Source organism: Harpia harpyja, chromosome 6, assembly GCF_026419915.1.
Source record: "Harpia harpyja isolate bHarHar1 chromosome 6, bHarHar1 primary haplotype, whole genome shotgun sequence".
Classification (NCBI taxonomy): domain Eukaryota; kingdom Metazoa; phylum Chordata; class Aves; order Accipitriformes; family Accipitridae; genus Harpia; species Harpia harpyja.
In genome coordinates, this window is record NC_068945.1 from 29938639 (window position 1) to 30007457 (window position 68819).

At 47.5% G+C, this 68819-nt stretch overlaps 3 protein-coding genes and 1 non-coding gene across 12 annotated transcripts; 2 read left to right on the top strand and 2 right to left on the bottom strand.

The window, feature by feature from the left end:
* The first annotated feature begins 5295 nt into the window (after positions 1–5295).
* Positions 5296–14039, top strand: SERHL2 (serine hydrolase like 2). 6 transcript variants are annotated; one of them, XM_052791055.1, is made up of 12 exons: positions 5296–5464; positions 6329–6563; positions 6635–6748; positions 7815–7856; positions 8555–8574; positions 8771–8845; positions 9642–9751; positions 10025–10104; positions 10464–10498; positions 11268–11344; positions 12821–12914; positions 13227–14039. In XM_052791055.1, exons 2-12 carry the CDS (start codon positions 6416–6418, stop codon positions 13341–13343), a joined length of 912 nt encoding a protein of 303 aa, XP_052647015.1. In that variant the 5' UTR covers positions 5296–5464; positions 6329–6415; the 3' UTR covers positions 13344–14039. The 6 variants fall into 6 exon arrangements, with proteins under 6 accessions (XP_052647015.1, XP_052647019.1, XP_052647021.1 ...); XM_052791059.1 differs by lacking the exons at positions 5296–5464; positions 10464–10498 and having other exon boundaries at positions 5849–6563; positions 11268–11410; XM_052791061.1 differs by lacking the exons at positions 5296–5464; positions 10464–10498 and having other exon boundaries at positions 5855–6563.
* Positions 14040–14896: 857 nt separating this feature from the next.
* Positions 14897–18493, bottom strand: RRP7A (ribosomal RNA processing 7 homolog A). Its single transcript, XM_052791062.1, has 7 exons — positions 18317–18493; positions 18091–18233; positions 17690–17815; positions 17289–17412; positions 16547–16644; positions 15962–16160; positions 14897–15463 (listed from the first exon to the last, which is right to left on the bottom strand). Exons 1-7 carry the CDS (start codon positions 18366–18368, stop codon positions 15378–15380), a joined length of 828 nt encoding a protein of 275 aa, XP_052647022.1. The 5' UTR covers positions 18369–18493; the 3' UTR covers positions 14897–15377.
* Positions 18494–21604: 3111 nt separating this feature from the next.
* On the bottom strand, positions 21605–35325 carry POLDIP3 (DNA polymerase delta interacting protein 3). 4 transcript variants are annotated; one of them, XM_052791052.1, is made up of 9 exons: positions 35181–35325; positions 31603–31990; positions 29134–29208; positions 27202–27297; positions 25133–25315; positions 24125–24202; positions 23399–23528; positions 22479–22545; positions 21605–22100 (listed from the first exon to the last, which is right to left on the bottom strand). In XM_052791052.1, the coding sequence occupies exons 1-9, from the start codon at positions 35285–35287 to the stop codon at positions 21926–21928; spliced, it is 1299 nt and encodes a 432-aa protein (XP_052647012.1). In that variant the 5' UTR covers positions 35288–35325; the 3' UTR covers positions 21605–21925. The 4 variants fall into 4 exon arrangements, with proteins under 4 accessions (XP_052647012.1, XP_052647011.1, XP_052647013.1 ...); XM_052791051.1 differs by having other exon boundaries at positions 29134–29211; XM_052791053.1 differs by lacking the exon at positions 29134–29208.
* Positions 35326–35618: 293 nt separating this feature from the next.
* On the top strand, positions 35619–35767 carry LOC128143655 (U12 minor spliceosomal RNA). Its single transcript, XR_008235838.1, has one exon. It is a non-coding gene; the product is annotated as a U12 minor spliceosomal RNA (small nuclear RNA).
* Positions 35768–68819: the final 33052 nt, after the last annotated feature.

A 68819-nucleotide genomic window follows, 5' to 3' on the forward strand; every position in this document is an offset into this window, starting at 1 on the left:
GAAAGAGTTTATTTGTATGATGGGTGCTCATATATAATTTATATGCAATAAATGTTGCTAGCTATATCATTAGTTGCAAATAAAGTGATACAAATGTGCACCACTTGGAGCTGATGCATGGTGTGTGCCTGGGGCTGCTTCCAGCTGAACGGCAGTGGTTCACGTGGGGATGATTTAACACTCCAGCAGCCCCACTATCCAAATTCTGCTTCAGGTTAATCCCTGGAGCAGATGCACACAACTTTTTCAACCACTCATAGCTTGGCTTATTAGCTTAAACAAAGATTTCCATTTAAACTACCACACTGGCCCCAGACTGTGGTGGGTAAAGAGCCAGCATCTATTTGTGCCCTTCTGCAGGGCTGGAGAGCTCTGGGATAAGAAGCGCAACAGGCACGTGCTTGGAGCAAGGGGAGAGAAACCAGCTTAAGCCATCACAGCATTTTTTGAGCTTAATACATCAGCTGCTATTTCAGACATCAGTAATTCATTCCCATCAGTGAAATTCAACATGAAATTAGGGAAAACCAAAGGAAAAGTATACCACGCAAAGTACCCGGATGGGTCTGCTGCTGTTGAGCAGAGCCTTGGGATGGCAGGATGTTCATATCCTACGTCAACTCTTCCCACGTGGGCAGCTCATTTAAACCCTTGTAACTCCCTGGGACCATCTCCAAGGCAAGCAAGGTTTGTGGATGGGACTCAAGGGAGGGAGATGTCCACCGGGAAATGTCTGCAGGGTGCAGATCTGTGTTCAGCCCCTCGTTGAGCCCCTTCCTTTTTGTAAGTCCCGTTCTCCTTCCACAACAGGTCAAACCAGGGGATAAGGTCATCACCTCCGCAGCTTTGTGCAGAGGGCAGGGATGAGAGGGCAGCTTTCCTCAGGCAGGGGGACGTCAAGCAGTTTGCGTTACAAAGGGCAGAAGACCCATTAGGGATCCAAGCACTGGAGAGGTGGGGGCTTCCCTGTGGTCATCAAGTGCCTCCCTGCTTCCTCTGACCCCACTGTGGGCTGCCCAAGCAGTGCCCGCACCCAACACCAACAGCTCTGCACTCACCAGATTTCCCCCCTCTCCTTGGAGGGATCCTTCCCCTGCTCTGGGCTGCTGGAGCAAGGAAGGAGCTGGTCCTTATCCCAGAGGAAGAACTGGTCTGCAGGCCCCAATGGTACCCCAGACCTGCCTGCCGCCTGCAAACCCAAAGCCTGGGAGCCAGCATGCTGGGGCTGGTTATGTGATACATGCTGCCTTGTGATCACTTTTATTTTCCTGTCCACTGTAGTTTGCAGCATATGCTCTCAATGTGGGCTTTATATAGAGGAATATCCTCTATATATCCTCTGAAAGAAATCAGTGAAGCTAGCAATAGCATGCTTTTTTACTTGTATAACTGCATAAGAGAGTTTGGGGTACAGGGCTATTACTAATAAATCACCATAAATAGATCAATATGTCAGTACTTCAGTGCTTGAATCCAACCAGCTACGGGGAATTTGTCCCTTGGCAGCAATCAATCTGCTGTACTTAAAGTTTCCTTACCAGATCTGCAGCTAGCACAAACTGATCAATGCTGTTCCAAGTCAGTGGAGCATAACAACTTTCCATGTCCCAGTGTTCACCCTTGCAGGTCTCCTCCTCCTTTGCAAGGACACAGAGGTTAAATTATCCTTTGCTAAGCACATGGGATATCTCTAACTCCCAGTGCTTTATGCAAAACCAGCCTTTCTTACCACCAGACCACTGCAGCCCAGCCAACACCCCAGCATCTTTCCAGGTGGAGTCTAATTTGGTCCCCCACAGGCAGCAATTCCACTGCAGTAGCCTGCGGCACTTCTTAGAAGTAGATGCAGCAAAATGAATTCTGTGAGCCATCCAAATTTTGCCATGCATCCTGCATAACACCCTCCTCCTGCGGGGTGGTTTGCCAGGCGGTGCGGGAGGAGATATGCAGTCTTGTAAGATGCTGGGCTGCTCTTTCAGAGGGGTAAGTAGCATTGCTAGAGAGGACATGAAGGACCTGGAGATCTCAAAAATCTGGCTTTGGCTAATGGGATGACAGTCCTGCTGCTGAGGAAGGCTCCAGGGCTGTATCCCAGTGCAACCTTCTCCACTTGGAGCTCTATCCCACATCACCTATCGCTGATGATTTCTGCAAGGAATTTTTCCTTTCCCATGAGGTGCCTGCTGATGGAGCCTCCTACCAGAAGTGACTAGGGATGCAGGTCACAGGAGTCCAAATTCACTAGAGAACACATCATTCTCACCTAAGCACCAGAGGTCATCTGTGTGACTCAAAGCAAAGAGACCCCAGATCCTACTGGCTGCTGGAGTGGGGGAGAGGGCCCAAAGTGGTGGGGGAGAGGGTCCAAGACCTGTGAGTGGTGATGCACATACCACCAGGGTGAGCATTTACACCAGGATCCCAGGGTTATCCCAAACAAGGCTTGTGCCCAAAACCTGGTATTAGGTAGAGAGGTCAGAGCTGCCAGATAAACAACTTGGTAACTACCACCTACCTACAAGCTCTATCCAGAGCTCTTGGCTGTTAACAAGCTCCCTGGGACCAGCTCTCAGCGTGTAGCACTCAGAGGATGTTGCTTGTGGGTACGAGTTCTTGGAGGTGAAGTTCCCTGTGCCCCGGGCACATGTGGCAGCCAAGGCCTGGGGACCATGAAGGTAATACCCTGTGCTGTGCTTGCATGGCTGGCTGGACAATGCTGCCACCTTCGATGGGTTCATTCCACTGTTCCCCAGAAGTGGGTCTGGCTCACGAGGATGGGCTCTGTGTCATGCTTCAGGTCTGCATGCCTGATTCTGTCTCCTTTTCAGATCACAGTTAAGTGGCAATGGATTTTCCTGGCCATGGCCTGTTGTCCCACCAACCACAGAAGTTTGTGCAAAGGATCCGCATCACTCTGGCTCCTAACACAGGGTCCTCTTCCTCAAGAGCCATGCCATAGATAGAAGAACCACAAACCTAGCAGCCGCTGCCTAACAATTACACTGCTTTCTGGCGGCTTGTCATGAAGAAATCCCAGCAATTCACAGGAAGGCCCTGCCCTCCGTTACAGCAGCAGCAGCAGTGATTGATTATTGAGTGCATTTTACAAACGTGTTCTGCCAAGTTGTCTCTTGCTTTTCAGCTTTTGTAATCAGATACCCACCTCTGACAGTTGTAGGAAAGAAGCTGTAGATGGTACTGTGGCCTCCCTCCCTGTGGCTCCCCAACACTTGTGGTCTGCTTTCCTGCTCCTCCTCCATGGAGGCCTAAGAAAAAGCAATGCACTGGACTTTCCAAACCTATAAGAATTCATGTTCTTATTTCCTTTCTACTGGCTCACCTGGAGGGGAGGCTGTGAGCTGCATAGCTCTATTTCTTCTCAGTGAGGCTGTGAGCTGCATAGCTCTATTTCTTCTCAGTGATGCGTCCCCAAGGTCACCTTTCAACTGCTATGGTGCAGACCCTATTTTGCCAGGATGAGTTTGAGCTAGGCAGGAGAAACAGGGCTGTAAGCTTCTACGCTGGTTTCTTTCAAGCTTTGCAGGCTGTTCTGAAAACATATTGTGTAATTTAGGAGACTGATGTGCTGAACTGAGCAGAGAGTTTTCAATTACCAATATAAAAATGACTCCCTAAGAACAGACATTAATTCTGCTCTCCCCAACTGTCCCAGCAAGGCATCCCACTGCTTACAGCGCGGTTTGACTTTGTTTCGTTTGATTGCAGAGTCCTTGACTGAAGGGGAATGGTTGTGGTCTGCGTTAGGCCTGGTAGACTCTGACTGCTGGAGGGAAAGCGAAGCACCAGCAAGCAGTATTCCCACCCATACTCAAGTATTGCCTTTCTTGAAGCCCGGTCTATGCAGCCACCCCCTTTCTGGGCAACTAATGAGGAAAACTATAGAAACCTCTCTAGCCGAGAGGGGTCTGTTTTTGCAGAAGAGGAGTGGAGCGGCTAAGGCAGTGCTGTCTGCTGTTTACCTGCTGCAGCTTGGCTCTGCAGTAGAGTCAGTTTACTGCGATGGGTCACAGTATGGGAGAGTGACTCTCGTCCCTGGAGCAACGTGATTCCAGCAAGCGTTGAGTTCAGAAGAGTTTCTCTATCAGAGAGCGACAGAAGTTCAGCATTGGTGTCAAGCACTGAGCCCGTTTGATGTGGATACGATGCTCCTGGGTCACAGTTAAAACATCTCACACTGTGTAGCTGCAGTACAGGCAGTTTCCATTGTCAGTAATGTGTCTTCTGGAGGCAGTCGGTACCTCCATGATTGTGACTCCTCACAGGTCCCTATCACGCCCAGCAGTCTGATGGCAGCTTCAGACCCCTCGGACATCGTTGACTCCTCGTTCTTCTTACTGAGCCCCATCCAAGCACGGGCTCTGCACAAGGCACCGGCTGCCTCCCACAGCTCCTCCCTGCCCTGGGCACCCAGGGGAGAGCTTGCAGGAGCTGGGGGGCTCCAGGACCAGCTGGAGGAGGGGGAGGCTGCCATGGTTTCACCTAATTGCTCAGGCAAGAGGTTCCAGGGTCTGGAGAAAGGGGCAGGCTGGGTTGCTGTGACTGGGGGAAGAGCCAGGCCAGGAGGAAAGCGAGGAGGAGGGCTGCTGCGGAGGGTTGTGTGTTTGCCAGGATGGCCCCTTGCTGTAGGGCCAAGGGTCGGGAGTGGTGGGGAACCGGGAAATGCTCCCCAGGCAGGGGAGGCCGCGCTGTTGTGCCCCCACCCGCCCACCAGCCCCTTTCCCAGGGCGGCCCGTGAGGCGATGAGGGAGGACAAAGATGGCGGCAGCTCCGCCCCGCCGCCTCTCTCGGGCCGTGGCGGCCCCGCGCCGGCGGAGCAGCAGAAGGCGGAGGCCTGGAGCGCCCCGGGGAGGCGGGGAACAGGGCGGTGCAGACGGGCCGGCCCGCCCTGCCCCGCCGCCGGGCTGCGTCCTCCAGCCGCGGCCTTGCGCCGCCGTCCCGGGCAGAGCGGTAGGAGGGGGCTGGGGCGCAGCGCGCGGACGGCGCGGGGAGCGGGGCCGGGGTGGCCACCAGCAGCCGCGACGCCCGACGCCGGGCAGGGGTCGGTCCCCGGGCAGCCCTTTCCCGGGGCCGCGACCAGCTGCCCCAGGGCGCCCTGAGGCGAAGGCCCGGGTGTAGCGGCCCTTCTGCGAGGGGGGGGGGCGGGTCTACGGTCGCTCCAGGGATCAGGCCACGGTTGTCAGGATCAGGCCTGGCGAGTGCAGCTGGGGTCAGACACAGCCCAGTGATCAGCAGGCAAGGCCATGGGTCCTGGGGCTAGCGCATTGCTGCAGCATTGCTGGGGCTGGTCCTGGGCTGAGCTTAAATAGGCTCATGGGGAGGAGGAAAAGATGTAGGGGAGGCCCAGGTGTGGCTGGTGGACTATTAGGGCCTGTGAGTGCTCTCAGGGCCTTGACAGCAGCCTCACCTCTCAGCCCACCCCCCTCTGTCCTCACACCTTACGGAGGTATGGGGTCAGCAGGGACTTGCTGTAGAGTGATTTAGTTGCTGTGGGCTGTCAGGGGGCTGTTTAAGGGAGCAGAGACCTGAGACAAGCCACTGGCAAGGGGATATGACATGAGAGACTTGGAGATGGGGATAGTCATGATAAGGGGGCCCAGGAGTTAGAAGGGCTTAGGGGTAAAGGGGAGATATTCAGTCCACTCCTAGAAGATCCCCAGAGGCTGGGTATTACTGGGCAGTTCACTCAGGAGCCTGGGGTTGAGTAAGGGTCAGATGTAGCTCAGTGGCTGCCAGGCAGATAGGCAGTGATGAGACAGGTTTGAGGTGGAGCAGGTGCCTGGTGGGTTGTCGACCCATATCCCGTGCAGGGTCCCTGTCTCTGAGGGGCGGGGGTGTGTGTGTGGCAGCAGTGACCTGTGTGGCACATAGCCAGCTGCTCTCTAAAAGGTGCCGACTGGTGGTGTGAAAGAGGAGAAGCACCGAGGTAAAAGAGGAGAAGGTGGTAACAGTCTAGTACTGGAGGCAGCATCCTTATTCCCGAAATTGTCTTTTTGGTCCAGGACAGGTGCCAGGCTGACTGCAGCTAGCTGGGGGAATTCTGTGTGGTTCCCTCTTGCCAGATATCCTGTGCCTTCTCGTTGGGTTGCAGCTGCTGCAGAGACACAGAGAGGAGGCTTTCTCCTCCTGCACAGGGAAAGCTTGTTTCTTCCTAGGAGCATCGCTAGTACGTGCTGGGAGGAGGATTCCCCAAACAGGCAGGCAGGGATGGCAGCTTAGGATGTTGAATGGGGAGGTATAAATCAGCATGCTGCTAATTAAGACCACAGGAGGCTGGTGAGTTACTAAAGACTTGTATTACTCTTTTCAGAGCTCTGGGCCATTAATAAGATCCCTGGGACCTACTCCGAGCACGTGGCTCTCTAGGGACATCACTCGCGAGCACTCTATTTTGGGCATGTTCTCAGAGTTGAAGTTCCCTGTGCCCTGGGGCCATGTGGCAGCCAAGGCCTGGGGACCCTCGGAGGGATACCCCGTGCTGTGCTTGCATGGCTGGCTGGACAACGCCAACACCTTTGACAAGCTCATTCCACTGCTCCCCAGAGGTATGTCTGGCTCATCAGGATGGTTCTTGTTGTGTTGCAGGGCTGCACATCTGATACTCTCTCCCTTTCAGATTGCTATTATGTGGCAATGGATTTTTCTGGCCATGGCTTGTCATCCCACCGACCTGCAGGCTCCCCCTACCATTTTCTGGATTACGTGAGTGATGTGCGCCGGGTGGCAGCAGGTGGGTAGTTGAAGGGACCATTGAGGGGATGTTTGTGCAGGGGGTGCTATATTGCTCCTGTTCCTTAGAACAAGCAGGCAGCATTTACTGCCAGGAGAGGGGTTAGCTCCCTCTGCTTCTCCCCTGCCTGATGTTAGCCGCTGCTTTGTGACCACAGATGGAATAAGCATCCCTCTTTCTCACTATTTTGTGAGAGGAAGAAACAGTAAGCCCTGGGAAGCAAGTGTTTCTATTCTAAAAAGCAGTAGTGGCAAAGTGGTGGATGCAACTAAATACTTTTGCCAGACTGACTTTTTGTAAGCAGTCAGCAATCTCTAACCAGTGTTAGGTGTAAGTTGGCAGCTTGCTGCTTGCTTTAGTATCATACAAAGAAATCTGAAAGCCAAGGTGTCTTGGGCTCCTAATAAATCCTGATGTAACTGCCCATCTGTATGCTGATCTTGCGTGAGGTTGTGGCATGTGCAGTTTTGCATCCCTCGTTCAGTGTACGAAGAGCCTCTAGAAGCTCTTAGACGTGCCAGAAGGTAAGACACATCCTTCAGTGAGGTATATTTCAGATGGGCAGCACTGATGAAGCAGTATTTTCCTATAAGCCTCTTGGAGTGCCATAAAAATGAACTGAAGAGCCTGATGTGCTAAATGGTGCAGAGAGCTTTCACTTGGAATAATCATACTTTCCTCAAGGCAGCTCTGTGTCCTCACAGCTCTTGCGGGATGCCCTGCAGCAGGATGTTCTGTCAAGGTCTCTCTTCCAGCAGATGCTGCCCAGTGAGGCTCCTTTGCTTCTTGCCAGTCTTGTGTGTGGCAATCAATGGGAATTTGCTGTAGTTTGCTATACAGAGAGAGCTTGAGAGGTGCGTGACTTAACTACCAAGGAAATGAGGTAGTGGATGCTCTTTTTCTTTAAAACTGGCCTACTTAGCCACCTCATTTCTGGATTAGAAAGCAAATTAAGCAGTGCAAAAGCCCTCCTGGGAGAAGGGGCCCATGTTAGTGGAGAAGCAGCAAGATGCCACTGCTCTGGTTTCTAATGCAGCACTGTCTGTTTTTGTCTGTTGCCACTTAGCCTTGCAGTGGAGACGGTTCACCCTGATGGGTCACAGTATGGGTAAGTGGCTCTTGTCCTTGTAAGCTGTGAGATTCATGGAAACAGGAGTAGATAATTAACTTACAAGACATGCTGCTTGAGTGATTAAAATATCTGTGCTGTTGTTTGAAATGCCTCTGCTTTCAAGACCCTGTAGTACAAACAGTGGTAACTCTTGCTGTGGGTCTTTCCCCCACCACCAGAAGGGAACAGTGATGGACAAAGAGGGGTGGTCTGCAGCAGGAGAATTTGCAGCAGGCCTTCCTGCCTGGTCCCCACAAGGCCACAAAGCCTGGGGACAGCAGGGCCCTTCTTGGTGGGTCATGGAGCTTGCTGAGGGGAACTGGACTCCAGGCTCTATCTCGTTGTGCTTGGGACATTATTGGGATTTGCCACGATTTGGGTTTTGCTCCCCAGGGCTGCTCTGGCCACAGCTTACAGGACCTGCACACCATAGCTTTTTAACTAGTACCTCCTCCTTGGTCTTTGCTTCCTGAGAGGGAGATTGGGATGGCACAGGATGTGTAGTCCAGCTGGCCAATAGCCCTGCTCTCTGCCTGCATCCTGCCTGCTGGGAGAGCTCTACTCTGTAGCTGGGGCTTTGTCCCTTGGTACAATGTGCATTTCTGCTTCTAAGGTAGCTCCTGCTGTGAGAAACGAGAGTTTCTGTTACCAGGGGGTGTCCTGTGCATAACTGAGCACCCTTCCCTCCTTTGCAGGTGGGTGTGTGGCAGGAATGGTGAGTAAAGCATCCTTTCTTCACGGGGTTTGTGATTTCTGCAGCTGGAACACGGAATGAAGGCACAGACTGTGTGGGACTTGGATCTCAGGGGAGGAGAGGCACTTCCCTGACCCCTTCTCCAGTGTAGCAGGACAAAGACATCACTCAGTGCTCAGCTTTTCTCTTTCTCTCATATTGTTTCATCTCTCCTCAGTTCTGTTTCCTTTATCCTGAGATGGTGGACAAGCTGATCCTGCTGGAAAATCTTGGCTTTCTGCTAGGTCCAGAGGTTAGATTTTACATGTCCTTCCCCGCCCTTTTTTAAATAAAAAAATAGATTATTTTTTTTCTTTTCGTCATTTGTTCAGAGAAAGCACTGATGTGACCAGTGTCTGGCAGGTCACACAAGTCTCAGGGCTCTTCCTTTTGGCAGGCACAGATCTGCTACTTGTTGCATGGACTGAGGTCCCCGCTTAGGGTGGCCCTTGGGGGACACTTATTAGCGATCCACATTCTGCAGTCCCTTAGCACCAAAATTCACTTGTCTGTGCCATGCCCTTGTACAAAGGGAACTGGAACCTCTGTCCAAGCAACTGCCAGCTAAGGCTGTCGTTTTGCCAACAGCTTGTTGGGTGATCTGGGTGCAAGCCTGGTGGATTTCTTTTTCTGTTCCTGGCAGGACATAAAGCTACATTCCCAACCTGCCATCATCGCTACCAGATGCTAGGGCTTTGATTGGCAAAAATGGGACAGAAGCCCAGGGTCAGGAAGACAAAATACCCGATTTCCCTTGTTCTTTTGGACAGTTGTCCTCAACTCAAAATTAAGGTTGAAAGGGGTAGAAAAGATCACAAAGGTAAAAAGTTATTAAGTTATTAAGCAGTGCTTGGCTTTCTGTTCCTACCTTGCCTTTTAACTATTGCTGTTCCCTTTTCCCTAGAAATGGACATTTTTAATATGATTTCCATAACTGGTACCAGTTCTGAGGGATGTTGAAGGGTGAAATGCCCTCCTCTACCCTCTGATAAGGGGTAAAACGATTCAGAAGAGAGGGGTTACTCCTGTTCCCTACCTCTCTGTTTCAGGACACTGAGGCGTGGCTGAAATCAAAACGGATGGTGATTGACAGATTACTGAGTCTAGAGGCGAAGCAGCAAACTCCCAAAGCACGGAGCCCCGAAGCGGCATTGCAGAGGTGGGTTCCCATCTGTCCTCTTCATTTGCTGCCTGCCCTCACCTTGGACAGAGTTATGGCTGCATGAATGAGAAAGGGAAACTGTCCCTGCACTTCCCTTTTCAAGTCCTCCTCTGGAATCTCATCAAGACCTTTTGCTTCTGCTGCCAGAAGCTCCTGCTTCTTCCTGCTCTTTTCTGAAGCAGCCCAAGAGCTCTCTGTCACCTTGTCATGCCATTTTTGCTTCGCTTCCTCCCATTTCCAGCAGCAGTCTCTCTGCTATGTCTTCCCCAGGCTCTTAGAAGCAAACAGACATCTGACAGCAGAGGGTGGGGCAATCCTACTGCAGCGAGGAGCAACTGAGACACCCGCTGGTAAGGGGCTGCGTGGAGACAGGGCCCATCACAGTGCTGGGCCAACACTGGGTGTGGGAAGGGAGCAGTGCCAACAGCCATTGTCTTCTGCAGGGTACAGGGTGCCCTAGCTATAAGTTTACACAGCCTGAATGGGATCAATTAAGTCTGGAGGCAGAGCTCTCCATTCCCAGCAACTGGGGTTGGTGCTCAAGTCCTAGGACAGCTAAAGAAAAGAAATAAAAAAAAGGAGAGATCTGAATCAATCCTGTTCCTTCTGTCTCAAAAAGTATTGGGCATACCCTAAAAGTGAGGAGAAACAGAGGAACTCCTGCTCCTGTGAGACACAAAAACCTTCTCTTGTGTTTTTTTTATTCTAGGGCTGGTGTATAACAGAGACATGAGAGTCCATATGGTGAGCATTGCTCTTCTGACGTGCCCCCTGCTGCTTCTGAGCCCTGTGTTTACAGAAAACTCAGAGGTAGTGGAGGTCCACTCACTGAGCCCAGGCCCTGCCTCCACCCAGCCATTCACATTCTGCTTCCCTAATTCCCACATCTCTTTTAAATGCTGCTGTTAAAAGAGCCTGCACTTAATCATTAACTGACTCAGCTTACAGAGTCACTGGAAAATGTTACTGATTTTTTAGCAGTTCCTCTGCCCCAGGGCCTCCTGGCCACATTTTCCTGCCATTATAACTCTTCAGACAGCAGATGGATGGATGCTTTTGGTCAGCTTCTTTGTCAGGTCACCCATATAAGAAGGGGAGAGAGAGTGAAGCAAAGTCCTTATGTTTGATACTTTGATAGCTTTGTGCCACTTTTGAGCAAGTAGGGCCTCCTCTACCTGTGCTACTGCCAGGGTATGAAAGCAAGAGTAGTGTACTGTCTCCTTTTCAGTAAAAGGATTTTTAAAGCTTTTCTCTGCTATGAGATCATTCCCATATGTGCTGCATCCCAGCAGGCAGCATTGTTGGCAGCCCTGAAACACAGCTGGACAGAAGGAGCCTTTGCAGAGCCAACTCTTGTGCGCAGCCTGGGCGCCTGTCATGTCCCAGCACGGCAGCTTTGGGGCTGCAGTCACTTCTGCCTTCAGAGCTGCTAGTGTGGCAAGGGTTGGGGACACCCCTTGCCCCCAGCTGCTGTCCCTGACTTTTGCCACTCTCCCTGTCTTTGCATCTGCAGCAGAGTCGAGAGTCCTTCACGGCAGAACAGTGCGTGAAGCTCCTGCAGAAGATCCAGGACCGTGTTCTCATCATTATGTGAGTGAGGCACAAGCCAAACCACCCCCCGCTGCCTCCCTGCAGCCCTGGTTGGAGGGAACAAAGGTTAGAAAGGAGTCCTCTGCTACCCCCTCCTCTGCAGTGGCCACTCAGACCTTTGGGCCAGTTGGCACAACAGTACAGCCTCACATCTGAGAAGCATTTCCCAGTTCCCCACCACTGCCCTGGGCTGGGCAGGCTCCTGGAGCAGGCAGAGAGCAGCTGGAACATCATCCTCACAGCCTGGCGCTCTGCTTTCAGGCTGGGCTTCCCTGGTGCAAGGCTGACTGAGGAAATGCCAGTCCTGCCCATGCTCCTGCTTCGCGCTCCTGTCCCACAACTTTCCGTCCCTTGGCCCTACAGCAAGGGGCCATCCTGGCAAACACACAACCCTCCACAGCAGCCCTCCTCCTTGCTTTCCTCCTGGCCTGGCTCTTTCCCCAGTCACAGCAACCCAGCCTGCCCCCTTCTCCAGACCCTGAAACCTCTTGCCTGAGCAATTAGGTGAAACCACAGCAGCCTCCACCTCCTTCTGGAGCCCCCCAGCTCCTGCAAGCTCTCCCCTGGGTGCCCAGGGCAGGGAGGAGCTGTGGGGAGGTAGCCAGTGGCTTGTGCAGAGCCCCACAAGCTGTTAAGCTGTCTGGGTGGGTAGCTGGTTCTGTCAGTCCTCTGCCTTTTTCCCATCTCCTTAAAGGAGAAAATGTGCAGGGCTCTGGCTACCTTGGCTTGTGTGGTGCTGTTAAAAGACTCTAGGGAATAAGAGGAAATGCTAGAAGTTGAGAAATGAGGTGCAGTTTTGGATTCTGTGGTCTGTTGAAATCGTAAGAACTTAAGCATTTTCCTGCTTGTCCAGAAATGCACCATCAGGATGAGGACAAGTCCTCTAGACCATACAGAGTATGTGCGTTTGAGCCTGGGATGTCACCTTGTCCCATCACCTGCAGCATGGTACAATACAGCATGAGCTTGGCTCTGCAGGAGGTCTAATGCTGGCTTCTGCAGGAGGACTGCCCTGGTACCTCCCTCTCCAAGCAGGGCACACCCTGTTTAAAGGCAGCAGCATTGGCGGTGGGGGGGGTGGGGTGGGGGAGGGACAGAGGGGAGATGTAAAAGCTGTATGGAAGGAAAAAGTTAAGAGCAGAAGACAGGGTGGGGGCAGGGAATGATGTACTCGGAGCAGTTAAGGAGACAGCCCTGCAGGGGACAATATTTAACCAGTCTCAACTCTGATACTACTAGGCAATCTCCCAAGGTTTTAAATGGATAGTTTGATAGAAAATAGCTGCTTAGCCAAGCTGTGTGGTGCTCCTCTGACTACCATGTATGACCCTGTAACCCTGCTGTTTACAAGCAGCCTGGAAAGAGCAGCTGACTCCGTCATTCCACTGTCTTGGGGACACTGCTTCTGCCCAGGACAGCAGCAAAGACAAATGGAGGCATACTATGGCTGTACTGAGCCTTGCTGTTGTTTTTCAGAGCACAAGATGGACTCTTGGTACCGCACAACCTAGACAGCACAAATCACTTTGTGAAAGCCCCGTGGGAGGCGTTTGAGTCTACCCTCAAACAGGTGAGAGCAAAATCCATCCTCACATCTCCACTCTGTGCGCTGCCAACCTGAGAGCAGCAGCTTGGTGGACACCTCCCAGTAGGTGATTTGTCCTGAACAGCACGGCCCTCATACAGGGGGAAGCCAACTTTGCCCCTGCTGCCAAAGTCCCAAGTTAATACTGCCCTCTGGACCCAGCTCTTCCCTTGTCCTGCCATCCCTGTCCTGCCTCGCTTGCTGCACCTCCCTGCCCCATGAGTGCCACACAGTAAGCACAGCTTGCCTGAGGGAACACTTTCCTGGTCCACATCTTCTTGTGTCCTTTCCCTCCAGCACATCCAGCTAGTAGAGGTGCCTGGGAGTCATTTTGTGCACCTGAACGAGCCCGAGGTGGTGTCTGGGATCATCGGCAACTTCCTGACTGCGCAGAACACCAGAGCGAGGCTGTAGGAAGCCCTCACTGCTGCAGCAGTCCAGGAGAACAGGGAGCTAAAAAGCAGGCTCTGGAGGAATTGTCACCATTCCTACCTTGCATCCAAGATCAGTTTCATGATGCTGTTTCCTAAGCTTAGCTCGCTGCAGGGTGGAAGCAGGTCTGCCAGGGTTCCCTGGAGGATTGCTGAGCAAAGCATCTCAGTTGTCAAAGGGAAAAGGAATCTTTCCTCCACTTCCAGCTCTGTGAGTAGAAGGATAGAGGCCCAGAGTGGCCTTTGCTTGCTTGCTCCTAACTCACACCCTGAAATGGAGCAAGAATACAGGCAGAGGCATCCTCTGTGGGAGCAGCAGCACCAGCTGTAGCATTCCAAGAGACAGGTGGCTCATCTTGCCTCCTCCCTGAGGATGGTGCAACCAGTCTCCTCCCAGGATTAGACCTACTGAAAAACCAGGAAAGTGTTCTGCTTCTCTGCTTACTTCCATGGGTGCCTGAGCCGAGGGCCTCAGTGTCTCTGTTCTACTGTGAGAGATGCTGCTTTTTTAAAAATCAGCTTAAAGAGCTCACCTGGGCATGGAAGGCCATTTTAATGGAACTCCTAGGGAATGAGTCACTAATCCTCTAGCTGAAGCAGCTGGCAGAACTGCTAATAATGAAAAAGTTGGCAGAGATGATTTCTGTCCTTGTAAATAAAGACTAATCTCCCAATGTTACCTCTGTCTTCTTGACTCTATAGAGAGTGAACCTCTTTTCTTTTGGGATGCTCACCCAAGCAGCTAAAACACTGATGTTGGAAGGCAGTGATTTTTACATGCTGTCTGCTTTAGATAGGGCATATTAAGGATCCATCTGCCTCCTAGTTAAATTGATGTAAAAAGCTACTGAAGCAAGCAGGCCTGGCAGTCTCCCCATGCAACAGAAACTGCATTTGCAGTGGGTTTTCTAGGAGAGGGTAAATCCGTTTTAACTCAGCTCTGTGGAATTTACCAGCACTTCCACCTTACATTCATGGTTATGCCGATATCGAGGCTGCAGGCAGTAAAACGAATGTATAAAAGCCTGGGGATGGGTGGGTTACAGCCCCTTTCTGATGAGAGTGCACTGGGGTGAACAATCATTAAGTCCAAAGCTGCACAAGTGTTACGTGGGCAGTACAGAAGCATTGCCTTGCAGCTGGATGTGCCTGTCACCATCCTTAGCTGCCTTCTGTGGACTGGTGACCGGTTAAGTGGAAACAGGCCTTGGAGAGTCTGGTTTTTCCCTCCAAAGCCAGGCTGCCATCTCACCTTGTTCTAGTGATGGTGCTGAACATCAGTTGAAGTTCCCATAGCACAGGCTGGACATGGCTGTAGAAGTCCACGTACAGCTGGAAGACTGTGCACTTCAACACCTGGTGGACAGGGAGCTGCCTGGAAGGGAAACATTGAGGGAAGGGGTAGGGCTCTGTACCAAACCACTGATCTTTCCTTGTGACAAGAGGTCAGGGAACTTCCCAGTTGGGCTCTTCCCAAAGTCACTTCCCGCCTCTTCTTAGTTACCCCCAGATAAAACATGCAAAGGAGCACCAGCATACAAGCCATGACTTTTATTGCCACCCCAGCACACAAGAAGCTGTCCCCCACAGCAGACCAAGGGGGGGAGAGAGGCATTCCTGTGTTTTGAGAACATAGCAGCAGTTTATTTGCAGTTCTTCAGCCATTCCCTGTGCCTGCAGAGGCTGTGCTAGATCAATCCCAGCTCTCACCAAGCTTTAGGAGGGCCTTGGGTGGCAGGGAAATACAGGTTGTCACAGGAAGTGCCTGAGTCCCTTGACCTGAGCACCCTGGGAAGTGGTGCCCCAGGGCCAAACGATGGCCTGGAAAGCAGGACGATACCAGTGCAAATGAAGGAAACTCCCCCTCCAGTGGCAGTTGCTGGGATGTCCCATTTCAGATCCAAGGGCAGGGACAATCTGAAGCTGCCTCAATTCCTTGAAATCCTTTGGCACACGGAGTCCATAGGCATCTCTCCCACCCTCCAGCACAGGCATCTGAGGAACAGCTCAGCACAGCTTAGTACGGCCGAAACTTGCGCTGGGCTTGCATCAGCGCGATTCTCTGCTTGTCCTCCTCAAATTTCTTCCTCAGCTGGGCAATGTCTGAAACAGGCAGAAGGAGAAAGAGGACAGGTCACACGGGAGCAGCAGATCTCCCTCTCGTGAGGAGTTTCGCTTCCACACACCAGGAGGGGCTCAGTCCCGACACCCGCAAACACACTTCCCAGAGCTGGTCCTTTTGTCTGGGCCGAGTGCCAAGCTGGGGCTCTGGCCCTTCATCTCCAGCAGTGCTGCAGCTCCCTCTTGGGGAGGAAACTGGCTAGCTTTACCTTTCAATTGCTGCCTTTGTGCAGACTGAAGAAACATCTATTGGAAAGCCATGACCTGTGTGCTCTCCTGCAAAATATTCCAGCAGCCCTTGCTAGGACAGGTGGTGGCAAGGGGTGACCAAGAGCTGGCAAGGCCATTTGCACAACCACCCAGCCAACTGTTCACCTGCAGCTGGACGTAGCCTCTACTGAAGAAAAAAGGACTCTCTTTGGGCCACAGTGAGAGAGACAAGAGACAAAGGCAGGGATAGGAAGAGACTCGGACACTCACGCTCTCTCTTGGTCTCACGATGCTGCCAGGCATAGAAGCTGAGCAGCTCTTTGCGGGCCCTTTTCTGTTTCTCCCTCTCCAGCATCCGCAGGTTAGCAGCCTCCATCCGGGGTAGGCCAGGCTTCCGGCCCTTTCGTGTTACCTTCACCCAGCCCTCCTCATCTGGAACACCCTCCTGCTTGGCTGCTTTGGCTTCTTCCTGTAAGGACAGGAGGGTAAGGCAGCTCAGTGCAGGCAGTCCCCCTTAAACACATACAAAGCTACAGCTGCCTTCGTTTCTGCACAAGATTTGAAGGCAGGCATGGGACCAAGGGCACAGGCATGCAACTCACAGTCACAACACTGCACACCAGCCAGGACCCGATTTATTTGTGGATACCTATTGTAAGCCCTGGGTGGAAGGGTCAGGTGTTGTGGACCAAACCAGGACCTGACCGCCCACCAGCAACTGGGAATAAAACAACCCTGCCAACCAGTATGTTTCCCTTTGCTCTTTCCACTGAGGCCAGGGCACCAAAAGATCTTCTCTTTTCCTTTCCTCTCCCCAAACTGCTTAGCTGGGTTCCCTCCCCAGCCTGACCTCACCTCTGCTATCTTTTTGTCATAGTCTTGCATGTAGGCATCCACCTCAGCCTTCAGCTCCTCCCGATCCACGACTGAGGCTGCATAGCTGGCGATCCACTCTGAGACAGAGAGGGCAGAAGTCAGCAGTAGCCTCTGTTAGATGCAAGCCCTAGTGTGATACCTTTGGGCAGCTCTAGAGAGAACTGCTGGGGGGAAAGACACACTCTGTTCCCATTCTTGTTCAGCCTCCCCACTGCCACAGCTCAACCAGCTTGCAGCCCAGGCCACGGCCAGTAAGCGATGGGAAGAGCTTGCAACTTTCCCAAGCAGGAGCATGCTAGCCTTAAGCCCAAGAGGTACAACATTCAGGGCTGCATTCCTGTCAAGGGGTCACATCTGAAGTGCTGTCATCTTGACAGACACCCGGTGCCTATTATTGAGTCTAGATTCCATTTTGAGGGCAAGGCACAACCAGTTTCTTTGAATCTATGCAATACTGAAAAGATGTCAGGGAAAAACTGCCCTTCCATTGTACCAAGTGGCCCCATTCTCCCATAAGGTCACTACACCAGACTATGACGTCCTGTACAACAAGACTGCTACCTTGTGAATAATAAAAGCAGGACAATGAAACACTGGACATCCCCATCTCAGTATAAACTGGTGAGAATTAATCTGGGACATGCAGAGTAGGATTCAGCCAGGAATGAGTACAGTTCTTTCCCAGCACTAGCTAGCAGGAAGACAGCTAGGGCTGACTTACTGCTAATGCCAGTTTTCACAGGGTGACTCTCTGTTGATATGAGCAAGGGACCTTCCCGTGACAGGGTCTTGGCTGCCTGGACACCAGCTGGTTTCCTGAATACCACATATGCTACTTGAAATCCCTAAAAGAAAGAGACACCTAGGCCAGTCAGATACATCAGTGAAACTGGTGACACAGCAAGGAGCTACAGTACAGATAAAATAAAATAAAAGTCAAACCACAAGTTGGGGTGGGATAGCAAAAAAAGATAATGTAAACTTAAATAAGTAATCACATCACCCAATGCCCCCAAATGGTTTCTCATATCTCATGTTCCAAATAGTACCCATCAGTGCTTGTGATCTTTTCTCATTTTGACCACTAAAGCATCAGTATTCCCCACCCCCTGGCAAGCTTACCGTTACAGTTTTGCGGTTGAAGAATTTGGACGTCTGTTTTTCTTTTTTCTCTCCCGGCCCTGGCTTGTCACAGATCTCCACAGACTGGACAGGCCCGCAGCGGGTGAACAGCCTAGAGAGAGAGTCCTTGACGCGGACGAGAGAGAACAGGCGGTACAGAGAAGCGGGAGCGATTCCTCTCCCCACCTTCTCGCGCACGGACCACAGAGCGCACCGGGAGGCCCTCCGGCACGGCCCCAGCCTCTCTGCCCACCGCGGCCCGCAGGCACGCCGGGCTCCTTCGCCCGCGGCCCCGGGCTCCCCAGGCGATGCCCTCGGCCGCCAGCGCCCCCCGCCGCCAGGACAAGCCCCGCGCGCCTCCCCCGTCGGCAAGACACCCCCCCGGCGCCAGCCCCACTTACCGGGCTGCAGTACGGGGGGACGTTGAGGACGAAGAGGGTGCGGCGAGGCGGGTGCGCGGTGCCGGCCCCTTCCCGCACCTGGTGCTCCTTCACCAACAGGCAGTGGGGCGAGCGCTGCCGCGCCCCGAACTTCACCGCCAGAGCTGCGAGCCACGCACCGGTTAAAGATCCCGCTGCCGCCCCGGCCCCACTCCCGGCCCGTCCCCGCTGCCCCGGGCCCTCTCACCCGTGTAGCCCGCCGGCGCCGCGCTAACCACACGCTGCTCGCCGGCCGCCATCTTAGCTCGGCAGGAAGCAGTGGGGCGCGGGGGCCGCCGAGAGTTGTAGTTCCCCCGCGCCGGCGCGGCATTGCTAATGGCCGCGCTGGGGGACCCGCCGCCACCCGAGCGTTGAGTTTAACAAGGAGGTTTCTCCACCCGGAGCATCTTACGGGATGCGCTGTAAGAAACCCTATGACACACCATCAGTTAGCGTAACAGCTCTCAAAACGAAGACCTGAACAGCGTAAAACAGGCGTTGTGCGCAATCCTAGAGAGGCAAATAAAAGAAGTAGTAATCTTAAAGATCCGTGAAAACATTCAAACACAGCCTTAAGAACAACTGTTTTTAAAGACTCTTGTTAATCAGGGAAAGAAAAAGATGTCCTTTACATAGGAGCTTACATTTATGACTGAATGGAAGACAGGACCACTCCAATAATAAAGATACTGAAGCAAGACGTTCGTACAAGGTGAAAAAAGGTCAGTGAAAGTAAGAAATGATATGGAGAGTTGACTCAACCAAATATCCAAGTTAATGAACATTATCAGAAGAAATGGGACATGCAAAACCCATGAAAACACACCAGACAAACTTGCAAATTGTGGCATCACTTCAGAAGTCAGCATGTTTTTGAAAAAGCAAAGGAAAAAGAAACAGTATTACAAATTACCTACCATCTGTCCCGGCCAGCAGTACTGAATTAGTGCACGCAATCAGTGTTTCATATGCAAGTTTATAATCTCCAACAGCCCAGAAAAAAACTGAACAAAAATATAACCATGCTGCATGAGGGCAAACGTGCACAGATGCGAAGTGGTAGGTGAGCTCAGTGGAATGCAAACAAGATTAGCACAACAATTGCAGGACAGCCAAGAAAAATCGGAGAGCTGCAAGGTGAACTACTTGAAAAGGACTCGGAATAACTGGTTAGTCTTCTTTCAGTGCCCAACAAAAGAAGGCACGCTATGAAGTATGAGAAGACTAAGATAACTTTAGAGAGCTGACTGAGAACAGGAAGAGCAAGACATTGGTGTAAGACAAATCATGGAGTGGTGTTTAGACGATCATTGACTTCACAGATTTAAAAAAAAAAAAAAAATATACTGCCATAGATCACAGAGCAGTTCTTCCAAGGAAGTATGTTAATGTAATCATAATTTCTCACAGATAACCTAAACACAATGCACAATTTAACAGTGAGTTAAAGTGCATCTTGCTATTTGGCTTTTGGAGTGGACATGAATATATTAATAATAAAAAAAAAGCTTGAATCTCCCCATTCTTTCAAAAGAGACCAGATATGCACTCACAATACATGTGTCTTCACATTTCCACAGCCTTCTATCTAGCTGATAAGTACCCTACTTCACCTAGAACAGGTACCCTGATTTCACAGCTGTGGTTTTGGTTTTTTTGGGGTTTTTTTTTGTTTGTTTGTTTGTTTAAAGTACTTTTCAAATTACTAGGCTGTCAATAACTGCCTGACAACAGAACTGAAACTAGGTGGGGACATAAATTGCTCCCACTTAGTAGCAAGAATCGGCTTCTAATTTTGATGATTAAAAGGCTTCAAAGCATCAATTCTCTCCTCATCCATATACTCCTCTTGCTCTTCATCACATTATCAGTTTTGAAGTTTCTATATTCTTCTAAAAGCATGCTTGATTCGATGTTTGGAACAACTGCACCTATCTTTAGTTGCTTCACAGCATCTTCAAAGGCTTAGAATCCACTCTGTATAACAAACGTTTATTCAGAAACAGATAATACATTATCTTCTCCAACCCCTAATATTTCCTCCCCCTCCCCCCCAATATTTTTTTTTTTAATAAAACACAGGTGTTTGATGGGCAATCTAAAAAAGGAGAACAATAGCTGTCTTGGGTCTCTTCCCCTACAAACATCTGCTGTTCACATGAAGCACCCTACTAATAATGGTGGTGTTGGCTTCCAAACCAAAGAGAGTACTCCAGAAAACAAGTCCTGCCAAGTCCTCAGTTATTTTCATGGCTAAAAAGGATACAGCGAGATAGAGGAATGGTCTGCATGAGCTAGATAGAACAAAGCGTTAATACAGAACAAGAAAGCAAAAGAAACACAGGGTTGACCAAGAAATGGAATCTGGACCTACAATGATTATAGAGAGTTCATTAAAGTTCAGCAGAGCTGAACAGTATGGATTAGGTTAGTCTCCTAGCTAGAAGGATCAAGTTCAAACTCCAACCAGAGTCTGGAAGCGGCTCTTAGCTTTCTCTCTTACAATACAATCTGAACAAATACAAACGAATGGAGCTACTGGGACTTCAAATACTCATGGCAATAACGCTTTACGAACATAGGAAGTATTGGAAGTGCCATCTAGTGGCTTGTGGCTTGTCACAGATGCTCACTGGCCCAAGGCACATCCTTGCTGCTCTGCATGGGACTTAACACTCCTCTCCTCTGTGTTCCTTACAGAGTGCTAACTACTCTCCTCTCCAAAACCTCTCCCTGAAGCCACAAAGCACAGCAATCATCGTCCAAATCCACACATGCAGGCCGCATGGCCGCACAGCAGCCAAACATTGCCCAAATGACCTCTCTCAAAAGAAGTGAGTTCTCAGGCACAAGAGAAGACTGCTTCCTAGGTATCGGTATCTGAAAAAGGCCCCAGCTCCTTCCTTTTTATAGACTGGGTAAGTTAGAAGGTAAGAAAAAAATTAACATCCCTGCATCAGCAGGAGGATGCAATACAGTCTGATGGGAGTGAAACACTTGGATTTCCTCTACTTCTGAGCACAAGACTGGTTCTTATTTTTCAATCCAGAAAGAAGAGAGCAACTGAGCCTGACCCTACATGGCTAATATATTCATTGCACAAGTGCCAGAGCCTTTCCCCCCCACCCCTACCTCTCTGCATTACCAGAGTTGAAGCATCCCTCCCACAGCACAATCGGTGGTGCACTTGTGCCTATGTCCTTTTTGCCTGATGCCTTCCATTGACTGGTATACACAGTGGAAGCTCAGTTTTTCACACTTCTCTGTCACAGCTGCTGAGCAGAAAAATGTCCAACAGCCAGCGTGAAGTAGTATGCCACCAAATGCATACAAGTCAAAGATGCAAGATGGTGCTTCCTGCATGGAGCCACACCCGACTTTGTACCCAGCAGAGCAATTTCAGAAACAATGTGGTATTCTCACCTGTTAATAATCAAGGGGATGCACCTTTTAGTTAAAGGTCAGTCAGAAGAAAAGAGAAGGAGATCACCACTCCTTCCCTTGAAGTCTATGTGCACTTTTAATGGCCACTAGGGGCTTTGGAGTTAGAGGAGGGAGTTACATGGTATATGCTTGGTAATACATTAGTGGCAGAAGGGGGAGGTTAATTCTTTTGGAAAAAAATCATGGAAGAAAACTCCAACTATGAAAACAGAAAGTACACACACAAGAGGAAACACTATTGTACAGTAAGGTAGCGATCATAGAAAACAAAAAATTTCAAGGCAGGCAAATGCAAATAACATCTGCACTCCTGCACTTTTCTCATTCCCCAACTTAAATTTGAGTTTTCCAGTCCACTGCTTGCTCCCCCTACTCAGAGTTTAATTTTGAATTCTGTGGGCTGCACAGAAGCAGAGACCCCTGAGGATTTGAAGAGTGCCTTCAAGATAGTGTCAGGGTCCACTTCAGCTGGGGGATTTGAGGTGGCGCTTGCACTTGACCGGCGTGGTTCCCCTTCCTTCTTCACTGAAGGGGTGTCACTCAATCGGCTGGAGGATTTGGAAAAAAAAAAAAAAAAAAAAAAAAAGGCAGTATTTAACCTCTCATTATGAAATAAAATTTAACACTATGTCTGCATTTACTGTTATCAGTGTTGCCCCCTTACCAATATTAGAGGTAAAGGTTTTAAATATGCTTTCCTCACAAGAAAACTTCCTCATCTCAGACTCATTTTGAACCTCAGGGCTGGGAACACAATGGAGTCAAGCTGTATTGCACTCAGCTCAACACAGAGCGCCACAGAGAGGAAGAAAAGGAAAATATTCATGGGACAACAATTTGCCAACAGTTTCCCTTCCCCCAGGTTCTCCTCAAAAACAGAATCTGCAAACATATTTGGTTCTTCCCCCCACCCAAAGGACACTTACAGCAATATAGGCTGGTCTGAGGTGATGACATTCCCATTCATATGAAGATTGCATTTCATTGGTTGACCTAAACAAAAGCACAATAAAAGTCCTTCTATCAGAATTGTGGCAAGGTAAGACCCCAGAAATATCACAGAACAGTGCAAGCAATAGAGTTCCACATGCTGGGGAAACATGAGAAAGAACAGCTGATACATCTTTTGTTGCAAAATTACAGCAACAGAAGAGCCACTGAAACACTCAGTACAATATGAAGAACTAATTAAGAAGTTACATATAGGTACAAAACCCTTAGCAGAGAGACAAGAGAAGAACCCATTCTCAGCTGTCTGTTCCTCATCTGACATTCCTAACGTCACTCATCTAGAGAAAGAAAAATCATCTATTTCTAGCTAAAAATTAACAGCTAATTTCAGTCTATAACAATGTTGCAGGTGGATCCAGATTAAAAATTAGCTGATACTAACACTTTTACAAGTCCAATTCAAAATGTTTCTGATTATGCCTTGAGACTTTTGCAAATACTAGTTTTACTTGTACTTTGCAAACAGCTATTCCATCAGCAGGTAAAGCCTTCCTAAGGACTTTCTAGCCGTCGGCACTGGATTAGAAACAAAAGAAATTTAATCTCAAAGTTCAACCAGCGGACTCACCAGACCCTGCCTCTAGCTTTGAGCATTCTCTTTCTAAGAAAATGTTGGTTCCCCCTGCCCCCCCCCCCCCAATTTCACTTAAACTGTGCATATATTCAGCTAGTTACATAGGAGCATATTACGTTGTCTAGCTCTTGAACTGATTTTCTGGCATTTCCTCTCTTTTGGTAGCTTATGAGCATCTGAGATGCTTTTAAACTCTCTGCTGAGGTGGAAAAGTCATCACTGATTTATCTATCCTAAATGCAACTCTCGCCCCAAACTTACCATCTAAGCACCTGTTGTTGTATTTCTTATATGCTGTGATAGCATCTTCTTTCTTCACAAACACTACCTCAGCCACTCCAGGGTGCACCAGCCGGGCTCGCTTCAGAGCACCACACACACAGAATAGCTCCTGAGGGCAGAGAGTTTTTCATGACCATGGTCACATTAAAAGGTACCACTTCAACCAAGGACACCGAGTGAGAAAGGCTTAGTTTCCTAATTGCACCATCCATCCTGCTTAGTAAACACATGGCAGACTCTTGACACTTGTCTTACTGTGTTTGCTACGGTATGAGTACTTGGCATTAGTAATACAGGTTGCACAAGCAGCAAAGTTCAAGGCCAGTACTCTATACATTTGTCACACATGAAGACCAGGCTCATTCTCAGCCTGCTGAGAATGGAAGCACCTAGATAATTTGGATAGGGGCGTAAGTTCAAGGAGAACACCAAGCATTACTTGGCATGAACTCTTCTAAGTGATGTCAGGTATCTCAGTATACCCTAGAAATGGGATTTTGTCCCATCTTCTTAAGCATATGCTTTTTTTAAAAAAGCAAACAAAACCCAAAACAATCAGGAACCCTCGGAGTTTTTGCTAGGAAAGCAAACCCATGTCATACCCCTCTTCATTGCATTCACCATAGATCAACTGATTTATCAAAAGAGGTAGGATAAGGGAAGGAAGTGTCACTCATCCACAGTTTGGCAGTAAGCAACACTCACAACAATGTCTTCCTCTGTGACTCGAGGATGCAGATTGTTTACGGTCATCTTTGTGCCTTCCAAAGGACTGAACGCCAGCTGCCGACACAAACAAATGCATCACATAAAAAAGGTCAGAAATGCAGCAGGCAAGATGGCACAGCAGAGAAAGCATTAAGAAAAAAGTCACTAAAGGGATGTCTGGGAAAGTCCGTACACACACAAAGGAGAGCGCTACAGCTAATAATGGGAAGTATCAATGCTTACAAAAGCCCAGCTCATCTGATGGTGAAAAGGAGCCCCTTTTCCATGCTAATTTCTCTGAAGTAACTTTTCTCTTTCATTCCCAAGTATAACACTAACTTAATCCACATACATACACAGTACTCTCTGGTCATGTCCACACTTTTAAGCACCTGTCTCTGCTGCGCTCTACACCAGCCAGCAAACCCCAAAATATGGCTCCAGCCCCTCAAGAGCATGCTGAACTCAACATGCCTGGGAACACCTGGTGGGTTACCTGTACCCAACATCAGGCAGTTTGGCAAAGTAGTTCCAGCAGGTTGTCTACAAATTGCCTGAGAGGTCATGTGTGTACAGAAGCAGCTGTATTTGGAAGAATCCTGTTATTCTCCTTGCTAACAGGAGCAAACAGAAGACAACATATCTAGTAGTGTTAAAACACTATTCCTAGGGACATGGAAGCCACCAAGGAGTGTCCAAACAACAACTGCCACCTCCCTGTAACATGTGGACCTTGTGCTCACATGCTAGAAAAAAGTTGAGAGAAGCAAGATGCACTAGCTGAGAATTCCCAGTCTCTCTAAATAAACTCTGAAGAAAAGGATGTTTAGACAGATTTCAAATTCTTGGGACATGACTTGCAGTTATCAGAATAAGCTTGATGGAGTCCCAGAAATAATGGGGGAGGGCAGGCAGAAATGAGCTGCTCACATGACCAATGAATAGCAAGTTTCAGATGTTTCAGAGACTTTTTATAAAAAGCATCTGCCACTTCCCTGAGCTCACCTCAACAGGTGCCGGTTCTTTTGGAGGCTCCTCCTTTGTCACTAAGGTCCGGGACATGTTTGTCAAGGCCTTTGTCCGCATAGGAGAGGGAGGTGCAGGTGGAGCTGTGTATGTATCGTTCTGGACCACTTTAGTCAGGGGAACAGTCTTGGACAGAGAGAATTTATTGCCACTCAGCCCAGTCTACAGGAAGAAAGAAAAAAGTATCTTCAAGAGCTGCAGGCTACAAAAGTCATCCCTCTTTTCAAGCACCAACAACAGAAGAGTATTACTAGCATGCACTAAGAACTGCATGTCCTTCCCAGTGTCAAAACCACTACAGTGCTGGAGACTTCCAGCTTTGAGACAAAAATCAACTAAGGTTTCTGGGCATAAACATAAAAAGATACTTTTATCCCAAAAGAGCACTTCCCTCACTAACAAGGACTTTTTAGTTTCATATTCTTCTTAAATGAACTTCACCAGTGTGATTTGAATTTGAAAAGCTCCTTTTATCCAAAGATTTTCAAGTACTTTACAAAGTGTTCACAAAGATTGCTCATTAACAATAAGATTGAGCTGCCCTAGTACAAACAGCAGTACTTCTTCAGAAACACAAAGCTAGGGCACAGAAAGACATGGAGTATAACCTTTCTAGCTGGAACTACCTGAGTTTAAAAGTCAGACCGAAAATTGTGCTTGGTAGCTGCCATGAACAAGAGATAACACATTTACTACTAAAAAAACCAAACAACAACGACAACAAACACATAAGGCTGTTTTTAAGGATCACAAATGGCCAGGAGCTCCATTCTGAATACCCACATAAGAAAAAAACCCATGGGATAATCATTGCACTAGACTGCCTATGTGATGGTAAAACAACATGCATTTGCTTTTTCAGAACCACAGAATAATTTAGAGCTAACCTATGTCCAATCCCCATGTCTGAAACAGGGTTAACTTCAAAGACATATGAGGTTGGCTCAGGGCCTTATCCAGTTAAACTCTGAATATCTGAGAATGGCGATTTCACAACCTCTCTGGGTCCCTGTGCCAGATGCTGATCAATATCCTGAGAATTGCACAACTTCCACCCCCTGCCCCTTCCACCCAACTAGAATTTCTTTTGCTGCAACACATTTGTTGGTTCATCTTCTCCCTGTTTACTCCTGAAATGGACCTGTTTTTGCCTTTTCTATGACCACGTATTAGGCAGTGACAGTGGACAGATCTCACTACAGCCTTCTCTTCTCAGCCTTAAAAGACACTGACTGCTCTCTTGTCCTCTCCTCACATATCATGCGCTGCACCCCTCTGACCACCCTGTTGTACTGGTTCCAGTCTGTCAGTGTCTTTCTTGTATCACAGAGCCCCAAAATAGGCACAGAATTCCAGGTGCATTCTCAAAATGCCAAACAGATGGGAATACTTATCTTCCTTGATTTGCTGGCTATGATCTTACTAACATACAATCTACAATTGGCCTTCGTTGCTGGAAGGATGCACTGCTAACTCAGTACATCACTCAGCAGGACCCCCAGGCTCTTTCCTACAAAGCTGCTTTTTAGCCAGCCAGTTCTCAGCTTAAGTTGCAGAGGGTTATCCCATCCTGAGAGCAGGACCTTGCATCTGTCTTTGTTGAAATTCCATCTTCTCCAGAGCATGAGTACTGCCCAACAAGCTGTGAATTAAGATTTTGCATGGCAAGAGATTTCCTGCTTTGATGTCCAGTCTCTAGAAACAGCAGAAAGCTGCCCTTCCTTGCTTGCTCAAACAATAACAGGATAGGTTCAGAGAACCTCCCCAACAAGAAGAAAGTCCAAGAGCTAACATGCAGCAACCTGCCAGCAAGGGAGAAAGCACAAATTCTGGCTGCAAAAGGCCTATAAAACCACAGTTAGCCTAAAAGCATTGCGTACCAAAAATAACACTAGAAGCATTGGCACAAGGGAAGGATGGGAAGCAAACATTTCAGGAGAAAGCACTGTTTACATACTTCAAAAGAACATAAGCCCTGTAAAGCCACAGCCTGTGTGTCTACCCAACGTGAGCATAGCACGGTGGGGACTGTTCAGATAATCCCTTACCGCATTGTGCAAGAAACTGTTTGTGGTGGTGATTTTCATCTGTTTGCTAGTAAGGGGAGAGACACTTTCATCGTCATCTTCCATGTCATACAGACCCTGAAGAAAGGCAAGGTAATAGTTTACAAGCAGGTAGATTTAACCTAGACATCATTTCCAAAATAAGTAGTTTTCTCCTGTCTTCAGCCTTCTTCAGGTAACGAACATGACTACATTGGACTTTATGCCTGTCCTTGCAGCTTGGGGACACAGAGCTGAAGGTATGCAAGTCCATTTCAAAACATCAGTGTAAAAACTATCAAACTTCTCTTCCAGAAATGCCATGGTAAAGCTGTTTCCCTGGGTGTACTGAAACCATGCAGATTTCTCTAATCCCTAGACCTCATCAGGACTGATGAAACCACATTAATGGAATAAAGCCTCAGTGTCTTATTTTTTAGCACCCTGCTACCTTTAAAGTTGAAGACTGTGCATATGATTTTTTTTTTTTTTTTTTTTTTTAATTAAGCAGATGCTTGCCAAATACATCTGAACCAAACGTTCCTTTTGAATAGCCTGCTCTCCTCAGCACAGCACATATCCGTCTGGCACTAGAAAACACTGCACTAGGAGGTTTACTGAATGAATAATTAATTTCCCAGTTCAACTTAACACTCATAGCCCTGCCTTAAAATACTGAGGTGGACTCCTACAAAAATATTTTTTCATAGACTCTAAATAATGCTAAGAAAGTCTATACACATATGGCACTGCCCAGAACATAAATCACAACTCAAAACAGCTTCCCATTAATTCAGTAGAAAGGTAAAGAAAAATGGAGGGATTAGCAATGAGAGCTTGCAAAATAAGTGAGTTTTCACAGTCAGCAAGATTCTGGTTTACAAACAGGAAAGTTGTTCCAGTCACAGAAAGGAAGGAAATGCTATGAAGGAAAAAACCAAAAGGGATATTAGAACAGAGGAGAATTGTGCAGAAAAGGAAAAAAATGGGAAAACCACTAGCCATCAGGACAATGGACTTGAGACAAATGAAATGGAATCAAGGCTTACAGTGATGAGGTCAGAATAATGAAGACACTTCCTTAAGTGACAGCATCTGGGATAGGTGAGGGCAGCAGGTCAATGTAGAGGTAACATACACAAATAGCTAAAGTTACCACAATTGAGGCCAAAAAAACCCCAGGACATGATATTGTGAACGTCAGTTTTCCAACACTTCATGTAATGCTTTATGTATACACACACACACAAAGAGTAATAAAAACGTGTAATTCCTCTCTGAAAGCACCCAGGGTGGTAAGGTGGCTGAATGGCTGGAGGCTGTGACAAAGGCCTTTAAAATTGGTCCCAGAAGAGACAGCATGAATTCTAGGGTTTTCCTCAAAGCCTGCTTGATAAGGGACATGGCAACATTGAAAGCACATCAGAATACCAGTTAACATAATTCACTATCAGGTTTCCAGCAGGGACCCACAGCTGGGATTTCACAGGAAGGTTGTACCCTCTCCCACCTCACTGTAGAACATTTGACCATGTACAATCATGTCCATTCTCTGAAGAGGCTCGCAGGATGGTGAATCAAAACAACCACCAACTTGATCTGATGTGGTGTCACTGAGAAATTTACAGAAAGACATCAGACCTAAAGGTCACAGTTTCTAGGAGAAAAAAACCATTAGCACAGACAGATAAAAACTGGGCATACCTACTTTGCATTCATATAACACAGAAAGAATTGAGATCAATTAGACTAAAATGAAAACCTCGATTACCACGAAAATATCTTAACCACGCAAGAATAGGGAGCTAAGCTGTTAGAGAACTTCCAAACACTTTTCTTTCCTACTTAAAGTTTTCTTTGCACCTACCAATGTTTATGGACACCTTCCTTCCCCCCCCAAAGGTAACAAACAAAGAGCACAGAGCAGGCACACACCTGTTTGTGTGTATGGTTGTTGACGACATTGATCCTCATTCCTGCTGGATGAGACTGTCCAGGAACTGCAGCCTTCTGCTACAGTTAGAGAGAAAGAACCAAACCATTAAATGCTACAGTGCACCAGATCGCCATTTCAGAAGATCAGAGCTGTTAGTTGATACCCTGAGACCACTTAAATGAAACTTGCTCTCCTGCTCTTGAAATATGTTACCACAATATGCTATTAGACAACGTCTATGTTTCCTGTAATATGTTAAGTATGAGATAACTTCACTTAATCAAAGAAATTAAAACCTAAGGCCACGCAGAGGAACTGATTCAGATTACTTGAGTTTTAGTCCAAGATTAGTGGGAACAGGACTTAACTCCAGCCCTGCCAGCACTGAGTAGATCTACATTTCTGCCAATACGAAACCATGAATGGGGTAAATCAGTAAGCAAGCTTCTCTTCTTTCACGCTGCAGGGAACCAAAGATACCTATTTCCATCAAACTCAACAAGTTGGGACACAACACAATTTAGTTCAGTTCCATTTCAAAGGAGAAGTATATACTGTCCCTTCACACTAGAGCTGGAATAAGCTGTAGTGGAATAAAATGATGCACAGGGTAGCAGCCTGTTATCCCCTGAAACCAGGAAATCATAACAGGAGTGGTCAGGGAACACAGCTGTACTAATCAACAACTGAAATCAAGCAGCAACTCCCTCCAAAATGCCCTCTGGGTTTTTGAAAAAGCTGGAAGCTGTCCACTACAGAAAGGATGGGTCTTCTTACAAAAATACTCCATACAGGCAGTAAAATCTTCAGATTCGCATCTTCTCTAGACTGTAACTTACACTAGAGCACCCTCATGTTTCAATTTGCTAATCAATTCGGGAACAAGGGTATCTGTCTTGCAGAAACACCAGCAGAGCTATGGAAATTCTTTGGGTTTCAAAGACTTTTTTCCTTCCTTTATGAGAAAAAAGACCACAGTACAGGACATTAGGGCTGTGTGCTGCATCTCAGATCAAGATACTTTAGCTTGATTCTGCTCTCACATTTGGGAAGAGAGGAGGGCAATTTGGAATTTTGCTGTAAATCTTTAAAAAAATAATTAGATAATTGCTCATGTGCATGGTTTTGCCTACAGTCTTAATCACCATTATATTCTGCAATATTTTTTCTTGCACTAAGTTGTCTAACAAACAGAAAATACTATAGGTCAAACCAAGTCATATAAAAAAAAAAAAAGTCAGAGTAAATTGTTACTGTACCAAGTCTCTGGAAACTACTTTAACTCCTAGAAACTTTTTAGAAAATGTTCAACTCCTAATGGCTGATAGTGGTGATTTGGCTTAGAAGGACAGCATGAGTACTAATTATCCAGCTAATTAAAGACTACTGAACAGACTGCTCTGCTGTTCTGCGATTAGCCTTTCTTACTGCCACCAAGAGTCCTTTCTCTTTCGGCCTGGCAATAAACCTGCAGAGTAATGGGAAATTTCCTAGGCTAATTTACAAAAGAAACATGTTTGATAGTCTTGAGCAAAAACCCACAGGCGAACAGAAAGCAGACTCATCTAGGCTTTCAAACTGATGAGAATAAGAGATTTTTCTGGGTATGTGTAAGCACACTGTTGATCTTTGGGAGGAAGAAAATGAAATAGGTAGGCTAGGAACTTCAGTTACATGCTTGTAGAGATGAAGCCACTCCTCGAACAACAATCCTGACAGTCTAGAAACTTCTGACTCTATCCACTGGACCTAACACACACATAGTTCAATAGTAGTTGTTCCTCTGAGAAATTTGCTAAGAATCAAGTTACTGTGCACACAGCAAAGTGAAATTAGGAAATCGTCATAGGAAATCAGCAGGTTAGGGTGACCAACTAATTATATTGCAATTGAAATAAATCTTGAGCCTCAGCAGGAATGCATCATGTAATCGGGCAACTCCCTGGAAGCCAGGGCTTTCCTGAAAACCAGACAAGTAGAAATAGAGAAACTGTAGACAGGCTCATTGAATTTTAGATATTCTTAGATACAAACATAGCTGTATATTCTAAACCGTTACCCCACCACTAGGATAAACCAGTTATCTAGACAGGACAATCCACAACATCAGACTTGCAAAGTGGGGTGGTGTAAGAATGACAAAAAATGCATATGTTTTCTTTGTATTTAGATGTGGAAGAGACTACTTAACCATTTGAGACAACTATAATGTTGACAGATAGGAGTGCTGCTTTAGTCTTTATTGGGCCCAAAATTCAAGTGAAAATTTAAATGAAAGCTGTGATTCTACAAAAAGTCCCAAGCAGCTGCAAGGACACCCAAAAGGCTCTATCTCCTGCCCTACAGGCTGGACTGAACTGAATCACAATCGCTTCTATTGTAAACATGTGAACATAGTCATGTATTATCATTTCTACTGGACTGCTGTAGAACAACTGAGGGGCTCAGGGGTGGTTTGCTTGACCTACTTGGATAGTTTTGGTGATTTTCATGGCTGGATTTACTGTCGCCATAGTTGGGCTAACAGCAGCTGGAGTGCTCCTTTTTAAGCTGATCTTCTCTCTGGCATCCACCACTTTGGTCACCTTTTCGGCAGCAACACTTTGCTGCTTACGGGAATTCAACATCTCTCGAGCATCCTGCACCTTCCCTTTGATTTTGAACCGAGCGTCCTTTTGAACCAGTTTTTCACGGGCATCTTTAACCCCCAGTTTGTGTCGGGCATCAGTGAGTCCTATCTTCTGACGGGCATCAAATGTCCGCTGGAAGCTGACAGTTGGTGATGATCTATTTAGAAGATTTTGCTGGATCCCAATGCGAGATCTTACACCTCCAAACACTGGCCTTGTGTTAAGCCTGGGGGGGGGGGGTGGGGGGGGGTGGGGAGAGGGAGGAAAAAAAAGTTTCAGGCATTGTAAGATGTGATACAGTATCAACAAAAGTATTGGTGTTTCTGTAAACAAAAGGTCATTATTACTGCACAGAAATCCACTCAGGTTAGATGTCCAAATACAACAGTAGAGCTCTTAAGCTGTTTTATGCTGGATTTTACTTTCTACATAAAGAGCTAAGGAACCAATTTCTAAAATCCATCCTTAAGCTCACATTTACAAGCTTAAGTAAAGGGTCTGACTTCAGCTGTGCTAAGTACATACTACATTTAAACAAAATTCATCAACAACTTAGGTACTTTGGGGAAACCTTTGAAGACAAAGAGCAACAGAAACAGACTTTCTAGCTTTAGGACAGAGCATCTTCTGTAATAAAATAATATGTCTTGATACAAAGGAAACATGGAACTACACGTGATTTCAAGAATTCTGGGCAGCAAGTTCAGATTTGTGGGAGTGTAGAGGCTTGGATTTTAGGATGTGCAAGCACCAGTACCAATCTCAGTTCAAAGCCACCGGTTTCAAAGTTGATTAACTGCCAGCAAGAATACTTATCAGTCAAATTACTTTTTAACATCACTGCCTCTTCTTTAATCTACTAACAGAACTGCTGTGCTCCATGGCCTTTACTTTTTAAGCACATCATCACTACAATACTGGGCGCAGAAAGATAACAGCCGACAGAAACGACAGCATTTGTACTTGTACACAAGTATTACTAAGAAGCAGCCCATTATGTAGTGAAAGCTGAAACTAGCTTCTTGTTACAGGTCCGATTCACTTTTTCAAAATCTCCCCTAAAAGGAAACAGCTTGTCTAATTTTTTAATACAGTTCCTCCTCTAAGTATTTTTTAAGGTTTTCTTTTTTCTATTGGGTTTCTTCTTTTTTTTTTTTTTTTAAAAGATGACAAAGTGGTAAGAGAAATTTTAAAGTCAAGGTACTGAAAAAATATTCTTGCTGTTCGCTTTTTAAAATTCAAAATAAGCTACAGATGGCTACAGCGTCCATCTGCTTTCTGAAATGTATTGTCCAGTATTATAAAGTCTAAACGTAGATATCTAGAATTTTGTTACCTAGCTAAAGATCCTATGGCTGCTCTCTCATACAACCAAAACACACTAGCTAGAAGAAACAGGAGTACTATTAAGACCAGTTATTAAAACATATCCAGAATAATACAAAAGACTAACAGTACCCATAAAGCAACAGCCACATAACAAGACTTCCCTTGCAATTTAAAAAAGCATTAATTTAGCTATGTTGAAAGCTTTCAGTTAGAGCACTGCAAAAGGCTTAATGAGTGGTTCTTTTTAATAAGCATAAAAGAGGTCAAAGTAAAACCAGAAATACATGTATCAGCATTTAAGCCAGAATTAGTTAAAGCTGTTAATGACACGAACTAATGAAATCGGTTAGGAAACTCTGTACTGAAGTTTACACTGTCTCTGAAGACTTGTGTTTATCCTATAAGCAACACTTTTCTGCAGACTGTTTAGGCATTTTGTGACATCTAAAATAAAAGAGGATCTCAAACATCTAATTCACTTTCCAGAACTCCAAGTTCTGGCTTGAATATTTTGTGGATTAGTACATTTTACAGGTGAAGATTTTTCTGTTATTTCCTCTAGACTACTGAACAGCATGGATATAATGATTTAAATTTATTCAGTTTATCCAGCTTTCACAGAGTCAAGTTAGCTACCTCAAAAATCTTATAAAGTGAGCTAAACATGACACAGAAATGCAAGGCACAGAAATTCTTACAGTGCTGCAGAGTGATTACTGTTCAGCAAATGAAAGCAGGAAGAATTCCTGGAAGAAATGAGAGTTAAGGAGGGATTTGAAAAAGGAGAAAGGAGGTGCTTGGCATATTAAGCAGCACAAGACTGTTCCAAATACATAGGATAATATGAATGAAAGCACAAAGCCAAGGCCTTGTCTAGACTAGGATTTAAATATGTGTTTGAGTGTTTTGCTAGCATACATTAGCAGATAACTTTCGAAATACTACTCTAGACATACAAATGCAGACATTCAGAATTAAAACCTACGATCCTCCAATGACCATTAAATTAAAAAAAAAACCCCAATAAAACAACAGCAATAACAAAAAGGAGCACACTTAGCTAACACAGATGGGGAGAAATTCATGGACAAGATCTTCAGAAGCATCAAGAGACTACAGCAAAAGGCAAGATGAAAAGCTACCAAAGGAGAAGCCACATAAGAACTGCCAACAGCTGCACTAGAGTAAATGGCCCAGCTTACACTGCAGACATCTGCCCTACAAAGAAAGTATCCAGTCTTGTAGCTAATATGTAACACACTCCACATCCCCACGAGCGTTTCAAACAATCTGCCTGGGTATCATTAACGATGCTACAGAGACTACAATTTCCAAGGGCCAGGCAGCAATTTCGATGAAGCCACTACAGCCTGAAGCCTCGCCTGTGCGGATCCCGATCAGCTTTGCTACAGTTACGGCTCCCCGTGGCACAACTACACCTCCCACGGCTATCCCACAATGCACCGTGCCGCTCATCAACCCACCGCTTCTGGGAGCTGTGGGGGGGACCGGGCACCCCCAGGCCACTGCCTGACGAAGAGCTGCAGCCCAGCAGCAGCTCCTGCTGCAGACAGAGGGCAGCCCGGAGACCGAGGGGCTCGGGGGTGGGAGGCGCCCAGGCCCTGCTGATCCCGGCTTGGGGAGCACCACTGCGTTAATCAGCGGGGAGAAGCAGGAGGTATCGGGGAAGGCGCAGGTCAGAGGCACTAGCGAAGCGATGGGCTGTGCCAGGAATCTCGGGAGAAACGAGAAGGGCCCGAGAAGAGAAGGGGATAGGCGGTGGGTCGGCCTGCCCTGCCGGGGCCAGAGCCCACGGGGCAAAGCCAGGCACAAGGGATTGAGGCGGGGGAACAGACCCCCCACCCCGGCCCTAGCCCTGAGCGACGGCCACCACCGCCAATCTGCATCAAAGGCGCGGCCCCGCAGAGCGACGCCTAAGCCAATGGGAAGGCGAGAGCGGGGAATAGGGCCGGGCCGCGCTGAGGCAGGCTGCGGCCCGCAGCCTCCGGAGCGGACCGACCAGGACGGAGACCAGAGGAACCACCGGAGGCCGCCGGGTCCGGGGCGCTGCTCTCCCGACCGCTTACCTCCCTTTCACCGTCACACCGCGTTTCCGTATGAGCTCGTCCAGAGAGAGGTCCGCCATCTTGTCGCGGGGCCCAACGATAAGACGCAGCGAGCGAGACCCGGACATGACATCATAGTGCTTCCGCTCCTCGCCCCGCCTCCAGAAGTAAGGCAGTCCGTTCCCCCGGTCCCGCCCGAGTGCGCGCGCGCGCGGGGGTGGGGCGGGGAGGGCGTCCCACAACCCCCAGCGGCGCCCGCGCACCTCATTTACATACGGTCCCCTCTATGTCCCGTTCCGGTTCGGCCCGTGGCAGCCGTTACGCGGCACGGAAGGGAAAGAGACGGGGTAGAACGGACAGGGCAATGGAAAGGTAGCATGGGCGGTGTGGGGATCTGCTCGCCCTGACCGCGGCAGCTAACGCTGAGGATTCTCCCCGCTGGGCGAAACAGTGTTCATCATGCCTTAAACTTATGAGTAAGGAAAATAACGATCCGGGGTGACGCCCGGGTCCTCACTACAAATGTGAGAGGAATTTTTGCACGGGTACAGGTCGTTCCCGGGTGACCCGCTTACTTCGCGGGATGCTCAGGTGCTATGATCTGCCCGATTTCTCGTGTGGCCGGTGTAAAGGACAGAGCAGCCATCGCCCGGCGTCAGGGTCTCGCGGCAGGCGTGGCCCTTGGAGCTGTAGGGCGGAGTCACCCCTGCTGTCTCTACGTTGTATGATCAAATAGCTTTCAAGAAAAAAGTTTGAACTAGTGTCTCCCCTGCATCTGCTCTGTCCAGTTTATGCGTCACGCAGTCTGAGCTGGCCTAAAGGTCTTCACGAGGCTTAGAAATACATCATCAAAACCCTCGTAGCATTTCATGTGTCTGCAGGAAGTGATTCCTTTTTCATGCTTTTGTGGGAGGAATTACGCCATTTAAAATCAGACTAAGAAAAAAAGATTCAATGAAAGAGAAAAGCCTTCTTGTGCAGGCTTGAGCCAAGGTGAGCTTTCCAGTGCTTTTCCAGTGTCGCCTCCTGCCCTGCCCTGCCCTGCCCTTACTCACCGTTTGCGGCATCTGTACCTGCAGGACAGCGGCTCTGGGTTTCACCACAGGCCCCTCAAAAATGCCCTTTGCAGCACAGCATACCCCCAGGACCCTCTAGTGCGGGGTTTCTTCCTGTCGTTGGAAGACACATTGCCAAAACACAGAGTTTTGCTTCTGCCCACAGCTTTGTCTCTCCCCCGGCAGCGGTCAGGAGGATCACTTGTGTGGTTCCCCTCCACACCTTCACCATTTGCTTCCTGCCGTCTCCCTGCCACAACGCCCAGAACTGCAGTGACCTTGAGGCATCACGGTGTACACAGCAGTGTCCACCGCATTGCCGTAGAGCTGCCGGCCCACCCGTGCTCCATGTGAGATCCACAGGGAGGGTCCTGGGAGGAAGCTCTTGGACTTCAGCAGAGCAGGAGCTGCCAGTGAGGGCTGGGAACAAATGCAGAGGAGAGAGGCGCGGCTGAGGTGGCTGCTCACAGCCATGTGAGGTCAGGATCCCACAGCACAGATTTTCTCTCAGGAATGTTTCAAGCCTTCATGAGCCTATAGTCATACCAGTAGTTATGCCAGGTCACCGTGTTACAGTACAAGGAAAAATCAGGTTTGTACTTACAAATTAAAATTGTAACCATAGGAAATTGTGTTAGGTGCAATGAATCATGTTAGGTATTACCACAGAAACCTCATATATTTTCTATTGAATTTTGTATTTGGAAACTAACATTATGATTGAAACAATAGAGGTAATTGTAAAGTGTACTCAAGTGATTAACTAGTAATTACTCGTAAGTTTTGTAGTTCTTTGCTCTCCTGACTAGATGTTTCTGTATGTTAGATGAGAACAATATTGGAACTGACCACCTGTGATTGAAACTGTGTTAAGCTTCAAAGAGCAAGGACAAGAAACTAAGGAAACCGTCACGGACACCAGTTATGCTGCTTGGAAACCCCCTTTACCTTTCCCACCTTGATTTGAGTATCGAGGATTCCAATCAGTAGAGCTAAGTGAAATTGACCAATGATTGTTTTTAAATAAGAATATTGATAAGGTTATATAATCAAAGGACCAATCATTATAAAGGTTAAATTTAAGAGCGAGCGTAGTGTGCATTTTTATGTAAAGAAACTTACGTAATGATGATTTGACAGAAAAAGTGTATAAAACCTGATGGATTTTAATACTAGTTCGGACACGCCTTTGGAGGAGCGATCCCCCGTGTCCCCAGCGCTGTAATAAACGAAGTGCCTGCTTCTTAACGTCACATTGGTGTTAAGGAGTTTTATTCTGGATTTTGGTAGCAACTGCTTAGTTGTCCGCTGGTACATGAACTGGATCAAGGGTGGCACATGACTGCATTGCTATCAAATTAGGGTACACAATAAGTTTATGCCCTTTTTGTGCTGTCTTTCTGCAGCTGTCGAGATACTTGATCAAACTGAGGTGGTGGGGTGGATGATGTGTGACAACCATAAAGCCTGCTGTTGCAAAACTAGCAGGCAACATTTCTTTGAGCAAATTTGTATGAATATAAGAGCCGCGCAAGTGGTTCCGGACTAGAGGGCCATCTACCCAGTATCCTGTTTCCAGCCTGCAAGGACCCCCAATGTAGGTCTCTTCCAGACACCTGTCCAGATGCCCATTGACCTCAGTGATATTTGTGCAGCAAATTATTTGGCAAGCACCTCCACTCTGTGCTGTGTGGTCAACGACCTCCTCCTGTTCGTTTTGCTTCCATCAGTGTAGTTCTTGCAACTGAAGGCGCAGAGTGCATGTGTAACCCCCACCCACCCTCTCTTCCACCTGTGATCCCCTAAATCATCTTCTCTTCAGGTGAAGAGTCAAGGCCTCCTCCCCCATTCCTTCAGTGAAGCTCCCTTCCCTCTGCAGGCACCCCCCTTCCCATGCTGAAGTCTCAGTGCTAGGCTGGTTAGGGGGCATGAGTCATGCTGTTGTGGGAAGGAAGGGTTTAAACCTCAGGATCTTCCATTCCCTGTGTTCATGATTGTTTTACTCTTCCTGTGGGAGACAAAAAGCTGCAGCACAAGTTTCAAGGGTCTCTCCCCGTTCTTCCTCGCAGCTGTGAATGAGAAGTCAAATATTTGCTCAGGGACGGACCTGGGCTTCTGCTTCCCTTCTTGTGGCTGGGAGAGGGGGGAAGGTGCAAGCAGTAGCAGAGAGACCTCCCTGAGCACAGGGGTCCCCACAAAGGGCTCCTTGTCCAAATGTGCTGGGAAAATTTCAGGCCTGCCCTTGCTTTTTCAGAGGCAGGTTCCTTGAGTGTGTCTCCCTCGTCGGCTGAGACCCAGGGCATGGAAGTCAGAACAGAGGAGACCGTTTCCCCATCTCACACCAATTTCCTTTTTAAAATATTAATTAGGAAATTATGTGAAGGACGTCATATTAACCTTGGGGTAGTATGTGGCACAGCATTCAACTTAAAATGTTACCTTCATTGAGTTGTACAGAGGCACATGAAGCAGCTAAAAGCAGAATAACACGGCCAGAGAAAATATCAAGTAAGTTGCCGTGGAGCAAGATCACATCATTACTCAGTCCAGATAAAGTCCATCTCTCACGATGATTGACCGCAGTGTTAGATGTGTTTCCTTGCTTTTCAAAGGACAGAAACCTGCATGCCCAGTGTGTCAGAAGCCAAATAACTTTTCTAGCCGACTTCAATTAGGAAAGCACCTAACCATCTAAGCTGTTCGAAACCTTAATTCTTCTCTATTAATTATAACAAAACTATTAAAAATTTAGTACGTAGGCAGTATGCTCCCCCTTGATTGCATTAATACCTTCACCATAATCATTGCCTTGACACAGAAACTTTTTGTATGAAAATGATTAAACAATTTTGAAATTAAACTCAAGGGGGAACTAGCTGCAGTAGGGGTAGTTTTTCTGTGTCAGGTTTTGTACACAGAAGTAGAATCCTAGTAATTACAATAATAATCTCCTGACTTCTTATACATTTCTTTTTTGTTCAGACTGAAGACATAGAGACATTAACATTTCTGAAGCTTATAGCAGGAACGTCGGTTAATGTGAGTTCTGTTTGAGTTCCTGTTCTAGTTTATGTCTATAAACTGAGATTTTTGTTACTCTGCTAATTATTTATTAAGATGCATGTTTCCTAAGCAGGAACAAATTTCATTTTAAAAAATAAGAACAGAAAAAGGACCAAATTTGGGATTTAGCTTGGACTAAAACAAACATTTGCAGAAATAATGGGATATTCTTACTAAGGTAAAACTATTAGCAAATACACAGGACTGGCCATCTTGTCCCTTCTTTCTTCGCCAGAGGACTTCAGTTATTTGCATTGGATGTAACCCAGAACAAAACGGGACCTGTTGTGGTGGTGTTGCTTTTTGCCTGGGTTAAACATGGGTGTTGCATTGGGAAAGGCCAATTCTCGGAGCCTCGGTGTTGGCTGCTGGGGTGTTCACTTGTCCTGCTCGACCAGAGGAGGCACAAGTTCGCTTCCTCCTAAGCCTCCCATGCGTCCGACAGCCAGTTGAGATAATGCATTTGTCCTGGCATCAAACATTGGCACTGCCACTGTGAGCGTCTCACTAAGTATCCTAGAATTCTGAGCTTTCTTACTGATTAAGCTTATATTTTTCAAAATTATGTGGTGAGTTACTTGGCATACCTATTCAAATTTCAGATTTTCCTTTTAGGCCAGATTTTGAATCCTTTGTGGGTGGGCTGCAGGAATGTTAGGAAACAGGTTCCCAAGCAAGCTTGGCAAATTGAAGAACTGTCTGAGAAGGTAAGGTGCTTCTCAGCACAGATGTAAAAGGCTGTATCCTGAATCTTGGTTGTACTGGTTTGTCCAAGAAAAGGAACTTCTGCGTGGAGATATCTCCCATACCACAGATACCTACCACCCATTTCATTTTTTGGAAGCTGGGAAAAGACCATATTTGTTCTTGATAATCTGTTGGTTATTGCTTCTGTGTCACTTAAACCATAGCGGTTGATGGGGGTGGGTGAATATTTATTCTACAATCTAGTCGTAGATGGGACCTTTTTCTCCTTACGGTAGTTCCTTGGCTGTAGTTGCATGGCTCTCTCACTTAACGGTGTTTGTGCCCTCTTAGTTGTTTCCAGCTACCAGCACCCAGTGGCAATGCCTGCAGCAGCTGCTCCCCAAGTAGGAAGCATCTCACCAGTCTGCCATGAATTCCCTGAATAGAGACATGCTCAGGTACACTAGCCACACGTGCTGCCTGCCTCTAGATAAGCACAATGGGTTCTCTTGCCAACTAGAGGTCTCTTTCTTCTTTTGGTTGATATTTGGCCACTCAAAGTCTATTTTTTATTAATATTAGACTCCATGACTGACATGGGCTTATACTCCAGGCTTGAAAGCACAGCCTTGATTCACAACTGAAATGAAAGCAAACAATAGGAATTAAGCAATAAGTTGTTTAGGATGTTAGAAATGTTTAGAAAAATTGGTTCCTGCCCCACACAGCTGTCCTCGAGTATATGGTCAAGAATGTAATCCAAACCAGTCTGAAAAGAAGAGCTTTAGTCCTCTTCAGTTCCTAAACCACTGTTGCCTCTGCCAGTGTGTGTCAGGGGCATCCTAAATCAAGGAATCACTCAGGAATGAAGGCTTGTGGCATAGTGGTTTCCATGCATGTGGAATTCGAATTGTGCCAGTGTTTTGCATATGTATTTAGCATATTTTCTGCACTGTTCAATTCTAGCTAGATAAATAGTGCTTGGTAAATATGTGGGTTGTCAAATGCCAGTTAAATTTGTCAAATAATTCATGTCACACATACTTGCTCTGAAGCACAGCTAACCCTAACAGAAAACAGCATATGTTGATCAATGTTATGCTGTTGATGTTTTTGCTCTTAGTCCTTTAAAAGAGTAGATAATGAGAACTGATGAACTATGCATTTTTCACGCAGTTTATTGTTTTGATCCTTTGGTTTGTGATGCATTTGGGTGCAGGACGCAAAGGGGAGAAGAAAAGAAATGTCAATCCATTCGCTTCTCTTGCTTATGGGTGAACTGTCTCCCAGTCTGTTATCCTGTGTTGGAATTTGGTTTCAGTATCCCAAGACAAGCCCTTTTAGAAAACTAAAGTGCTTGAAACATCTCAGCTTCAGCGATGAAAGATCTCAGCATTGCTCCTCAGGTCAATTGCCCAGTTGTTCCTTCAGAATTACCCATGTTGGTATTTGAGTGATCTTAATTCTCACAGGAGTTTGTTGTGAGGGATAATGAATTTCTAAGCAAACTTTTTGCTGAAATAGCTGCTATTTGCCTTACCAGGTACCCTTCTGGAAAATGAGCATGTGAGATCCATGCATTTACCCAGAGTCCAGTCATCACTTTCTGGGGTGGGTTGACCCTGGCTGGATGCCAGGTGCTTACCAAAGCTGCTCTATCCCCCCCCCGCCCTCAGCTGGACAGGGGAGAGAAAATATAACGAAAGGCTCGTGGGTCAAGATAAGGACAGGGAGAGATCACTCAATTACCGTCATGGGCAAAACAGACTCGACTTGGGGAAAATTAACTTAATTTATTACCAATCCAGTCAGAGTGGGGTCAAGAGAAATAAAACCCAGTCTTAAAACATCTTGCCCCCACCCCTCCCTCCTTCCCGGGCACAGCTTCACTCCCAATTTTCTCCACCTCCTCCCCCCGCAGTGGTGCAGGGGGACGGGGAATGGGGGTTGGGGTCAGTTCATCACACGTTGTCCCTGCCACTTCATCCTCCTCAGAGCGAGGACTCCTCACTCTTCCCCTGCTCTAGCGTGGGTTCCCTCCCATGGGAGACAGTCCTCCACGAACTTCTCCAGCATGGGTCCTTCCCACAGGCTGCAGTTCTTCACAACCTGCTCCAGCGTGGGTCCCTTCCACAGGCTGCAGTCCTTCAGGCACAGACTGCTCCAGCATGGATCCCCCGCAGGGCCACAAATCCTGCCAGCAAACCTGCTCCAGTGTGGGCTCCCCTCTCCACGGGTCCGCAGGTCCTGCCAGGAGCCTGCTCCAGCGTGGGCTTCCCACGGGGTCACAGCCTCCTTCAGGCATCCACCTGGTCTGGCGTGGGGTCCTCCCTGGGCTGCAGGCGGATATCTGCTCCACCATGGACCTCCATGGGCTGCAGGGGGACAGCCTGCCTCACCATGGTCTTCCCCACGGGCTGCAGGGGAATCTCTGCTCCGGTGCCTGGAGCACCTCCTCCCCCTCCTTCTTCACTGACCTGGGGGTCTGCAGGGTTGTTCCTCTCCCATATTCTCACTCCTCTCTCCGGCCGCAGTTGCTGTTGTGCAGCAACTTTTTTCCCTTCTTAAATCTGTTATCCCAGAGGCGCTACCGCCATCACTGATGGGCTCGGCCTTGGTCGGCAGCGGGTCCGTCTTGGAGCTGGCTGGCATTGGCTCCGTCGGACATAGGGGAAGCTTCCAGCAGCTTCTCACAGAAGCCACCCCTGTAGCCCCCCCCGCTACCAAAACCTTGCCATGCAAACCAAATACATTTTCAAAAGTGAAAAACCTTCTAAAGAGAAGTTGGTGATATAATCCAATTATTAATTATGTGTTGTTGCAACATCTGGGAAAATACGGAGGTGCTGGCTAGCTGTGGCAGCGACTGTGCCTGGGGTCAGGCTTTCTCCCTCTGAAGGGAAGGCACAGTGGTGTGGCTGGAGCCTCTGCTGTGTCTATGAAGTATTTGCCCGGGATAACTAAGGAAGGACGTATGTCTTGCAGGACCTGTGGGTTTCATTATCATCAAATTGACTTTTTACACCTAAAAAAAAAAAAAAAGAAAAATCTGAGACCCTAAGGGCACTACTAACAGCACTGACCAGGCACTTCTAATGATCTAAATGGGCTCCACTGGATAATCACAGGCTGGCTTGCGCCTTCTTCCATGCTCCTGCATGCTGGTCCCATTGCTTTCTTGTAAGGGGCAGGAGACTTGCTCTGAGCCAAAGCATGTTTGCACTTTCTTTCTCCACGTATCTGAACCCTTGAACCCTGGTCCTTTGCAGCTTTTAGAAGGTAAGAGACTGAGGGACAAGAGACAAATCCCCTGGCTCACTGACCCACCTGTTCTCTCACCAAAGCTTCCTGCATGTGTGAAATAAATGAAAGTACCTTACAGAGAGAGAAAAGGTCAAAACAGCTAACAGCTAAGCAGATATTTGTGGATTATAACTGCTGGCATACTTATCCTCTGACAGAAGGCACCCTACCCTCCAGAAATTGGGGCTCTTTGGGTTATGGAGCAAGAGATGCCAGCTATGCACAAGGTTGAGACGTCAGACATTTTCTGTGTGTCTTCCAAATTACTTAGCTAATGCAGTGTAAGATCAGTTCACCAGAAGCACTGAGGGTCACTGAAGTGATGGGATGTTGCTGCTGCAGAACATGGGAGGTAAAGAGCAGGATCAGAGATTCTCAGAGTCAGAATAGTGACAGGCTTGTGTAGGAGAGACAGGAGAAGCCAAACGCAGGATTCTTCCCATTTAGCCGTCCCACCTGGCCTTGCAGTTTACTAGCATGTAAAGTGAATAACCAGGTCCATACAGTGGCCTGAAGAGAGAGCTCTCGAGAACATCCCAAAAACTGGGGGAGGCCACAGCCCGCTGCATTGTTTATGCTATTCTCTAGTACTATGTCTCAGCGGTACGGTCTAACCTTTACCTCTATCACTTTGGTGAGGATACTAGAAGAACTGTTTTCTTTGACAAGTTGTAGTGTTGGGTGACAGAAGTGGAGCGTTGAGTGTGCTGCTGCTGTTTCAGTCAATGTGTTTACTGGGATATGAGTGATATTTTAAAATTCCACTGGGAACAGGCTCTTTCTCCCTCTCTGGACAGTGGGGAGAGCAGAAAGGAAGAGAGCACCTAGGTTGGGTCTTTGGTGGGAGCAGATAGACAGATCTCCCATAAAAGTCTGAAGGACTGAGACAGCAGCTAGTTCCATCCTACAGAGCTGAAGAAAAGCCATTGTGCCTCAGCTCCAGTGATAATCTTGCATCACCGGTAGGATGATAGTGTAACACAGAGGAATCCTTTCTGGATACCAGGTGGAGGATCTAACCCACTTGGCTATGTGAATTCACTTGTATGGCGCTCCTGTCTTGCAGGAGGTGTTGTCTCTGGCAGGGATGAGCAAACTTAGACTCCCATCACTTGCCATCCATCTGCGAGATGTAAGGTGTAGAGATATGGGTAGACTTGCCCCCCCCTTCTTCTGGATGAAGTATCTATGAGCAGGGAAAGGGTCTCAGGGTCTCCACTGAGATTTGAACAAAGTCTGAGTCAGAACTATCTTAGCTTGGTTTAGGTAGGAAATGAGACCAAGTGAGGGGGAGGCTCTTGCATGGTTGTGTTGACTGATGAAAAGGGAGGGGAGGAGGGGGAGGAGGTGGTGGGAAGTACGATACACTTCTCAGGCCATGGAAGAGTCCACTTGTCCCCAGGAGGTACAGGGTGAAAGAAGCTATGGGAGAACAACATTTCAGCAGTAGCATTTCTCCAAGTCTCTTAATGATGGTATAGAGCCAAAGAAGGACGGGAAGACAACTCTGGGTTATTTCATGATTGCATCCTGTACAACATGGAGGAAGGCAGGATGTATCTGTGTGATTCAACCTGTTCTTCAGGGACATTCCTGTGTGGAGGCTTCAGGCTATCTCGGGACAGCGCAGCAGAAGCCACAACCATTATCCCTGCCCCCAGTGACCTTTCTAGAAAAATGGTGTTTTGTTGATTGCTCCAAAGTGCTTAGACTTAGCTGGGACATTTGATACTCAAATCCTGCATCTCACTTTGCTGGTAGGAGTGGTTTAAGGAATGCAACCCACACCAAATGTGTGGCCTAACTCACCTCACCGGTGCCCTGGATATTCTGCCCAGGTGAAATACCCTCAAACATCAAGAACTGGGAAAAGAGGTTGTGTTGAATTATGGGCTAGAAGTTGTCCTTTTGCACCAGGCGATGTGAGAGTCTGGCAATAGGGAAATTTCACACACAGAGACACTTCATGGCAATTAGTGGACCTTTGTTGCTAGTGGATGAAGTACCTAGTCTGTTGTGAGCAGTTAAAAATCCTGTAGCTGTGCAGGAAGGAGGCAGCCCATTCACCATTTCGGGACTACTGCACTCTAGGCCAAATGACACTTTTTGCAGAGAGGAGGAAATTGTTGCTCCTTTGAGATCAGCTGAGCATATGTAACAGGGAAAAGACATTTCAGCAGTACCTCAGAGCCCAAGTCTGCTGGGTTCTGCTAGGTGCCGTACAGACAGACCAAAAAGTCTGCTCCTGCTGTTAAGAGAGACTAGGAAGTGTGTGTGAAGCCTTCTAGAAAGAATGCAGCAGTGCTTGTAGCCTTCTCAAGGCTTTTAAATTAGCCTTTGAAATATAAAGCTTTGTAACTTGAGTGTTTTAGCCTAAAGCCAGCAAAAAAGATGTTAAGGAAAGAAAAATCAAAGGAAAGAACCATGCATGAGAAGCTGCAGAAGCAATGAGCTTCAGCGATAAAACTGATCCACAGAACAGGACCAGACTGACTCAAGGAGCCACGGGTCTTAAAAATTAGGCTAACAAAATTTCTAAGCAGGTAACAAATAGAGCATGGCAACCTGCCATGTATGTACCATTACGCCTATATAATCACATGGCATTTGGCTCAGGGTCATGCTGAAGCTCCTACTTGCTGGTACTGGACAACTTCCCTGTCATTTACCTTCTAAAGCCTAGACAAGATGAAGTGTTAATGCACTGCCCACCTTAGTCTGCAACACCTTACAAGCTATGAAAAACTAGCTGTTGTGGTTCTTTCTTTTTTGCGAAAGTCATAGGAAATACGGTGCATATGTAATTTTAATTAATCTTCTCTATTCCATAATAAATATTTCCAGTAAAGGTCTTTTGGAGTCAGTTTCTCAGAATACTCTGGGTTTCTAAAAACCAATTTTCTGGCACGTACCTGGAACCCAGCTCATGTTGTCAGTGACCTGCAACATGCTCACAGAATAGTGGATTCCTGAGAGAAGCAGAGCAATTTGCTTGCAGAGCGCTGTATAGAAATTTGCCTTTCTTTTTGCGGGCCCTCGAGAAAATGCCAGGGAGTTTGTGCAGCCAAGGAAACTGCTGGATTAGAAAGCAGAACTGGAGGAAAGGACTTGGCAGGCACACAGCAGGATTTCTGGTCTTTATTTGGCAAATCTCAAGATTCTCACTGAATACTTTGTCACACGAGCACATAAACATGTATTTGCCTCATTGCATCTCCCTTACGCTGTGAAATACAACTTTCAGAGCACTTAGACCAAGAGCTGTGGCAGGTATGTAGCTGAAGGGCTATGGAGCGGTAAATTATACAGACGTGGGAAAGCAGCTGAGTACTAACAGGCAGGCAGCATTTGTGCAGAGATGAGTGGCTTTTTGGCATATGAGCGGGCCTCAGTGTCTGTGTCTGGGTACATATACTTATGCACACTTCAGAGAGTCCATTGTAGCCTTTGTGAGCCTTGTATTTTAGTGCCTTGATCTCTTTCTCAGCTAAGTACATTTTTACCCAAGAAGGATGCCTGTTTCCCAACAGGCCACCTTCATCCTCGCTGCTTATTCATGAGCAGAAAGCACGAGCCTGCAGTATGTGCACCCACTATAGACGCAGGGGAGGGCGGATACCACTGCTGTTAGGGATTCCACAAAGTGTTGGTCCTGCTACATCCATGCTGTTGCCGAGGAGGCAAGTGCCTCCACAGGATTGCTGAGATCCCACTGTTACCTGACAATGTCACAGGCATTTGTGAAGAGCAGGTAAGGTAGGCTAGAAACACAGATTCTTTCCACACAGATGCTGTTTGGAGACAGCAAGGAGCAAATGCTACATAAAATGTATGCATGCTGCTGAGGCAAACATCTTCAATTTTTAATACATGTTTGTAAATAATGATTTATCCTAGGTGTCCCAAGCCAGGAGCATCTAACTTACTAGCTCTGAAAAGCGGGCAGTTCATGGGAGAAAGAAAAGCAGCATATTGTGCAGCAGCTGTTTCATCTTCTTGTGGTCAAATGAGTAGCCTGACTCTGAAGTCATGCTACTTTTCATCCCAGACTACACCTTTCACAACGACTTGTTCCCCACATTTCATTATGGGCCACAGAAATGCTGTTTTTCTCCAGTGCTCCCAACCTTTCTTGTCCACATGCTCTAAATACTGCATCGAGCTTTCCTGTAGGTTCCACACAGCTTTAACCAGTGGATCCTGAAGAAGCAGCAACAATAAATTTTGCAGCGCTGCATTGTGAACTGTCTTTGAATGGCAGTTTTTGGGTCAATGCCAGCTTGCTGAAAATCGAGTGAGAACAGTTTGCAAAGCTTTGTAATGTAATGTTGATGTAATGTTATGTTGCCTCCCTGCTCTTGTTCTGTGCAGCTGCTCCACATGGACTAAGCACTGAAGAATTTCATTTGTCAAAGCTGATGGTACTGTTCAAGTGGGAGAGGCAGAGGTCCCAGGATCACTTTAAAGGTTCTTTTATTTACTAAGTCCTGGCTTAGAGAGACTGTTCCAGTGTCCAGCAACTGTCACTAATACCTCATAGAGAGATCTCCAAAACCAGTGTAAAATTTTCTGTCTACTTTTATCCCATTTGCTGTCTTTATTTTTTAATTATTTCTTGTCTTTCCTTAGTGCCCTCTCTTTTTAGATCTCTCTTCTACATCTCCATTTTAGTTCGCTGTCACTATTTTTTTGATTTTTCCTTATTTCCTTAATCACCATTGCTTTTAAGATTTTCTGTCTACTTTTATGCCATTCACTGTCTTTATTTTACTGTCTTTTCATATAATAATTTCTTGTCTTTCCTAAGTGCTGTTGCTTTTTAAATTTTCTTTCGACATCTGTTTTAGTTCACTGTCCCTGCTTTTTAGTTTTAGTTTTTCCCTTTGTTTCCCTACTACCTATCACTTTTAAAATGTTCTTTCTATGCGTACTTTTATTCCTTTTGCTGTCTTTTTAAAATTATTTCTTCTCTTTTTTCTGTGCCATTGCTTTTTAGATTTTCTTTCTATGTCTCTGTTTCAGTTCACCATCGCTACTTTTTAATTTTTTCTTATTTCCTTAATCACTGTTGCTTTTAAGATTTTTCTGTCTACTTTTATCCTGTTTGCTGTCTTTATATCACTGTCTTTATTTTTCAATAATTTCTGATCTTTCCTTACTGTCCTTGCTTTTTAAATTTTCTTTCTACACCTGTTTGAGTTCACTGTCCCTATTTCATAATTTTTTCCTTAATTTCGCTAACCCCCCTTGCTTTTTAAATGTTCTTTCTATGCCTGCTTTTATTCCCTTTGCTGCCTTTTTAGAATTAGTACTTCTCTATGCTGTTCACTGTCTTTATTTCACTGTCTTGCCTTTTAATAATTTATTGTCTGTCCTTAGTGCCCTGTCTTTTTAGATATTTTTTTCTACGTCTCTGTTTTAGTTAGCCAATGCATTTTTTATTTTTTTCCTTATTTCCTTAATCATGTTGCTTCTAAGATTTTCTGTCTACTTTTATCCCATTCCTTGTCTTTATTTTGCTGTCTTCATTTTTTAATAATTTCTTGTCTTTCCTTAGTGCCCTTGCTTTTTATATTTTCTTTCTAGTTGTGTTTTAGTTTGCTGTACCTGTTTTATAGCTTTTCCCTTTATTTTCCTAAGCCCACTCGATTTTTAAAATGTTCTTTCTCTGCCTACATTTATTCCCTTTACTTTCATTATTTTCTAATTATTTTTTCTGTTTTTCCTTAGTGCTGTCGCTTTTAAAATTTTGTCTTATTGGTCTGTTGTGTACCCCGTTGCTTTTTAAATTTACTTTGTATGTGTCTCTGTCACCCTTTCTTTATTTGTTAGTTTTTTTCTTATCTTTTGCAATAGATGTGGCTTTTTAGTTTTTCTATGTATAATTTTATCCCAACCAATGTGTTTATTCGTTGATTCTTTCCTGTCTGTCCTGCAGCCTGCGCTTTATAAATTTTCTTGTTATGCCTCTGTTTATTTAGATAGCTGTCTCTATTGTTCAATTCTTTCCCCTCTCAATCCCTTGGCTTTTAAATTTTTGTTTCTATATGTACTGGTAATCTAGTTTGCTGTCGCTATTTTTAGTTCTCTGCTGACTGTCCTGCACCTCTTACGCATTTTCATGGTTCCTTAAACCTTATATCCTTAAACCACGGGGGGCGTTGCTTCTGCCACCCCTCTTAAACCGCAGGGGCGTGGCTTCCACCCCCCATCGCGTGACTGCAGGGGGTGTGGCTCCCCCCCCCCCCCCCCCCCCCCCGTGCCTGTCCTTGTGGGGCATGGCTGCTGCCTGGTCCCCCCCGTGTATTTCCATGGTTTTTTGGTGTCTTTTGCATTTTGGGACTCTTGTACTGATGCAAGATGTTTTTCTGAATACAATGGCCTTGCTATTTCTTTGCCCAATTATTTGCTAATCAGTAGTAGATAATTGTTCTGTATGTTGCAAAATGTGTGAGAAATTGCTTTTGGATGGCCTTGCAGTTTCTGAAGAAGATAAGGACTTCAGCCCTCTTAAGTAACTTAGCTTAGAAGTATCCATATGGATTACATCAAAATGTAAGCATAGATAATAAAAGCACTAACGAGCATTCTTTAGGATAAGATGTATCAAACATGCACAAGATCACACTGCACGGAATCATCCAAGAAGGGTCAAGTAGCGGACAAGTGAGGAAGACTATGGAAGACCACCAGAGGACTCCTGAAGACCACCAGAGACCTTCAATGCGCCTGCATAAAGGACATTTGCATATGCTAATAGTTTGCCGGAAAACTAATGAATATGTATAACATTTCTCAGAAGTCTAGTGAATATGTATGTAGAACATGTACTTAACCTGCACAATTACGCCTGACGGTGTGCACGATAGGTGTAGTGATTCCCCGTGCACCCAGCGCTGCAATAAAGAATGCCTGCCTTCTAAAACTCCAAAATCGAGTCTTAGAGAGTTTCTTTGACTGGCTTTTTTGGTATCAGTACCACTGTTAAGGGAATCAGTTGGAGACACACTCAGGGTGATTCTGAATCATCGGCGATTCACAGTAAATAATTTATTTTACTATCAGAGATATTTTGGAGATGGAATTCTTAAGGGATCTAATTCTGCTTTTTGATTCATTCCTATCCAGAAGGTAGTTCTGGTAGAAGTTAGGTGGTATGCGCAGTCTTGCTACAAATGAAGCGTAACCCCAGAGCGTTTTGGCTTTTTTAGAGGAAACTAAAGCACATCAATTTTTATAACCACATTGTCATTGCGTTTAATGAGCTAGTTTCTTACATAGTTTAGAAGGACATCTATCATTTTCTATCTACGCCCCAGAAAAATTAAGTTTAATTCCCTACTCGATCACATTGCTGATGCAATAGGTGTAGCTGTAGTACAGGAGCAAGTAGTGTCATTTCCTGGAGCGGCTGCTTTCTCTGTTCAGGGCTTTGCTGGCTGTAAATTTAAGGCAGGTGAGAACAGTGCTGATGCTCCTCCAGCTGACTTGGTAACTTCTGATGGTTTGCCCTTCCCCTTTCCCAGGTGATTGTGGGAAGGGTGGTGGGCAGGGCCACGGGGTATATGAGCCACAGCCTCTACTAAGGGAGCTCATTGTGCTCCTGGGTTTCTCTGGTGTTGGTGCTCAGCTCTTCCTTGAGTCCTTTGTCTCTCTTGAGCTGGCTCAGCCCTTTGGGAAGAGGTGTTTGCCTGATGTAAGAGCTTCAGGACCAGTTAAGGTTCAGCAGCATGTGTGGTAGAAAGTAACACTTGTATGCAGCTTTTTTTTTTGTTTATTTTTTCATGTCAGTAATTTTGCTTTGAGTGTTCAGGGGTGGAAAACTGTTTTAACAGTATGCATTGTTTGTTTTTTTTTTTTTTAATTCTTCATGCATTGTGTTTTCCTGGAATTCCTGACTTTATTGAAAACAGAACCTTGTCTCTTTCACCAGTTCTGCTGTATGCTGTGTAAGTTGCTGATACTGTCTCTCTTAACAGGACCGATGGTGACATTATTTAGCAGGGGTTAGGGTGAGCATCTTGTGTGCATCTGTATATGGAGTTTTAGCATTTGTCAAGAAAGCAGAAGGGCCATGAGGCACAGTGCCTTTCAGGATCTGGGATGCCTCGTTGTCTTTCCTCATTGCCCACAGAATGCCATGTTGTCCCTAGAACCTTTGCAGCTTGTGGCAGGCCCCTCATAGATTATAAACCTTAGGACTTAACTTCATTTTGTGGGCATGTGGCAGAGCTCAGAGTCTCTGGGGAGTTGTAGGTTAGGAGGTGCCCCCAGAATTTGGGATGTGGCTCAGAAGAGCGGCTCCTGAGGAGTAGCCACTGAAGGGGGTTCAGGGGTGCAAATGGAGGGCAGGAGGTGTCGGGAAGCAGTGGGGTTCCTTTCCTGACAGTTGAGAAGAAGAAAAGGGGTTTCTAAAGTTTTGGGAGTGATGGGGAAAGGGAGGAGGGTTCACCAGCCTTTCTCAGATGAGTTTTGCAGTTGGATTTGGATGTCATAGAATCATAGAATGGTTTGGGTTGGAAGGGACCATAAAGATCCTCTAGTTCCAACCCCCCTGGCAATGGGTAGGGACACCTTCCGTGAGACCAGGTTGCTCAAAGCCCCATCTGACCTGGCCTTGAATGCTTCCAGGGAGGGAGCATCCGCAGGTTCTCTGGGCAACCCGTTCCAGTGCCTCGCCACCCATAGTGAGAAACTTCTTCCTAACACCTAAACTAAATGTACCCTCTTTAGGACTAAAGTCGTTACCGCCTTGTCCTATTGATGTACACCCTTGTAAAAAGTCCCTCTGCAAGTTTCTTATAGGCACCCTTTATGTACTGTGAAGTCTGCTATAAGGTCTCCCTCAAAGCTGCATGCTGGTGAGTGGTCCGAGAAGGTGAGGCAGTTGTCAGCTGGGTTGGTGTTGAATAGCAAAGTATTACATGGCCGCTTGGTTAAGCTTTTACCTTTTGTTTTGCAGGCGCTGTGTGGGCCACCTTTGGAATTGGATGAGCGTTTGAGGAGAGCTGTGGATTAGCGAGGAGGAGCGTGGGGCTGGCGACTGTTCACGTTTGCGTCTCTCTTATCTTTGGTACCATGAGCGTCGACGGCCACAGGGTCCAACTCCACAATGAGCATGTAAGCATAACGCGGTGGCGCTTGTGAGGAGGGGGGAGTTGGGGAAGTAGTTGGTGTTGGCCGATGGGATGCTTACTCCCTTTTCTGGTTTGGTTTGGGTTTGTTGTTTTTGGTGTTTTTTTTGGTTTTTTTTCCTGCAGATGACGAAGAAGAGCCTGGCGACTGCAGGAATATCCCAGTTAGCCCGTGTGGTTTTTCTGGATAATGGATTCTGACCCTCAGCCCTCTGAAAGCTAAGTTGAGGGACCAGGGCTGGGGAGAGGCTGGGAGGAAGGGATGAAGCTGGGAATTGCAGGGAGGGGTTTTAAAGTTAGCGCAGGAGAGAGGGCTGTCCCAAAGCAGTCGCCTTTGCGCAGGCGAAGGGAGCGGGTTGCTTTTCAGCGCGAGACCTGCATGTGCCGGGCAGGGCAGTTCCGGCCTGCGTCCGCGGTGGTGTGTAGTTTGCGTAGTCTGTCTTCTGTGCTTAGACCTTCCTCGGGTCTCGATGTCCTCGTCGTGCTTTGCGCCGTCCCTAGGGTCTCGAATGCCTGTGCTCATCGGCCCGATGCCAATCGGGTGCTTCTTTTCTTGCGTTCGGAGCTCTAAAGCGTGGATGGTTCTGGGCGGGTTCCAGCCGGTCCTCTCTTGCGGCGTTCTTCTGGGCTGCGTCGGCAGCTCCGCTCTCTAGCCATCCATTTTCTCGGACTGGGACTTCTTCCCCGCATCCTGACGTCCTTAGGTCTCGACGCCAGGCTTCTGGCGCATCCGTCGTCTGGGTTTTGACAGTGCTGTCTTGTAACGGGCCGTTACGTTCGACTCCTCTTCTTGGGGTGTGCCGTAGAGCCTCCTGGCCTCACGGTTGTGGCCCCGTAGGTCGTCTTGCCTGACGGTGCCTCCTGTCCGGGGGTCATTCTTCTTGCTGAGAGTTTTCTCTCACTTTGAATCACCTTGTTGGTAGCGTTCCACATGGCAAGGTTCTGCGCATGGGTGTGTTTGGCTTGGAGCTGCTCTGCCCAGGGATGTAGAGTCAGGGGTAGGTGGAACAGCGATAAGAGTCTATGGGTGAAATGTTGATTTGCCTAGACCGTTCAGGCGAGGGTTGTACAGTCGTCTCGGCTCGAGTAGCCATTGGTGGGCTGTGTGGACAGCCATGCCAATAGTGTTTTACGGAGACGATTGGAGCCATGTGGCAGGGGCTGTTGAGGGGCAGTGAAGCGGACTTGAATCTCTAAGGTGTTAAGTCTTGCATGTGATGGGCTTTAAAGTTTGGCCTTTTTTTTTTTTTTTTTCCCCTAAGATGGCAGGCTGTAGTTGGACTCCAGATGGTATTCCTAGGTGGAATCAAAACCTCTGGAATTGTTAAGCTCTTGCTCTGCATCTTGGTGACTCTTTCAATATGGTTTTTTTTTTCAGATGCAGAGGGACAAGTTGTGTGCCACAGAGCGACGGAGGAGGGGAGCGGAGCAGCATAAGAAGGTGGGTCCGTGAGTGGAATCAGAGGCAAGATGTGGCTGGTGGCTCTATGACTAGCTGATAGGTTTCTTTTTTTCTTTTATTTTGAAGGTACAAAGCAAGGAGCGAAGCGGGCCATCGGTACTGGAGGTGTCTCGGCAAGGTGAGCCATGATTACTGGGTTAAAGGAACTGTTCCTTTGGAGGTGTCGTATTGTTGGCAAAGTTGGAAGCTGTGGGATACTTGGAAAGTAATGGGCACATAGTGAACAATCCAGACTCGACAGAATTGATCAATTTGTGAGCCAAGGATGTTTTGTAGGCAGCAGGCTTCAAGGATGCTTTGCTTGTCGACACGTATTTAGCTAACAGTAGTAAGAGCATTCCAGATGCCTTTAGAAGGCCTTGAACAGAATAAACAAGACGACAAAAAAAGATGCCAATTAGAAGAGCACAGGTGCGCATTCCACGATAAAGGGAACTTGGCACAAAGAACCTCAATTCGGCAGCTTATCTTGACCAATTAGACTGAGACAAGTTTCGCATGTTTTAGTTAATACAACCAATTATGCCTTATGTTTATGCGTGTGTACAGTGTTGATATAACCAATCATTAGGTGTAACTAGGCGCGTGGACAGCACATGCTAACCAATCTCTAATTTGCTTATGCGTGAACAGTAACTAGAATGAACATATAAACCGAGCTATCTTGGCAATAAAGTGGCATCTGCTTGATCATATTGATTGTGTGCAGTGTCCGTGACTTCGGCGTCAACAGGAAGCATCCCTTGTCATTTGTTTTTTGCAGGTGGTACACATGCCTTGATGTGGCAAGCTCTTGATGACAGAGTGGGGTGGTCGAGCGGCCAAGGTAAAGAAGAGCAAGTTGGGAATCGGTCCAGGCAGGCTGAGGTTTCGGGCGGCCTCTCAGCATGCATCTTCTGCTTTGGTATTTGCAGGTGGCGCACACAGCCTTGGAGGGGCGAAGCTGCAGGCCGATGAGCAGTCTGAGAAGGTGAGGTGGTTGTGGGCTGGGTTGGTGTTGAATATCAAAGTATTAGGTGGTTGCTTGGTTAAGCATTTACCTTTTGTTTTGCAGGCGCTGTGCGGGCTACCTTTGGAATGGGGTGAGCATTTGAGGTGAGTTGTGGATTAGGGAGGAGGAGAATGGGCCTGGTGACTTCTCGCAAGTGCTATGCTAATTTTGTGTGTCTTGCTACCTTAGGTACCATGAGTGATGATGGCTGCAGGGTCTGACTCTGGAATGAGCAGGTAAGCATGACACTGTGGTGTGTGTGATTAAGTGGGGGGTTGGGAAAGTAGTTGGTGTTGGCTGATGGGTGACTTACTGCCTCTTCTGATTTTGTTGCTTTTTTTTTTTTTTGTCTTCACTGCAGATGATGAGGAACCTGGTGACTGCTGGATCATCCTAGTTGGCCCGTGTGATTTTTGGGGAGGATGGATTCGTACCCTTGGCCCTCTGAAAGTTAAGTTGAGGGACCTGGGCTGGGGAGAGGCTGGGAGGGAGGGACACAGCTGGGAATTGCAGGGAGGGGTTTTAAAGTTAGATTAGGAGGGCAGGGCTGTCCAGGAGTAGTGCTGTTTGGGCAGATGAAGGGAGTGGGTTGCTTTTCAGCACGAGACCAGCGTGTGCCGGGCAGGGCAGTTCCGGCTTGTGTCTGTGGTGGTGTGTAGTTTGTGTAGTCTGTCTTCTGTGCCTTTGACATTCCTTGGCTCTCAATGCCAAGGAATCAGTCTTTGTGCTCAGGGAGCACGGCATGTGCTTCGGTCACCGTCCCTAGGGTCTTGAATGCCCTTACTCATCAGCACTGTGCCAGTCGGGTGCTTCTTTTCTTGCGCTTGGAGCTCTAAAGCGTGGATCGGTGTTGGAAGGTTCCCGCTGGTTCTCCTCTGCGGTGCTCTTCCAGGCTGCTTTGGCAGCTCTGCTGTCTAGCCGTGTGTTGTCTTGGACTGGGAGTTCTTCCCTGCATCTTGATGTTCCTAGGTCTTGATGACAGGCTGCTTACGCATCCATCATCTTGGTTGTGACAGTACCATCTTGTAATGGGCTGTTACTTTTGCCTCTTCTTCTTTGGGGCTGTCGTAGAGCCTCCTTGCTTCGTGGTTTTGGATGCTGTAGGTCATCTTGCTGGATGGCACCTCCCGTCCGGGGGTCATTCTTCTTGCTGAGAGTTTTCTCTCTCTTTGAATCACCTTGTTGGTAGTGTTCTGTGTTGTGTGTGTTTGTGCACGGGTGTGTTTGGCTTGGAGCTGCTCTGCCTGGGGATGTAGAGTCAGGGGTAGGTGGAACAGCAATAAGAGTCTATGGGTGAAATGTTGATTTGCCTTAATTGTTAGCATTGAGGGTTAAATGATTTTTGAGTCATTGCATGTCAGTAGTGGAGTCGATTGCAAGTGGATTGTGAGGTAGAATATAGTAAGGCAGTAAGTGGGCATGGGTGTTAATATTGTTTATGTGGACACTTTGTGCTAAGCTTCTAGAAATGGTTAAGGCATTGAGGTTTTTGTTTTTGGAATAGGTGGGAAGCAGGAGTTCGGAGCGGTGGAGGATTTTTTTATGCCCAGGGTGAAGTGTCTATTCAACAGTGTCCTGGGTTCAGCTGGGATAAAGTTAATTTTTACAGGAACCTGGGAGGTGGGGGGGCGTAGCGGGGGCAGCTGACCTGAACTAGCCAAGGAGCTATTCCATACCATGTGACATCATGCTCAGTATATAAATGGGGAGTGGGCCCGGGGGAGGTCTCTCGACTTTCGGTGGTGGAGCGTCGGGTTCCGGGTGGTGAGCAGTTGCACTGTGCATCACTCGTTTTGTATATTCTTTCATTAGTACCGTTGTTGTTGTTGTAACCTTTTTTTTTTTTTGTGTTGTCCCAGTAAACTGCCCTTATCTCAACCCTCGAGGCTCCAGTTTTTTTTTTTTTCTTTTCTCTCCTCTGTCTCCTCCCTATCCCACCGGAGGGGGGCGGGAGGAGTGAGCGAGCGGCTGCGTGGTCCTTTGTTACTGGCTGGGCTGAAACCACGACAGTCCTTTTTGGCGCCCAATGTGGGGCACGAAGGGTTGAGATAACGACAGATCTGGCCAGAGCCTGTTGAAACAAATTTATCATACACGTTTCTTATATTAGATAAATAGATGTTAGTCACAATGTTGATTCATTTGTTTACATGGTGGCGTTTTGTAAGTTCTTATATGCTCTATGTATTGCCTGTAGTTATGTTTCTCACCTCTGGGAGAGTGATTGGGATTATCATTTTGCTGTACTGGGCAATGTTGACTTGTGAAATGATTACATCACTGGTCATGAGGTTAAGCTGGTATCTGTATGAGGCAGTGATATCATTTCCATACTTTGGGCACCTTCTATCGGATTTTATTGGTAATTACACTCAATCCATGGGGAAGTTAGGGGGGGATACTTCCCCCTGTCTGTTCGCCTCCCTTCTCTCCTTCCGACTAATTACAACAGCTTTTGAGAATTTTGAATATCCTTGGGATGTGCAAGCCAGTGTGCTGTTAGTGCTATGCCTCCTGAATATGTTTCAGGTCTTGTTTAGGGCTACAAAAAGGCTCTTTAAGAGTACCACCCAGAGATCTGCCCCAAAGCTGGATATTCATGGGTGGCATGGCATGTGGGAGGATATGGGCAGGTATCTAGAGAAATTCTCACCTTCAGTGGCTTGGAAGTTCACTCCCGAACAACTACAGAACCCTCATGAAGTGGTAGAATATTTGAAAGAAAAATGCTGTGGCTATTCCAAAGACGTACAAGTCACTGCACTGTGCTGGGCCCTGGCCAGTATCTACCAAACACTGCTTGATATTAGGCAGCACCCTCAGGGGGAAAAGGGGGAAAAGAAGGAAAACAGGGCAACAGGCAGCGTGGCTACCCCTACCCCGGCAACAGGCAGCGTGGCTAGCCCTACCCCGGTGACAGATACTGCAGCTAAACCAGAGAACCAACCTGTGCCAGTATCAGTCGCCCCTGTACAGAAAAAGAAACACACAAAGAAATCAGTTCGCTTAGTGAGAGATGAAGATGAACCAGGGTCATCGCGAGAACAGGAGGAAGAGGCAGAACCTGAAATAATTACCCGATCTCTATCCCTGAGTGAGTTGAGTGACATGCAAAAAGATTTTAGCCGCCACCCAGGTGAGCACATTGTTACCTGGCTGCTCCGATGCTGGGATAATGGGGCTAGTAGTGTGGAATTAGAGGGTAAGGAAGCCAAGCAGTTGGGATCTCTGTCTAGGGAAGGAGGCATCAACAAGGCGATTGGGAGAAAAACACAAGTCCTCAGCCTCTGGAGGCGACTTCTGTTAGGTGTAAAGGAAAGATACCCCTTCAAGGATGAAGTTACATGTCACCAAGGCAAGTGGACCACCATGGAGAGAGGTATCCAGTACCTGAGGGAATTAGCTGTGCTGGAGGTGATTTATAATGATCTAGAAAATGCGCAGTCACCCACAGATCCAGATGAAGTGCAATGCACACAACCCATGTGGCGGAAGTTTCTACGAAGTGCACCACCAACCTATGCCAACTCATTGGCAGTAATGTCCTGGAAAGAAGGCTATGGACAAACGGTGGATGAATTGGCTGTCCAACTCCGGCAATACGAAGGAAGTCTCTCTTCCTCCCTACGGGCCTGTGTCTCAGCTGTAGAGGAATTGTCCCGAGAGTTCCAGCAATTCAAAGTGGATATGTCCTCCTCCCCACCTGTACAGGCCCACATCGCAGCTATTGGGAGTAAGCACTCCTCTGCCCAAGAGAGAGGAGAGAGAAAGTACACACGATGGGCTAATCTGTGGTTTTACCTGCGTGACCATGGAGAGGACATGAGGAAGTGGGATGGAAAACCTACCTCAGTCCTGGATGCATGGGTACGGGAGTTGCGAGAAAAAGCAACCAGAAAAGAGGATTCTTCTTGGAAAACTGCTGCTCCAGTTTCCCGTGAGCAGTCCCCCAGACGCAGTAGATGGGCTGATCCCATTTCTGATCCTCTTGAAGGGAATTCTGATTCACATGTGCGAAAAGTGAGTAACGGATATTCTAACCAGGATTAGAGGGGCCCTGCCTCCAGCCAGGTGGAGGAGAGGGACAACCGAGTCTACTGGACAGTGTGGATTCGATGGCCTGGCACATCAGACCCACAGGAATATAAGGCTCTAGTAGACACTGGTGCACAATGCACCCTAATGCCATCAAGTTATAAAGGGGCAGAACCCATCTGTATCTCTGGTGTGACAGGGGGATCCCAAGAGCTAACCGTATTGGAAGCTGAAATGAGTCTAACCGGGAATGAGTGGCATAAACACCCCATTGCAACTGGCCCAGAGGCCCCGTGCATCCTTGGTATAGATTATCTCAGGAGGGGGTATTTCAAGGACCCAAAAGGGTACCGTTGGGCCTTTGGTATAGCTGCATTGGAGACGGAGGAGATTGAACAGCTGTCTACCCTGCCTGGTCTCTCTCAAGACCCTTCGGTTGTGGGGTTGCTGAAGGTTGAAGAACAACAGGTGCCAATTGCTACCACAACGGTGCACCGGTGGCAATATCGCACCAACCGAGACTCCCTGATCCCCATCCATAAGTTGATTTGCCAATTGGAGAGCCAAGGAGTGATCAGCAAGACTCACTCACCCTTTAATAGTCCCATATGGCCCGTGCGGAAATCTAATGGGGAATGGAGACTAACAGTAGATTATCGTGGGCTGAATGAAGTCATGCCACCGCTGAGTGCTGCTGTGCCAGATATGTTAGAGCTTCAATATGAACTGGAATCAAAGGCAGCTAAGTGGTATGCCACAATTGACATTGCTAATGCATTTTTCTCCATTCCTTTGGCAGCGGAGTGCAGGCCACAGTTTGCTTTCACTTGGAGGGGTGTCCAGTACACCTGGAATCGACTGCCCCAGGGGTGGAAACACAGCCCCACTATTTGCCATGGACTGATCCAGGCTGCACTGGAAAAAGGTGAAGCTCCAGAGCACATGCAATACATTGATGACATAATCGTATGGGGCAACACGGCAGAAGAAGTTTTTGAGAAAGGGAAGAAAATAATCCAAATCCTTTTGAAGGCTGGTTTTGCCATAAAAGAAAGTAAGGTCAAGGGACCTGCACAGGAGATCCAGTTCTTAGGAGTAAAATGGTAAGATGGGCATCGTCAGATCCCTATGGATGTGGTCAACAAAATAGCAGCTATGTCCCCACCAACTAATAAAAAGGAAACACAGGCTTTCTTGGGTGTTGTGGGCTTTTGGAGAATGCACATTCCAAATTACAGTCAAATTGTAAGTCCTCTCTACCAAGTGACCTGAAAGAAGAATGATTTTAAATGGGGGCCTGAGCAACGACAAGCCTTTAAACAAATTAAGCGGGAGATTGTTCATGCAGTAGCTCTTGGGCCAGTCTGGGCAGGACAAGATGTTAAAAATGTGCTCTATAGTGCAGCTGGGGAGAATGGCCCTACCTGGAGCCTCTGGCAGAAAGCACCTGGGGGACCCGAGGCCGACCCCTGGGGTTTTGGAGTCGGGGATACAGAGGATCTGAGGCTTACTATACTCCAGCTGAAAAAGAGATATTGGCAGCATACGAAGGAGTTCGAGCCGCCTCAGAAGTGGTTGGTACTGAAGCACAGCTCCTCTTAGCACCCCGACTGCCAGTGCTGGGCTGGATGTTCAAAGGGAAAGTCTCCTCTACACATCATGCAACTGATGCCACGTGGAGTAAGTGGGCCGCACTGATCACACAACGAGCTCACATAGGAAACCCCAGTCACCCAGGAATTGTGGAAGTGATCATGGACTGGCCAGAAGGCAAAGATTTTGGAATGTCGCCAGAGGAGGAGGTGACACAGGCTGAAGAGGCCCCGCTGTATAATAAACTGCCAGAAAATGAGAGGCAATATGCCCTGTTTACTGGTGGGTCCTGTCGCATTGTCGGAAAACATCGGAGGTGGAAGGCTGCTGTATGGAGTCCTACATGACAAGTTGCAGAAACTGCTGAAGGAGAAGGTGAATCGAGTCAGTTTGCAGAGGTGAAAGCCATCCAGCTAGCATTAGACATTGCTGAAAGAGAGAAGTGGCCAGTGCTCTATCTCTATACTGACTCATGGATGGTGGCAAATGCCCTATGGGGGTGGCTACAGCAATGGAAGAAGAGCAACTGGCAGCGCAGAGGTAAACCCATCTGGGTGGCTGCACTGTGGCAAGATATTGCTGTTCGGATAGAGAAGCTAGTGGTAAAAGTACGTCACGTAGATGCTCATGTACCCAAGAGTCGGGCCACTGAAGAACATCAAAACAACCAGCAGGCAGATCAGGCCACCAAGATTGAAATGTCTCAGGTGGACCTGGACTGGCAATGTAGGGGTGAGCTATTTATGGCTCAGTGGGCCCATGATACCTCGGGCCATCAGGGAAGAGATGCAACATATAGATGGGCTTGTGATCGAGGGGTGGACTTGACCATGGACACTATCGCACAGGTTATCCATGAATGTGAAACGTGCTGCAATTAAGCAAGCCAAGCGGCTAAAACCCGTGTCACACGGAGGGCGATGGCTGAAATATAAACAGTGGGAGGCCTGGCAGATTGACTATATCACACTCCCACGAACCCGCCAAGGCAAGTGCCATGTGCTTACAATGGTGGAAGCAACCACTGGATGGCTGGAAACATATCTTGTGTCCCACGCCACTGCCCAGAACACTATCCTGGGCCTTGAAGAGAAAGTTTTATGGCGACACGGCACCCCAGAAAGAATCAAGTGGGACTCACTTCTGAAACAACCTCATGGACACCTGGGTCAAAGAACATGGCATTGAGTGGGTATATCACATCCCTTATCACGCACCAGCCTCCGGAAAAATCGAACAATACAATGGACTGCTGAAAACTACATTGAGAGCAATGGGGGGTGGAACTTTCAAACATTGGGATACACATTTAACAAAAGCCACCTGGTTAGTTAATACTAGAGGATCCGCCAATCGGGCTGTCCCCGCCCAACCAAGACTTCCACATATGGTAGAAGGGGATAAAGTCCCTGTAGTGCGCATGAGGAGTATGTTAGGAAAGACAGTCTGGGTTAGTCCCCCCTCAAGCAGAGACAAACCCATCCAAGGGGTTGTGTTTGCTCAGGGACCTCGGTACACCTGGTGGGTGATGCAGAAGGATGGGGAAGTTCGATGTGTACCTCGGGGAGATTTGATTTTGGGAGAGAACAGCCAGTGAATTAGGCTGTGTGATATTTAACTGCTAAATAACCTGCTAATGTATGTCATTGTATCTATAGTGTCTATATGCAATATCAAGGGTATTACTGTAAGAATTACCCAAATGACTGAAGGATGGACTTTGAAACCGAGCCAAGTACAACAGTGATAGAACTTGAACTGGTGCCCAGCAATTTCCTCAAGATCAGCCTCTTCGACCTGCAGGCCAAGGGTGTGGGTTGCACCAAATGTACCGGCCCAAGTTCCAGAGGCAGCATACAACAACCTAACACCTCAAACCATCTCTCTTATCCTGAAGAACTGTTACAACAGATGGAGCCCCAAAGTCATGGACTAAATAAAATTGATGGACACATTGGAGGGATAGCCCATCGACTAAGGGAATACTATTTGGGTGTGGGTGTGTGTTGTGGGGTGTCCATATACATATATAAGACAAGGACCGTGGTAGTAGTTGATTGGAAAATGTAAGATCCGGCCATGATGTAGATGGTATAGAATAAGGGGTGGATAATGTCCTGGGTTCAGCTGGGATAGAGTTAATTTTTACAGGAACCTGGGAGGTGGGGGGGCGTAGCGGGGGCAGCTGACCTGAACTAGCCAAGGAGCTATTCCATACCATGTGACATCATGCTCAGTATATAAATGGGGAGTGGGCCGGGGGGAGGTCTCTCGACTTTCGGTGGCGGAGCGTCGGGTTCCGGGTGGTGAGCAGTTGCACTGTGCATCACTCGTTTTGTATATTCTTTCATTAGTACCGTTGTTGTTGTTGTAACCTTTTTTTTGTGTTGTCCCAGTAAACTGCCCTTATCTCAACCCTCGAGGTTCCATTTTTTTTTTTTTCTCTCCTCCGTCTCCTCCCTATCCCACCGGAGGGGGGCGGGAGGAGTGAGTGAGCGGCTGCGTGGTCCTTTGTTACCGGCTGGGCTGAAACCATGACAAACAGTTTTGTGTGTTGGTTTTGCAGGTGATCACAGGGCATGAGGCGATTGAAGGAACCTCGCATTTAGGCGATGCGGCTGCTACGGAGGTTGGACTGTGACATGCGCCACTATGAAAGCTAAGTATCAGGTTGAAAATCTACGTATGGTGCAGATGGTGTGTGTTGAAGCATTGCTGTAATGGAAGTATAGTTTGTGGGGAGCTTGGAAGGAGGTTGGGCTAGGGCCGGGGGTTTTGCAGGCAGGGCAATTTTTGAGGCCTCGGGTGCTGCGGGTAAGGGGCGATGGCCTCTTGATACCCTTTGGTGGTGGGATGGGTTAGTTGAGTGTGAGGGCTAGCGTGCGTGTGATCTGAATGAGTGGTCTGTTGTGAATGTGTGTAACCTTGTAGGGTTATGTGGTTTAGCTTTTTAGTGGTCTCTTGCAGGTTGGAGGTAGAGATGTTTGTTAGGCAATTAGAAAAAATAAAATACAATTAGAATAAAAAAACCCCAGCTGGGGGATTTTTTTTTTTTTTCCCCCAGCTGGGTTTTTTTTTCCCAGTCCCGGCCGCTCTGTGAGGCGATGTTCATCGCCAATGTTTGGACGGGGGTCAGGCTCGGGCTGGGGTTTTGGCAGGCAGGGCGATTTTTGAGGCCCCCGGTGCCGCAGGCACGGGGCGATGGCCCCTTGAGGGTGGCAGGCAGTTGGATGGATGAGGTGAGAGCAAGGGCTGGTGTGCATGTGATGTCAATGTGTAGTGTGTTGTGAATGTGTGTAACCTTGTAGGGTTATGTTTTTTAGCTTTTTAATGTTTTTTCCTTTCAGGTTGTACAGTTGAGATGTTTTTCAGGGAATTAGAATTAAAAAAAATACAAGTAGAATAAAAAAACCCCAGCCGGGGGATTTTTTTTTTCCCCCAGCTGGGTTTTTTTTTTTTTTTCCCCGGTCCTGGTCGCTCTGTGAGGCGATGTTCATTGCCAATGTTTGGACGGGGGTCAGGCTCGGGCTGGGATTTTGGCAGGCAGGGCGATTTTTTTCAAGGCTCCCAGGAACGGCGTTCCCGTGGAGCGCTCCCCTGGAACGTGGTAATTGCCCCTTAGCGCAGGGAATTATGTTGGTCAGTGGATGGTCTTTGGAAGACAGTTGAGGATTTTGCGGGCGAAGGGTGGAGGGAGTTGGACTAGATGGCCAGTATGGAGTAGGCCAGGGTTGTGAAGTGCGTGGGTGTAACTGTATTTTTCCATGGTGTGTTTGTAAAATATTGGGGTGCTCTTTGTAGTTTGTGATGTAATGATATTTTTCAATTTTTATTTTTGTGCTTAGGTGTGGAAGTGGACAGTCTGTGAAGAGGAGTGGAGCTCACTCGTTTTCTGCTTTATCGTGGAGGTAACATCACCTTGGGGAGGAAAACTTCTGGACGTGCAGCGATGGATGTAATGGTAGCGAGGAATGTGGAAAAGACTGATACATTGGAAAATACTCTGTAAAACTTGGAAAATGCTTTGTAAACTTGGAAATTAAATAAAATATAAAATAAAAAGTAGTAGAATATGGCACTGTCGCTGAGTGTAATTAAGTTTAATACCACAGCAGAAGTTATTTTATAGTGCAACTTTTGAAGTTGCTATTGTAAAACTTAAAACAAAAGAGCAGTAGCAGGTGGCTCAGTCTCTGGGAGTAAAGAGTTATAAAATAAAGTTAAAACATTTATGGCCAGGGCAGAAGCCATTTTCTACTGCAACTTTGCAGTACTGCTGCACTTAACTTCAAAATTTGCAGTACTGCTGTGCTTAACTAGGTCAAAGGCAAGGGCTCGGAGGCCACAGGTCACCAGCCCCAGGGGTCAATGCTCACTGGGGTCAGGGCTCAAAGGTCACCTGGGGTCAGGGGTAACCAGAGTCATGGGTCAAAGTTCACAGGGGTCAGGGTCCAAGGCCACCTGGGGCAGGAGTCAAAGGTCGCCTGGGGTCAAAGGTCATCTGGTCAAGGGTCACAAGGTCAGGTTCAAAGGTCACCCAGGGTCAAAGGACACCTGGGATCAAAGGTCATCGGGTCAGGGGTCAAAGGTTACAGGGGTCAAAGGTCATCGGGTCAGGATCAAAGGTCAACAGTCACCCGGTGTCAAAGGGTCAGGGCAAAGGTCACCGGATGGGGTCAAAGATCACAGGTCCATGTGAATTGTACCCTGTCGCTTTTTAAATTTTTTTTTCTATTTCTCCCTCTATCTTCCTCCCTGACCCTGGTTTTAAATTGTTTCCTGTACCCCACTGCTTTCTAGTTTGTTTCTATGTATCCCCCAGTCCGTCTCCCTACCTTTATTTCTTAATGTTTTCCTATCTGTCTTGTACCCGCTTGCTTTTTAAGTTTTATTTCTATGTCCCCCTCGATCCAGCTCACTGTCCCTATTTTTGAATCCCTCGCTTGAGCTGGGGAACCGTCTGCCCAGGCACGCCCACCTGAGGGAGCTGACGAAGGTGAACCGTCCAAGGAGGGAATCCAAGGGGGTCCCGCAGGCAGCCACGTCCAGCAAGGAACAGCCAGCCCCTGCGGCAAGGAAGTATCCCTCCGAGCCATCCCTGACAGAGCGCTCAGCGCCTCCGTTGGCCGCGTGCATGAGCCACTGGGAAGCCTCGTGGGAGAGGAGCGTTGTGCCTGCTGCCGAGGCAGAGAGAAAAGCATCGGGGCAGTGAAGGTCTCGCGCCGGTAGCTGCGGAGAGTCACACATTCTGTCATGTGCATCCCGCTCCATCTCTGCCGCCCTTCCCCAGACCTCTGTCCGCCTCCCTGCCTGTCCCTCCTTCCGTCTCTCCCTCCACTGGCCCACCTGCCTGCCTGGCTCCCAAAAACTTGTTACTCTTCTGCCAACTCTGCCCTGTACCACTTCATCTATAAATTTTTTTTTTTTCTACAGTTCTCTCTCTGTGGCTCCCTATTTTTTACTGCTTTCCCATGTTTCTTGTACCCAGTTGCATTTTAATTTCTCTTTCTACATTTTTCGTAGCAATGACTTTCAGCCGGGTGGCAGCCATACCAGGGTCTCCTTCTGAGGCTGATGCCCACCACTTCAGTAGCCTTCTCGAGCTGGGAAGAGAGGGGGGGCTGCGCCCTACCTGCACGAACTGCTGCACCACGCCCTTTCTGACATGCCACGCCCTGCTTGCCACGCTCCCGGTTGCTGGCGCTCCTCAGGGCTGTTTAAATCTCCTGCAGTTGCCCCTGGCAATGCCCACGCCGCGTCAGCCTCTCTCATGAGAGCTGCCGGCTCTGCACGGTCCCTCTGCTCTTCCCCGGGGCTCCTGGGCCTCGGGAACCTCCCAGTCTGCCTCAATCTAGCGCTTAGCCGCCGACTTACCGTTGCGTCTGCTGGCCTCGCCAGTGACTGATGTGATTTTAATAACTACATTGTTATTGCATTTAACGAGCTAGTTTCTTACCTAGTTTAGAAAGACATCTATCTTTTTCTATCTACATCTCAGAAAAATTAAGTTTAATTCCCTACCTCGTCACATTGCTGATGTAATAGGTGTAGCTGCAGTACAGGAGCAGGTATCATCATTTTCAGTAAGGGTCACTTTCTCTGTCCAGGACCTTGCTTGCTGTAAATTTAGGGCAGATGAGAACACTCCTGCTCCTCCTCCAGCTGACTTTATAACTTCTGGTGGTTTGCCCTTCCCCTTTCCCAGGTGATTGTGGGAAGGGTGGTGGGTGGAGGCTCTGGGTATATGAGCAACAGCCTCTACTAAGGGAGCTCATTGTGCTCCTGGGTTTCTCTGGTGTTGGTGCTCAGCTCTTCCTGGAGTCCTTTGTCCTTCTTGAGCTGGCTCAGCCCTTTGGGAAGAGGTGTTTGCCTGATGTAAGAGCTTCAGGACCAGTTAAGGTTCAGCAGCATGTGTGGTAGAAAGTAACACTTGTATGCAGCTTTTTTTTTTGTTTATTTTTTCATGTCAGTAATTTTGCTTTGAGTGTTCAGGGGTGGAAAACTGTTTTAACAGTATGCATTGTTTGTTTTTTTTTTTTTAATTCTTCATGCATTGTGTTTTCCTGGAATTCCTGACTTTATTGAAAACAGAACCTTGTCTCTTTCACCAGTTCTGCTGTATGCTGTGTAAGTTGCTGATACTGTCTCTCTTAACAGGACCGATGGTGACATTATTTAGCAGGGGTTAGGGTGAGCATCTTGTGTGCATCTGTATATGGAGTTTTAGCATTTGTCAAGAAAGCAGAAGGGCCATGAGGCACAGTGCCTTTCAGGATCTGGGATGCCTCGTTGTCTTTCCTCATTGCCCACAGAATGCCATGTTGTCCCTAGAACCTTTGCAGCTTGTGGCAGGCCCCTCATAGATTATAAACCTTAGGACTTAACTTCATTTTGTGGGCATGTGGCAGAGCTCAGAGTCTCTGGGGAGTTGTAGGTTAGGAGGTGCCCCCAGAATTTGGGATGTGGCTCAGAAGAGCGGCTCCTGAGGAGTAGCCACTGAAGGGGGTTCAGGGGTGCAAATGGAGGGCAGGAGGTGTCGGGAAGCAGTGGGGTTCCTTTCCTGACAGTTGAGAAGAAGAAAAGGGGTTTCTAAAGTTTTGGGAGTGATGGGGAAAGGGAGGAGGGTTCACCAGCCTTTCTCAGATGAGTTTTGCAGTTGGATTTGGATGTCATAGAATCATAGAATGGTTTGGGTTGGAAGGGACCATAAAGATCCTCTAGTTCCAACCCCCCTGGCAATGGGTAGGGACACCTTCCGTGAGACCAGGTTGCTCAAAGCCCCATCTGACCTGGCCTTGAATGCTTCCAGGGAGGGAGCATCCGCAGGTTCTCTGGGCAACCCGTTCCAGTGCCTCGCCACCCATAGTGAGAAACTTCTTCCTAACACCTAAACTAAATGTACCCTCTTTAGGACTAAAGTCGTTACCGCCTTGTCCTATTGATGTACACCCTTGTAAAAAGTCCCTCTGCAAGTTTCTTATAGGCACCCTTTATGTACCGTGAAGTCTGCTATAAGGTCTCCCTCAAAGCTGCATGCTGGTGAGTGGTCCGAGAAGGTGAGGCAGTTGTCAGCTTGGTTGGTGTTGAATAGCAAAGTATTACGTGGCTGCTTGGTTAAGCATTTCCCTTCCATTTTGGAGGCACTGTGTGGGCCACCTTTGGAATTGGATGAGCGTTTGAGGAGAGCTGTGGATTAGTGAGGAGGAGCGTGGGGCCAATGACTTCTCATAAGCGCCATGCTAATTTTGTGTCTCTTGGTACCTTAGGTACCACGAGCGACGACGGCCACAGGGTCTGACTCAGGAATGAGTGGGGAAGCAAACACGGTGACGCTTGTGAGGAGGGGGGAGTTGGGGAAGTAGTTGGTGTTGGCTGATGGGATGCTTACTCCCTTTTCTGGTTTGTGTTTATTTATGTTTTTTTCATTGCAGATGTTGAAGAGCAATGTGTCACCTTGAGGAACATCCCAGTTAGTCTGTGTGGTTTTGTGGAGGATGGATTCTGACCCTCAGCCCTCTGAAAGCTAAGTTGAGGGACCAGGGCTGGGGAGAGGCTGGGAGGAAGGGATGAAGCTGGGAATTGCAGGGAGGGGTTTTAAAGTTAGTGCAGGAGAGAGGGCTGTCCCAAAGCAGTCCCCTTTGTGCAGGGGATGGGAGCAGGTCGCTTTTCAGCACGAGACCTGCATGTGCTGGGCAGGGCAGTTCCAGCCTGTGTCCGCGGTGGTGTGTAGTTTGTGTAGTCTGTCTTCTGTGCTTAGACCTTCCTCAGGTCTCGATGTCCTCGTTGTGCTTTGCGCCAGAGGAGCGTGGCATGTGCTTCGGGCGCCATCCCTAGGGT

Bases quoted from the DNA above. Each gene is read 5' to 3' on its own strand.
- SERHL2 (XM_052791055.1), top strand. From the start codon at position 6,416: ATGTTCTCAGAGTTGAAGTTCCCTGTGCCCTGGGGCCATGTGGCAGCC. The intron at 8,575-8,770 runs GTGAGTAAAGCA...ATCTCTCCTCAG, and splicing joins GTGGGTGTGTGGCAGGAATG to TTCTGTTTCCTTTATCCTGA. The intron at 8,846-9,641 runs GTTAGATTTTAC...TCTCTGTTTCAG, and splicing joins GCTTTCTGCTAGGTCCAGAG to GACACTGAGGCGTGGCTGAA.
- POLDIP3 (XM_052791051.1), bottom strand. From the start codon at position 35,287: ATGTCCGGGTCTCGCTCGCTGCGTCTTATCGTTGGGCCCCGCGACAAG. The intron at 31,991-35,180 runs GTAAGCGGTCGG...CCCCCCCCCCAG, and splicing joins GGTGTGACGGTGAAAGGGAG to GCTTAACACAAGGCCAGTGT. The intron at 23,529-24,124 runs GTGAGTGTTGCT...CTCTGCCCTCAG, and splicing joins TCACAGAGGAAGACATTGTT to GAGCTATTCTGTGTGTGTGG.
- RRP7A (XM_052791062.1), bottom strand. From the start codon at position 18,368: ATGGCGGCCGGCGAGCAGCGTGTGGTTAGCGCGGCGCCGGCGGGCTAC. The intron at 17,413-17,689 runs GTAAGCTTGCCA...TCTTTCTTTTAG, and splicing joins TCAACCGCAAAACTGTAACG to GGATTTCAAGTAGCATATGT. The intron at 16,645-17,288 runs GTAAGTCAGCCC...TCTCTGTCTCAG, and splicing joins TGTGAAAACTGGCATTAGCA to AGTGGATCGCCAGCTATGCA.